Source organism: Haliotis rufescens, unplaced genomic scaffold, assembly GCF_023055435.1.
Source record: "Haliotis rufescens isolate VD_foot unplaced genomic scaffold, xgHalRufe1.0.p SCAF_34, whole genome shotgun sequence".
NCBI lineage: Eukaryota > Metazoa > Mollusca > Gastropoda > Lepetellida > Haliotidae > Haliotis > Haliotis rufescens.
Genome location: NW_025964046.1, coordinates 4,457,366 through 4,524,020, shown reverse-complemented (window position 1 = coordinate 4,524,020; position 66,655 = coordinate 4,457,366). Strand labels below are relative to the sequence as shown.

The 66,655-nt window shown below is 43.0% G+C and overlaps 3 protein-coding genes and 1 non-coding gene across 5 annotated transcripts; 2 read left to right on the top strand and 2 right to left on the bottom strand.

Annotated features, from left to right (window-relative positions):
* Positions 1-17,218: 17,218 nt before the first annotated feature.
* Positions 17,219-17,939, top strand: LOC125372065 (prespore vesicle protein-like; the record flags this gene model as incomplete). The annotated part of the gene is made up of 1 exon (XM_048380980.1): positions 17,219-17,939. A coding segment is annotated over one exon (528 nt), but the record flags the coding sequence as incomplete, so codon positions are not given.
* Positions 17,940-18,132: 193 nt separating this feature from the next.
* Positions 18,133-23,016, bottom strand: LOC124115347 (pre-mRNA-splicing factor CWC22 homolog). The gene is made up of 3 exons (XM_046476297.2): positions 22,909-23,016; positions 20,395-21,957; positions 18,133-18,432 (listed from the first exon to the last, which is right to left on the bottom strand). The coding sequence occupies exons 1-3, from the start codon at positions 22,997-22,999 to the stop codon at positions 18,413-18,415; spliced, it is 1,674 nt and encodes a 557-aa protein (XP_046332253.2). The 5' UTR covers positions 23,000-23,016; the 3' UTR covers positions 18,133-18,412.
* A 4,372-nt stretch (positions 23,017-27,388) lies between these two features.
* On the bottom strand, positions 27,389-50,879 carry LOC124115338 (zonadhesin-like). 2 transcript variants are annotated; one of them, XM_046476280.2, is made up of 18 exons: positions 50,814-50,879; positions 49,010-49,069; positions 48,188-48,235; positions 47,244-47,270; positions 46,228-46,266; positions 44,848-45,143; positions 42,236-42,821; positions 41,366-41,404; positions 40,345-40,589; positions 39,414-39,730; positions 38,541-38,830; positions 37,576-37,775; positions 36,447-36,648; positions 35,300-36,141; positions 34,927-35,185; positions 31,848-32,095; positions 29,574-29,893; positions 27,389-27,525 (listed from the first exon to the last, which is right to left on the bottom strand). In XM_046476280.2, the coding sequence occupies exons 1-18, from the start codon at positions 50,869-50,871 to the stop codon at positions 27,504-27,506; spliced, it is 4,098 nt and encodes a 1,365-aa protein (XP_046332236.2). In that variant the 5' UTR covers positions 50,872-50,879; the 3' UTR covers positions 27,389-27,503. The 2 variants fall into 2 exon arrangements, with proteins under 2 accessions (XP_046332236.2, XP_046332235.2); XM_046476279.2 differs by having other exon boundaries at positions 34,927-36,141.
* Positions 50,880-56,228: 5,349 nt separating this feature from the next.
* On the top strand, positions 56,229-56,301 carry Trnav-cac. Its single transcript has one exon. It is a non-coding gene; the product is annotated as a tRNA-Val (tRNA).
* The last annotated feature ends 10,354 nt before the right edge of the window (positions 56,302-66,655 follow it).

Here is a 66,655-nt window from a genome sequence, read left to right as displayed (position 1 = left end):
GGATTCGAACCCACAATCATAGGTTTCTGGCGTGCCCAAGGGACGCAACTCTGCACAGCGAATCGCGGCGCCTTAGACGACTGGGCCACCCGTGCCCCCCTGTATTGCTGGAGCTGTCGGTGCCTTAATGTGACAAACTATTCCATCGCTCCTGATGAAGTCAAATTGGAGTGCTTGACCAACATTTCACTTGTTATATATTCTTGTTGATTGTTACATCTTGGGATTTGGAGTTTGTTCCAGATGAAGTGTTTTTGACAGGCTATCCTCATCTGTACATGAAAACTTGAGAGGTAGATTGGGCTGCTTGTCCCTTGGCCAGTGACAACCAAATACAACACTGGACCGGCTAGTATTTGAAGCCGATACTTCATCCCTAATTTGGTCATGTTTTGGCTGATTTATTTTCAAAATGACCAAATCAGTTTGTGGAAACTGCTGATCGCCTTGTCTATTGCTCATCTAGGCATGTTCCAATCAAATCCCAGTCACGATAGAAAAGACCCGTGAAGATCAGGGGTAGAATAGGTCTTCAGCAACCCATGCTTGCCGTAGAAGGGGACTATGCTTGTCATAAGAGGCGACTAACAGGATCGGGTGGTCAGGATCGCCGACTTGGTTGGTGCATGTCATCGTATCCCAATTGATTAGATAGATGCTCATGATGTCAATCACTGGATCGTCTTGTCCAGACTCGATTATTTACAAACCGCCGTCATATGGCTGGAATATTGCTGAGAGCGGCGTTAATCAACAAACAAACAAGAAAGATAAACTATTCGATAATCATAACATGGCCATGACCACTTCTTCCTCAGGCTCTATTTGATTTGAGAGCCTTCTTGAGGTCTATTTTAGGGCCATTGCTATCACCACAGGGCAGTGGAATTATATGAACAAATCTACCCCTTAACTTTCTTTGACACTAATGCTTATAGATACTGTTTTCCTGTAGACATTTAAAGCAGTTATTTCTTTTCTTAATCAGTGTAATATTTGTACCCTTATCAAGAAGTGTATGCGCTATGAAGTGTTTCTTTGGAACACTTGACTGATTGCATGTTGTGTCAATGTTTTTGAATATTTGAACAGCCACATTGATTTTTAAGGGTTTTTTCTGGGACACTCAAAGAATGAAATGTGTAAAAATACAGTCTCACTTCTGTTTTGTGTTATTAGCATGAGATGTTGTCCTGTGTCAATATTATGGAATCGCTGCTGTCTCCAATAAAATCCCTTCGACTCTCTCCTAAATGAAGTTATGATGGACTGGGTCCGGGGTATGTATTGTGGCCGAAAGGAGATATTATACCCTGGATGAGGGAGGATGCAGCCATGATATCCCCCGCGTCTACACTGGCTTTGATAACCTGGTTGTATATATTTGTATTGTTATGTTTGAGAAGTGTGTCTCAATAAACTACATATTTGTCCTCGCTATCTTGTCCTTGTATGACTGACAGCCTCCTTGGTCTAGTGGTAGAGCGTCTGCCCGGAGAGCCCGGGTTCGATCCCCGGCCGCGTCATACCAAAAGACGTTAAAAGATGGTACTTGTTGTTACCCTGTCTGGCGCTCGGCATTAAGGGGCTAAAACAAGGACTGGTTGGCTCGGAGTCAGTATACTGTGTCTGAGTGGGGTATTCATGTTAAACTGCGGCATGGTATCTTAGTGAGCTAGCACTATAAATCGGCATCAGTCCGGACTAGTACAAGCAGCCACACACACACACACACACACACACACGTGCATGCACGACGCTATATAAGTGGAATAATCTTGGACGCGACTTTAAACCACATTTCACCTCACCTCACCTTGTATGACTAAGGTCTGGTTCTACCTCAGCGGCCTTTTTTCTGTTTTAGGCCAGATTATTTCAATAACTTGGTTTACAAATCCTCTGACTCCAAAAAATTGAAATGTGTAAAAATCAAATAAAAATGAATCTGAAGTCACTATCAATGTAAATAAATTATTCATAGTATTTATTATGATTAAGACCTTCTCAAAAGAGAGAGTATGGTTTATCCACTGTTAGCTATATAGCTATATATCTTAAGAACTTGAAAACAACAAATTATGATTTTTTAATGTGAAGCTTATGATATATCACTTTTCCATTTGAAGAGAGGCCGGTCACATGATAGCAAAACGTTCATTTAAGAATTGGCTTAAACTTTCTGTGAGTTCTTTGGCGTATGAACCTTCACAGAGTGAGGGCGAATCTGTATGATTTGTTTTGTTAGTTTGTTTATTTTTTAACGATGCACTCAGCAATATGAAGGCAGTCTGTAAATAATCAAGTCTGGGCCAGACAATCCAGTGATTGACATCATGAGCATCGATCCACACAATTGAGATCGGTGACATGCATCAACCAAGTCAGTGAGCCTTACGACAAGCATAGTCTCCTCTTACGGCAAGTATGGGTTGCTGAAGACCGATTCTACACCGGACCTTCTCGGGTCCAGATCATGAAAGTGACAGTCGGAATGTGTTTGCTAATCATGCAACCTCGAAAACGTTAACACGGGGTATTCCGAACGACAGTTACGGCCCGTACGACTGATTCCGTCAAAATTATCGTCCGTCTCTCGCTTCCGTGGGATAAACATTTGAACGGAGGAGGCGTTGCACAGTACGTGGAAAGCACTGCCATACAATCTCAACCATATATTAGACATTCCAGAACGTTCGTTTGTTCAGTTTTCAATTTTTTTATCGAGAACTATATCAACATATTTTTCAAGCGTAGTCTGAAATAGAAGTCGCCATGTTGAAACAAGTGCCGTAATGCTCGAGAAAGCTGCTTTCTAATTGGCTGATGTCGACTTCTTGTTAATCATTTCAGTGGACGGTCAAAGTTCGCGAAAGGTCGTTCTGACGTGACCCGTAATAGGATGTCCTCAGATCTTCGTTTTCCGGCAGCGAGAACTTAGATCTGATTTTAATGAGATGGTTCCAATTCCAGATTCCCACAGATTTTGTAAGCCCCAAACTTGTGCTTCTGGGATATATGTGTAGGAAAAAACACGTCAGATGGTTTATTGAGATTTAAAATCCAAAACCTGAGGGTAAGTGTTTTATCTAACTTATAAACTGAAAAAAGAAACTTGAAACAACATTTACCAACACTTTTATGTTCCAAACATACTTGGGGCGGTCGGGTAGCCTAGTGGTTAAAGCGTTCGCTCGTCACGCAAGACCCGGGTTCGATTCCCGCATGGGCACAATGTGTGAAGCCCATTTCTGGTGTCCCCCGCCGTGATATTGCTGGAATATTGCTAAAAGCGGCGTAAAACCATTCTCATTCATTCCAAACATACTTGCCATGAACCTTAGGAAACGGGCGTAAAATGTCTGTTCCGGCGTAAGTGACTTGAAAAAGACGTTCTTAAAATCATTGTGGTTTATAAGGGCCTCTCTATCCTAACGTTGCAATGGGCTACAGAAACGAAGGTTGTGTGTTGGATGCGCGGGAATGAAAAGAAAACATTTCTCATTTGAGTTTGTGTTCAAATGCAAAATATATCTCAAGGAAGAAACATTCACATGTTACAATGTAAACGGAAGCTGTATTGATAAATCCCGGGGATATTATGACATCCGTATGAATGAGAACCCGTGAAGATTCCGGGGTAGAATAGGTCTTCAGCAACCCATGCTTGCCGTAAAAGGCGACTATGCTTGTCGTAAAAGGCGACTAACGGGATCGGGTGGTCATGGTTGATGCATGTCATCGATCCCAATTGCGTGGATGGATGCTCATGATATTAATCATTGGGTTGTCTGGTCCAGACGCGATTATTTACAGACCGCCGTCATATAGCTGGAATATTGCTGAGTGCGGCGTTAAACAAACCAAACCAAAACCAAATTAAATGAGATTTAACCCGACTGGAGAACAATAGGCCGACGTCATGCGGCATGGTACCTCAGTGCGCTAGCACTGTAAAATCGGCATCAGTCGGGACTAGCGCTCACACTCGCACTCATACACACACGCGCGCTCGCGCGCATGCACTCGCAAGATAAGCGCAATAATCTTGAACGCGTTAACCCTTTTCACCTCACCTCACCCCTCCTGCACGTCGCTCTTGAACCCTAACCCCCCCCCCCCCCCCCCGAACACGTCATACGCTCCTATATTTGCATACAGCTCATATATTTATCGAAAGCATTTTTGTTTCCGCGTTGCAATTTGAACAGTGGTCGAGTGAATGAATTTTCTTTAACGCGGCCGTCCGCGGCAAATGCGTACATTTTCCAAAGTCAATGGTTCAAATTGACTGAGTTTATAACTAAATGTAGGGGTAAAATCGACCCATGCGTATTCTTGGTTAGAATGGGTCCCCGGCAACATACGAGTATATACTTGATGAAAGGCGACCAATTTAATCAGCTTCATACAGTGAGACGAATTTGCGGGGTTCATACAATCATATCCCGCTAAATAATAACCGTTAAACAATGTGGGGCTGTTTTTGAAAACGACATAAGATGTACCACATATTGGGAATCAATTTGATTGAGACGAAAAACAAAATCAGAACACTTAGTACTGCAGGCTAATCGTGCCGCTGGTTGCTTTGAGTCACGTGATAATCACGTGAATCTTACGACTTTAAAAATGGCTTGGCCAGACTCGTTCAATCTCGGCTGACTGGGTAGACTTTTACGCCGCTTTTAGCAATATTCCGCCCTATCACAATGGAGCCCCCGACTCTTACACTGTACCAATGTGGAAATCGACCTGGCATGAGAAGCAAGCGCTGTAACCACTGGGCTATTCCATCGACCCTGTAAGATTCAAGGCAGCCATTGCTCGCTCAATCCAAGAGCAGCCTGTTCCTAAAGGGAAGCGTGCATGTATATAGTGTAGCGTAGCTGTCTTTTTCCACAAAAGTCTTAACTAGCACACTGGTGTCGTGTGTAGAAATGAATTCCACTGTGACGTGTTTTGATCACGTGTTACTTTCGGTCGTCCAGCATTTTGGTATGGTTGATGGTTACCTTTAAATTGTGGAGTGGTGTGGGAATGAGATAATAGTCACGTGTCTTGGTCACGTGTTACTTTCGGTCGTCCAGCGTTTTGGTATGGTTGATGGTTACCTTTAAATTGTTGAATGGTGTGGTAATGCGATAATAGTCACGTGTCTTGGTCACGTGTTTCTTTCCTTCGTCCAGCATTTTGGTATGGTTGATGGTTACCTTTAAATTGTTGAATGGTGTGGTAATGAGATAATAGTCACGTGTCTTGGTCACGTGTTACTTTCGGTCGTCCAGCGTTTTGGTATGGTTGATGGTTACCTTTAAATTGTTGAATGGTGTGGTAATGCGATAATAGTCACGTGTCTTGGTCACGTGTTTCTTTCCTTCGTCCAGCATTTTGGTATGGTTGATGGTTACCTTTAAATTGTTGAATGGTGTGGTAATGAGATAATAGTCACGTGTCTTGGTCACATGTTACTTTCGTTCGTCCAGCATTTTGGTACGGTTGATGATTTCTTTTAAGGTTTCGCGATTTGTGGTAATGAGATGAAAGTCATGCTATGATTTTGTAGAAATTCTTTATTCACATATTTACAGAAAACCCGTGAAGATCCGGGTAGAGACTAGATCTTCAGCAAGCCATGCTCGTCGCAAAGGGCAACTAACGGGATCGGGTGATCAGGCTGGCTGACTTGGTTGATGCATGTCATCGTATCACAATTGCATAGATCGATGCTCATGATATCAATCACTAGATTGTCTCGTCCAGACTGGATCATTTACAGACCGCCGACATATAGCTGGCATGGGATATTGCTGAGTGCGGCGTTTAACAACAAACAAACACGTAACAAATTTACAGAGTGTACGAGGCAGACACGTTTAGGAGCCGACGATGTTGAGATGATGCTGCTGACTGCTGTAGGAGGAGAGGTGAGACTCGACAGGGATCAGGCGGATGAGGATTCTGTAAGACGAGGGGATGATAAACATAGAAAATAACCTCAAACCTCTTTGGCTCACCTGACTTACTCGTATGCTGTTATTCAGGTGAGCTAAACTGCATATCAAATGACATTATTCATTCAAAAATAATTGAGTAATAGGCAAACATTACTTTTTCAATATGGCTGCCTAGGCGACCATGATTAGAACTGGATCAGAATTGTATAGATTTTAGACGGATGTGTGAGATGAGTGTGTGAGACGGATGTGTGAGACGGATGTGTGAGATGAGTGTGTGAGACGGATGTGTGCGATGAGTGTGTGAGACGGATGTGTGAGATGAGTGTGTGAGACGGATGTGTGAGATGAGTGTGTGAGATGGGTGTGTGAGATGAGTGTGTGAGATGAGTGTGTGAGATGAGTGTGTGAGACGGATGTGTGAGATGAGTGTGTGAGACGGATGTGTGAGATGAGTGTGTGAGACGGATGTGTGAGATGAGTGTGTGAGACGGATGTGTGAGACGGATGTGTGAGATGAGTGTGTGAGACGGATGTGTGAGATGAGTGTGTGAGACGGATGTGTGAGATGAGTGTGTGAGACGGATGTGTGAGATGAGTGTGTGAGACGGATGTGTGAGATGAGTGTGTGAGACGGATGTGTGAGATGAGTGTGTGAGATGAGTGTGTGAGACGGATGTGTGAGATGAGTGTGTGAGACGGATGTGTGAGATGAGTGTGTGAGACGGATGTGTGAGACGGATGTGTGAGATGAGTGTGTGAGACGGATGTGTGAGATGAGTGTGTGAGACGGATGTGTGAGATGAGTGTGTGAGACGGATGTGTGAGATGAGTGTGTGAGATGAGCGTGTGAGATGAGTGTGTGAGATGAGTGTGTGAGATGGGTGTGTGAGATTGGTGTGTGAGATGAGTGTGTGAGACGGATGTGTGAGATGAGCGTGTGAGATGAGCGTGTGAGATGGGTGTGTGAGATGGGTGTGTGAGATGAGTGTGTGAGACGGATGTGTGAGATGAGTGTGTGAGACGGATGTGTGAGATGAGTGTGTGAGATGGGCGTGTGAGATGAGTTTGTGAGATGTGAGATGGGCGTGTGAGATGAGTGTGTGAGATGGGTGTGTGAGATGAGTTTGTGAGATGTGAGATGAGCGTGTGAGATGAGTGTGTGAGATGGGCGTGTGAGACGGATGTGTGAGATGAGTGTGTGAGACGGATGTGTGAGATGAGTGTGTGAGATGAGTGTGTGAGACGGATGTGTGAGATGAGTGTGTGAGACGGATGTGTGAGATGAGTGTGTGAGACGGATGTGTGAGACGGATGTGTGAGATGGGTACGTGAGATGAGTGTGTGAGATGAGTGTGTGAGATGAGTGTGTGAGACGGATGTGTGAGATGAGTGTGTGAGATGAGTGTGTGAGACGGATGTGTGAGATAAGTGTGTGAGACGGATGTGTGAGATGAGTGTGAGACGGATGTGTGAGATGAGTGTGTGAGACGGATGTGTGAGATGAGTGTGTGAGATGGGTGTGTGAGATGGGCGTGTGAGATGAGTGTGTGAGACGGATGTGTGAGATGAGTGTGTGAGATGAGTGTGTGAGATGGGTGTGTGAGATGGGCGTGTGAGATGAGTGTGTGAGACGGATGTGTGAGATGAGTGTGTGAGACGGATGTGTGAGACGGATGTGCAAGATGAGTGTGTGAGATGAGTGTGTGAGATGGGTGTGTGAGATGGGCGTGTGAGATGAGTGTGTGAGACGGATTTGTGAGATGAGTGTGTGAGACGGATGTGTGAGATGAGTGTGTGAGACGGATGTGTGAGATGAGTGTGTGAGACGGATGTGTGAGATGAGTGTGTGAGACGGATGTGTGAGATGAGTGTGTGAGACGGATGTGTGAGATGAGTGTGTGAGACGGATGTGTGAGATGAGTGTGTGAGACGGATGTGTGAGATGAGTGTGTGAGACGGATGTGTGAGATGAGTGTGTGAGATGAGTGTGTGAGACGGATGTGTGAGATGAGTGTGTGAGACGGATGTGTGAGATGAGTGTGTGAGACGGATGTGTGAGATGAGTGTGTGAGACGGATGTGTGAGATGAGTGTGTGAGACGGATGTGTGAGATGAGTGTGTGAGACGGATGTGTGAGACGGATGTGTGAGACGGATGTGTGAGATGAGTGTGTGAGACGGATGTGTGAGATGAGTGTGTGAGACGGATGTGTGAGATGAGTGTGTGAGATGAGTGTGTGAGACGGATGTGTGAGATGAGTGTGTGAGATGGGTGTGTGAGATGAGTGTGTGAGATGAGTGTGTGAGATGAGTGTGTGAGACGGATGTGTGAGATGAGTGTGTGAGACGGATGTGTGAGATGAGTGTGTGAGACGGATGTGTGAGACGGATGTGCAAGATGAGTGTGTGAGATGAGTGTGTGAGATGGGTGTGTGAGATGGGCGTGTGAGATGAGTGTGTGAGACGGATTTGTGAGATGAGTGTGTGAGACGGATGTGTGAGATGAGTGTGTGAGACGGATGTGTGAGATGAGTGTGTGAGACGGATGTGTGAGATGAGTGTGTGAGACGGATGTGTGAGATGAGTGTGTGAGACGGATGTGTGAGATGAGTGTGTGAGACGGATGTGTGAGATGAGTGTGTGAGACGGATGTGTGAGATGAGTGTGTGAGACGGATGTGTGAGATGAGTGTGTGAGATGAGTGTGTGAGACGGATGTGTGAGATGAGTGTGTGAGACGGATGTGTGAGATGAGTGTGTGAGACGGATGTGTGAGATGAGTGTGTGAGACGGATGTGTGAGATGAGTGTGTGAGACGGATGTGTGAGATGAGTGTGTGAGACGGATGTGTGAGACGGATGTGTGAGACGGATGTGTGAGATGAGTGTGTGAGACGGATGTGTGAGATGAGTGTGTGAGACGGATGTGTGAGATGAGTGTGTGAGGTGAGTGTGTGAGACGGATGTGTGAGATGAGTGTGTGAGATGGGTGTGTGAGATGAGTGTGTGAGATGAGTGTGTGAGATGAGTGTGTGAGACGGATGTGTGAGATGAGTGTGTGAGACGGATGTGTGAGATGAGTGTGTGAGACGGATGTGTGAGATGAGTGTGTGAGACGGATGTGTGAGATGAGTGTGTGAGACGGATGTGTGAGATGAGTGTGTGAGACGGATGTGTGAGATGAGTGTGTGAGATGAGTGTGTGTGACGGATGTGTGAGATGAATGTGTGAGACGGATGTGTGAGATGAGTGTGTGAGACGGATGTGTGAGATGAGTGTGTGAGACGGATGTGTGAGATGAGTGTGTGAGACGGATGTGTGAGATGAGTGTGTGAGACGGATGTGTGAGATGAGTGTGTGAGACGGATGTGTGAGATGAGTGTGTGAGACGGATGTGTGAGATGAGTGTGTGAGATGAGTGTGTGAGACGGATGTGTGAGATGAGTGTGTGAGACGGATGTGTGAGATGAGTGTGTGAGATGAGTGTGTGAGATGAGTGTGTGAGATGGGTGTGTGAGATGAGTGTGTGAGATGAGTGTGTGAGATGAGTGTGTGAGACGGATGTGTGAGATGAGTGTGTGAGACGGATGTGTGAGATGAGTGTGTGAGACGGATGTGTGAGATGAGTGTGTGAGACGGATGTGTGAGACGGATGTGTGAGATGAGTGTGTGAGACGGATGTGTGAGATGAATGTGTGAGACGGATGTGTGAGATGAGTGTGTGAGACGGATGTGTGAGATGAGTGTGTGAGACGGATGTGTGAGATGAGTGTGTGAGACGGATGTGTGAGATGAGTGTGTGAGATGAGTGTGTGAGACGGATGTGTGAGATGAGTGTGTGAGACGGATGTGTGAGATGAGTGTGTGAGACGGATGTGTGAGACGGATGTGTGAGATGAGTGTGTGAGACGGATGTGTGAGATGAGTGTGTGAGACGGATGTGTGAGATGAGTGTGTGAGACGGATGTGTGAGATGAGTGTGTGAGACGGATGTGTGAGATGAGTGTGTGAGACGGATGTGTGAGATGAGTGTGTGAGACGGATGTGTGAGATGAGTGTGTGAGATGAGTGTGTGAGATGGGCGTGTGAGATGAGTGTGTGAGACGGATGTGTGAGATGAGTGTGTGTGAGATGAGTGTGTGAGACGGATGTGTGATACGGATGTGTGAGACGGATGTGTGAGATGAGTGTGTGAGACGGATGTGTGAGATGAGTGTGTGAGACGGATGTGTGAGATGAGTGTGTGAGACGGATGTGTGAGATGAGTGTGTGAGACGGATGTGTGAGATGAGTGTGTGAGACGGATGTGTGAGATGAGTGTGTGAGACGGATGTGTGAGATGAGTGTGTGAGACGGATGTGTGAGATGAGTGTGTGAGACGGATGTGTGAGATGAGTGTTGGAGACGGATGTGTGAGATGAGTGTGTGAGACGGATGTGTGAGATGAGTGTGTGAGATGAGTGTGTGAGACGGATGTGTGAGATGAGTGTGTGAGACGGATGTGTGAGATGAGTGTGTGAGACGGATGTGTGAGATGAGTGTGTGAGACGGATGTGTGAGATGAGTGTGTGAGACGGATGTGTGAGATGAGTGTGTGAGACGGATGTGTGAGATGAGTGTGTGAGACGGATGTGTGAGACGGATGTGTGAGACGGATGTGTGAGATGAGTGTGTGAGACGGATGTGTGAGATGAGTGTGTGAGACGGATGTGTGAGATGAGTGTGTGAGATGAGTGTGTGAGACGGATGTGTGAGATGAGTGTGTGAGATGGGTGTGTGAGATGAGTGTGTGAGATGAGTGTGTGAGATGAGTGTGTGAGACGGATGTGTGAGATGAGTGTGTGAGACGGATGTGTGAGATGAGTGTGTGAGACGGATGTGTGAGATGAGTGTGTGAGACGGATGTGTGAGATGAGTGTGTGAGACGGATGTGTGAGATGAGTGTGTGAGACGGATGTGTGAGATGAGTGTGTGAGATGAGTGTGTGTGACGGATGTGTGAGATGAATGTGTGAGACGGATGTGTGAGATGAGTGTGTGAGACGGATGTGTGAGATGAGTGTGTGAGACGGATGTGTGAGATGAGTGTGTGAGACGGATGTGTGAGATGAGTGTGTGAGACGGATGTGTGAGATGAGTGTGTGAGACGGATGTGTGAGATGAGTGTGTGAGACGGATGTGTGAGATGAGTGTGTGAGACGGATGTGTGAGATGAGTGTGTGAGATGAGTGTGTGAGACGGATGTGTGAGATGAGTGTGTGAGACGGATGTGTGAGATGAGTGTGTGAGACGGATGTGTGAGATGAGTGTGTGAGATGGGTGTGTGAGATGAGTGTGTGAGATGAGTGTGTGAGATGAGTGTGTGAGACGGATGTGTGAGATGAGTGTGTGAGACGGATGTGTGAGATGAGTGTGTGAGACGGATGTGTGAGATGAGTGTGTGAGACGGATGTGTGAGACGGATGTGTGAGATGAGTGTGTGAGACGGATGTGTGAGATGAGTGTGTGAGACGGATGTGTGAGATGAGTGTGTGAGACGGATGTGTGAGATGAGTGTGTGAGACGGATGTGTGAGATGAGTGTGTGAGACGGATGTGTGAGATGAGTGTGTGAGATGAGTGTGTGAGACGGATGTGTGAGATGAGTGTGTGAGACGGATGTGTGAGATGAGTGTGTGAGACGGATGTGTGAGACGGATGTGTGAGATGAGTGTGTGAGACGGATGTGTGAGATGAGTGTGTGAGACGGATGTGTGAGATGAGTGTGTGAGACGGATGTGTGAGATGAGTGTGTGAGACGGATGTGTGAGATGAGTGTGTGAGACGGATGTGTGAGATGAGTGTGTGAGACGGATGTGTGAGATGAGTGTGTGAGATGAGTGTGTGAGATGGGCGTGTGAGATGAGTGTGTGAGACGGATGTGTGAGATGAGTGTGTGTGAGATGAGTGTGTGAGACGGATGTGTGATACGGATGTGTGAGACGGATGTGTGAGATGAGTGTGTGAGACGGATGTGTGAGATGAGTGTGTGAGACGGATGTGTGAGATGAGTGTGTGAGACGGATGTGTGAGATGAGTGTGTGAAACGGATGTGTGAGATGAGTGTGTGAGACGGATGTGTGAGATGAGTGTGTGAGACGGATGTGTGAGATGAGTGTGTGAGACGGATGTGTGAGATGAGTGTGTGAGACGGATGTGTGAGATGAGTGTGTGAGACGGATGTGTGAGATGAGTGTTGGAGACGGATGTGTGAGATGAGTGTGTGAGATGAGTGTGTGAGACGGATGTGTGAGATGAGTGTGTGAGACGGATATGTGAGATGAGTGTGTGAGACGGATGTGTGAGATGAGTGTGTGAGACGGATGTGTGAGATGAGTGTGTGAGACGGATGTGTGAGATGAGTGTGTGAGATGAGTGTGTGAGATGGGCGTGTGAGATGAGTGTGTGAGACGGATGTGTGAGATGAGTGTGTGAGACGGATGTGTGAGATGAGTGTGTGAGACGGATGTGTGAGATGAGTGTGTGAGACGTATGTGTGAGATAAGTCTGTGAGACGGATGTGTGAGATGAGTGTGTGAGACGGATGTGTGAGATGAGTGTGTGAGACGGATGTGTGAGATGAGTGTGTGAGACGGATGTGTGAGATGAGTGTGTGAGACGGATGTGTGAGATGAGTGTGTGAGACGGATGTGTGAGATGAGTGCGTGAGACGGATGTGTGAGATGGGTGCGTGAGATGGGTGCGTGAGATGAGGGTGTGAGATGTGAGATGAGTGTGTGAGATGAGTGTGTGAGATGGGTGTGTTAGATGAGTTTGTGAGATGTGAGATGAGTGTGTGAGATGAGTGTGTGAGATGAGTGTGTGAGACGGATGTGTGAGATGGGTGCGTGAGATGGGTGCGTGAGATGGGTGTGTGAGATGGGTGTGTGAGAGGGGTGTGTGAGATGAGTTTGTGAGATGTGAGATGAGTGTGTGAGATGGGTGTGTGAGATGTGGGATGATGTGTGAGATGAGTGTGTGAGATGGGTGTGTGAGATGGGTGTGTGAGATGAGTTTGTGAGATGTGAGATGAGTGTGTGAGATGAGTGTGTGAGATGTGGGATGATGTGTGAGATGAGTGTGTGAGATTGGTGCGTGAGATGGGTTTAACCAGCTAATCAGCGGTACAGTTAAATCGGGGCGTGTCACTTCATGTGAGTTACTTTTTTTGTTTCTGTGAGAACATAAAGTCAGAAGAACTGGAAACAGTTTGTTTTAAATTCTCTAGCTTCATAACTGTATCAGTATCTGAACAAAACATTATGGATCCCTTAGCATGAATACCACTCGCCTGGATCAGTATCTGAACAAAACATTACGGATCCCTTAGCATGAATACCACTCGCCTGGATCAGTATCTGAACAAAACATTACGGATCCCTTAGCATGAATACTACTCGCCTGGATCAGTATCTGAACAAAACATTACGGATCCCTTAGCATGAATACCACTCGCCTGGATCAGTATCTGAACAAAACATTACGGATCCCTTAGCATGAATACCACTCGCCTGGATCAGTATCTGAACAAAACATTACGGATCCCTTAGCATGAATACCACTCGCCTGGATCAGTATCTGAACAAAACATTACGGATCCCTTAGCATGAATACCGCTCGCCTGGATCAGTATCTGAACAAAACATTACGGATCCCTTAGCATGAATACCACTCACCTGGATCAGTATCTGAACAAAACATTACGGATTCTTTAGCATGAATACCACTCGCCTGGATTAGTGGTATGGCAAGAATTTGTGACCTTATTTCATAAACGTGAATCAGGTTCGGTGTTAAAAAGCTTTAAACTTTTTTAAACTTGAATTTAAAGTTTTGCCCCGTTTCTGACTTGTAGTATCGGGGGATTCGTAAACTAAGCAAATAAAATAAAACGCCTAATAGAGTTTAATGTCTCCGGACTATACGCGTGACATACAGTACACTACGTTTATAACGAACACGCTTATAACGAACACGCTTATAACGAACATACCGATATATAACGAACTTATTTTAGTCCCACCCATGTGTTGCATATATGCTGTATATATGCTTATACCGAACTACGGTTATTACGAACTACAATTAGTGGTCCTTTTGAGTTCGTTATAACCGTAGTTTACTCTATTTATACACAAATGATATTCTCACCTCTCTGCTCGCCTCTACCCCCTTCTGGACCAGGCTCGTCAGGGCACCCTGGAATTCCCTGGGGACGCGAGCCAGTGGCTGGTTCGTGTACACAGTAGCGATAGACATGGCTCTTGACAGCAAAGATGTGACTTGAGGCAATTCCCGATCAGTGATATCAAAACTATCCCGATGATCCACGAAAGCGGTCTACAGACAGTAGCAGAAGCACGTTATAACAGTAGTAGCAGCTGACTATAAGTGACTTGAAGTCTCCGGTTGTTTATCAGATATGTTAGCGCTGCGTCCGGTTGTGCTATTTATAGCTCAACGCGGATGTGTGACGTCACGTGGGTTTTCCAGGTAAGCCGGACTTGTTCCGAGGAACGCTGCGTTGTAGGAAAGTCGGTCCGTGCTGACCCATCGCCCAACTCCCAAGGTGTGGTGCGATCACGTGACAAATGTTTATCAACATGTTTGTCGTTCTCATTGCTTGAAGTTATATAGCTTTGTGTGTTATTTCATAGTACATAAGACAGTTTTCAGCGAATAGATAGCAAATGTGGCCACAGGTTTTGTACAAATACGTAGGTAGAAACTAACAGTTTTATCCACTAGTATGTATAATGTTTAGAATCTTCCGAATGTATAATGTTTAGTCTTCCGAATGTATAATGTTTAGAATCTTCCGAATGTATAATGTTTAGAATCTTCTGAATGTATAATGTTTAGTCTTCCGAATGTATAATGTTTAGAATCCTCCGAATGTATAATGTTTAGTCTTCCGAATGTATAATGTTTAGAATCTTCCAAATGTATAATGTTTAGAATCTTCCAAATGTATAATGTTTAGAATCTTCCGAATGTATAATGTTTAGTCTTCCGAATGTATAATGTTTAGAATCTTCCAAATGTATAATGTTTAGAATCTTCCAAATGTATAATGTTTAGAATCTTCCGAATGTATAATGTTTAGTCTTCCGAATGTATAATGTTTAGAATCTGCGTGCGCTCTTATATTGTAAATAATATATAACTTATGTCAAAAAGGTCCTCAAATAATGATACTCGTCTTCACAATTCTATTGCTATAAAGTAAAACTACATCCCAAAACCTCAGCAAATTATAGCAAATTCAGCATTTATAATGGCGGCTACTTTCCAGATTGCTTCGATGCTGTCGTGGCCTTTTAATACATGGAGCGAGACAGAATGATTAATCGTGAGAGACGGAACACAGAGCAGGGAGAGAATCAGATACTGTATGAGAAACCGGTCAGTCATCCTCGGTATTGTTCAGATCACGATACAATCATGAGATCAGGGTCTGATATGTTTTTTAGGGAATCAAAACGATGAATGAGAACATGGGACCAAGGCGGGACAGACTCGTACACTTTAAAAAAACACCTTCAGTATTATCAGATTAGTGCGAGTTTTAAAGTTAGCTTTTTAGAAAAAAACTTTTCGTCAGTTCCTGATTCAATTATGTACAGGTCGTCGAATGAACTATTTTATTATTAAAATATATGTTATTCCTAATATAATATAAATGAAGATGATATTTTACAAAATACTAGAACCATATCACGTTTGCCTTACCTGACACGGGCAACATATAACGACTACAGTCTCCTGTTACAGAACACGTGTGTCAACCCGGAAGTCCGGGTATGTTTGAACACCACCAACTGTGTTGTTGTGTTGCCCAGGGTGATGGCCGGTACTTCCGGGTAAACACCGCACCCGAGTATAAAAACTATAGGTCAACGGCACATTGTGAAATAGATGTGTTGTATGTATTTTCATGTTTTGGAGCACTGTTTGAATATTTTGTCTCACTCAGATATCCGCTGTGATATATAGCAGTAATATTGCTGACTACAGCGCACCCAATCTTATTTAAATCAGATCTTAGCTCTCGCTATCGCTAAACAAAGATCTGAGGACATCCCATTACGGGTCATGTCAGAACGACCTTTCATACGACCAATCAAAGAGTCGCTTACCAGATCACGAGTGAGTGAGTGAGTTTGATTTAACGCCGCTTTTAGAAATATTCCAGCAATATCACGGCGGGGGACACAAGAAATGGGCTTCACACATTGTACCCATGTCGGGAATCGAACCCGGGTCTTCGGCGTGACGAGTGAACGTTTTAATCACTGGGCTACCCGCCTAATTGGCTGATGTCGATTTCTTGTTCTTCGTTTAAGTGGTTGGTCAAAGTTCGCGAAAGGTCGTTCTGACGTGACCCGTAATGGGATGTCCTCAGATCTTTGTTTAGCGGCAGCGGGAACTTAGATCTGATCTTAGTGAGATTGGAGCGCACCGGGATACAATTGTAATGTTACTGACGACAGTTCTCCGAGATATAACTGTAATATTGCTAACTACAGAAAGCTGTGATATAACTGTAATATCACTGACTATGACGTCACTGTCATCACACACAAACACCGTGACGACAGTTGATGACGACCCCAGTAGATACTGACAATGTAACACAAATGGATGCCAAACCAATATTTAATAACTGATGCACTGACACAACGCTCCACAGTCCGACCGATGTACAAGGTCTGATGTTTGTGAACACTACAACGTAGAGAGGACAGTGAAAGAACGGCACAGGATACTATACGTGGATAACATTTCACAGGCTAGCAGTTCTTCTCTACGGTCATACTATACTGAACCACAAAAGAAACGTCACCATGGATAGATATACGAGAAATCTTATTTGTCCAAACACTGTAAACATACTTTGAGACATATTAAATAGATGAAACTCGACAGGAATTACCCAGATATTTAATGCAATGTTACTTGGGGTGACGTTTGTTTTGCGGTTTAGTATATATCACAATGGACATATTTTATAATATTTTAGAAAATAAACATAGAAAATAAATCGTAAATATTCTTGAAACGTCGCCTCTACTAGTGTATATCTTAGTATACGAGTATATCTTAGTATACGAGTCAGTTGCAGTTTTCCCACGGTTGACAGTTTTGGTACTGATTAATAACAGCATTTTTTGTATGATTAAAAACCGGACTCAATACTAGATACCAAATTGAATGACATAATTTAAATTGTCCGGGTGTCAAAGGAGTTATCTTCCCTTGCTTTAACTGCCACAATATCTGTAAATATACCAGTCCACAGACTCATACCAGTCCACAGACTCATGCCAGTCCACAAACTCATGCCAGTCCACAGACTCATGCCAGTCCACAGACTCATGACTGTCCACAAACTCATGCCAGTCCACAGACTCATGCCAGTCCACAGACTCATACCAGTCCACAGACTCATACCAGTCCACAGACTCATGCCAGTCCACAGACTCATACCAGTCCACAGACTCATACCAGTCCACAGACTCATGCCAGTCCACAGACTCATACCAGTCCACAGACTCATGCCAGTCCACAGACTCATACCAGTCCACAGACTCATGCCAGTCCACAGACTCATACCAGTCCACAGACTCATGACAGTCCACAGACTCATACCAGTCCACAGACTCATGCCAGTCCACAGACTCATGCCAGTCCACAGACTCATGACAGTCCACAGACTCATGCCAGTCCACAGACTCATACCAGTCCATAGACTCATACCAGTCCACAGACTCATGACAGTCGCAGCGCTACTCTCCCTTACGTTGTAGGGAAACGCTGTTATTGCACTACCCATCTTGATGAGATTATGCACCCGTGAAGATCCGGGTTAGTATAGGTCTTCAGCAACCCATGCTTGTCGTAAGAGGCGACTAAAGGGATCGGTGGTCAGACTCGCTGACCTGGTTGATGTCATCGTTTCCCAATTGTGTTGGTCGATGCTCATGATATCAATCACTTGATTGTCTGGTCTAGACTCGATTATTTACATACCACCGTCCTATAGCTGGAATATTGCTGAACTCGGCGTTAAACAGCAAAGAAAATAGATAAAATGATTCAATTATGGATAACTGGAGTGGAAAATAAGGAATTGTTAATCCATCTGAGAAATATCGGAGAAGTGATGTCAGCAAGAATATAGAACACAGTATTATATGAAAACATTTTCACAAAACAAAACTTGTCTAACCTTGTAGACTGTTAATGACTTATGTATTGAGACCTCGTTATCTTTAAGAGTGATAAAAGAGATCCATCATCACATAACCATCGTAATACGAGAAAAGATGAGTTGCAGGTCAGGGAAAGGGGACGCTGACACGTACTAAGATGTGTGTTGATGCCGCTGTCGTCACGTCGTCAGCGCCTGCGATGTTCAGGCTGTCGTCGAGTATGCTGCGTTGAGAGAGAAGCCTTTAAAATAATTGTTGGTGATATGAGGTTAAATTGGGTTTAACGTCGCGTCCAAGATTATTGCACTTATATAGCGACGTGCATGTACGTGTGTGTGGCTGCTTGTACTAGTCCGGACTGATGCTGATTTATAGTTCTAGCTCACTGAGATACCATGCCGCAGTTTAACATGAATACCCCACTCAGACACAGTATACGGACTCCGAGCCGACCAGCCCTTGTTTTAGCCCCTTAATGCCGAGCGCCAGACAGGGTAACAACAAGTACCATCTTTTAACGTATTTTGGTCGGTGATATCATGGCTTGTTGTTGTGAACGTGGTGATGAGAAATATGTGACGAATGATGACACGTGTTGTAGCATGTGTTATTATCTAATGGATTGATGTAGCATATATCGTGAGACATGGACTATTGTAGCATATATCGTGAGACATGGACTATTGTAGTGTATGTGGAGAGACGTGGATTGTTGTAACATAAGAGATGAGACATGGATTGTTGCAACAAATGTTGAGAGACATTGTTGTAGTGTATGTGGAGAGACATGGCTTGTTGTAGCATTTGTGGAGAAACATGGATTGTAGCATAAGAGATGAGACATGGATTGTTGTAGCATATGTGGAGAGACTTGGCTTGTTGTAGCATTTGTGGAGAAACATGGATTGTTGTATCATATATGGAGATACTTGGATTGTTGTAGCATATGTGGAGGGACGTGGATTGTTGTAGCATATGTGGAAAGACATGGATTGTTGTAGCATTAGTGGAGAACCATGGATTGTTGTATCATATATGGAGATACTTGGATTGTTGTAGCATATGTGGAGGGACGTGGATTGTTGTAGCATATGTTTAAGAGACATGGATCGTTGTAGCATATGTAGAGAGACGTGGATTGTTGTAAGCAATGTGGTGAGATATAGATTGGTAAAGCATATGCGGTGAGACATGGATTGTTGTAGCATTTGTGGAGAACCATGGATTGTTGTATCATATATGGAGATACTTGGATTGTTGTAGCATATGTGGAGAGACGTGGATTGTTGTAGCATATGCGGTGAGACATGGATTGTTGTAGCATTTGTGGAGAACCATGGATTGTTGTATCATATATGGAGATACTTGGATTGTTGTAGCATATGTGGAGAGACGTGGATTGCTGTAGCAAATGTGGTGAGACATGGATTGTTGTAGCATATGTTGAGAGACGTTGATTGTTGTAGCATATGAAGTGAGTGAGTGAGTTGGGTTTAACGCCGCTTTGAACAGTATTCCAGTCATATCGCGGTGTAGCATATGTAGAGAGACATGGATTGTTGTAGTATATGCGGTGAGACATGGATTGTTGTAGCATATATGGAGATACATGGATTGTTGTAGCATATGTGGCGAGACGTGGATTGTTGTAGCATATGAAGTGAGTGAGTGAGTTGGGTTTAACGCCGCTTTGAACAGTATTCCAGTCATATCGCGGTGTAGCATATGTAGAGAGACATGGATTGTTGTAGTATATGCGGTGAGACATGGATTATTGTAGCATATATGGCGAGACATGGATTGTTGTAGCATATGTTTTGAGACATGGATTGTTGTAGCATATGTGGTGTGATGTGAATTGTTGTAGCATATGTGGAGAGACATGGATTATTGTAGCATATGTGGAGAGATATGGCCTGTTGTAGCATATGTGGAGAGACATGTCTATGAAACAAAGAGAGTGCACGTGAATAATGCTCTGCAAGATCTCAGCAACCAGCCATTCATTCTATGCTAAGGTTAATTTGGAATCCTCTTTATCAAGATAACCACATTCTGGTTGCATTGGGCATACGACTGTGTACGTTAATAGTGCCCTCGTAATCTGTTTCTATGGTTAGTTAAGCTACGAATTCACTTTCATAAGAAGATAATTACTTTCTAATGGCACCCTACTCCAACTTACCTTGGTCACCATGGAGTCTCATCTGTGGGGCATCACCAGGGACAGTCTGCTGGACCACTCCCCCTCGTGAGTCCCTGTCTCCGTCCTCCGTCAAGGAATGTTTGTCATCCAAGGGCCAGCTATTCATCACCTTTCCACGCCGTCCGTCCCCGACACCTGGTTGTCTAATCTCTGGCTTGTTTGGTGGCTTGTTGGGGTTCTCCCCCGTTCTGTCGTCACCGTCTCCCCCACGCTGGGCCATGCCTGCATTGTTCTTTCCAGGCTTACCATCTCTGGCCATCATGATCATATCTTGAGTTATCACACCAGGGCCTTTGTTTCTGCTTCCACCACCCCCCTTCTGCCAGTTCTCGTCTTCATCATCCTCATCATCATTGCTGACTTTGTTCTCCTCACTCTCCTGACGATCCTCGACTTCAGTCTTTACCATATTCTTTCCGCCATTCGACTTGAACTGTTTGAACATCCGGTTGAACCAACTGTCTCGTTTGATTCTCTCTGAGTCAGCATTCTGCTCCACGGGAGTTTGATTCTCGACCTTCCATGGTTGAAACACGGGGATACTGGCGCGATCTGGTTGTCTCTCCACATTTGGATCTCCCTCTGATTGAGGGGTTTTATCTTCCTCGCCTGATTCTATATTTGCTGAGTCAGCATTCTGCTCATCGGGACTTTGATTCTGGACCTTCCATGGTTGAAACACGGGGATACTGGCGCGATATGGTTGTCTCTCCACATTTGGATCTCCCTCTGATTGAGGAGTTTTATCTTCCTCGCTTGGTTCTATATTTGTCGAGTCAGCATTCTGCTCATCGGGAGTTTGATTCTGGACCTTCCATGGTTGAAACACGGGGATACTGGCGCGATCTGGTTGCCTGTCAGTCACCGCAGACTCAATCTGTATTTGCGCAGGTTGACTAGCGACCTTCTGTGAACCTCTTGAAATCTGTTCAGTCTTTTGTTCTTCACCTGTTAACACCGTAACAGGTCCTTTTCTCCTTCCCACGATTCCGATCTGTGCCTGACGGTTTCTTTTTCTCTCTAATCGTGTCTTCTTCTTCAGCTCTCTCTGTCTCTGTTTCTCCTGCCGTCTGAGTGCACGGTTCCTCCCTCTACGACCTTTCTGTCCTGCTATATTCTTCTTCCTCCTCCTCTTGTTCCTCTTCTTCTCAACACCAATGACTTCCACAGGATCAGCGGCCTTGCTGACTTCTGTAGACAGAGATCCTACCTCACCACCATTGGTTTGCGGATTACTCACGAATTCTAGCTCCATGTGATGTTTCCCTTCCTTTTCCATCTGCTCCAACTCGTCCTTGAAGTCTTCGGATCCTGGGCCCGTTAGCGTTCCTGAATCAAGGAGACTCTTCACCTTCACATCCCAGACAACGTCTTCATCTGGCGCCAGCTCAACATCAGCTTTAGCTGCATCTGGGCCAAGACCGTGCTCTGCACCCAGAACAAACGTTGGCTGTATCTCAGAAGGTGCTGGTGAAGGGTCTGGGTGTTTGTGGTGAACCATTTGTGCCAGCTTTGCTTTGATTGTGTCCCAGTCGCTGTTACCTGACAAAGATGAACAACACGACAATGTAATCTCACAGTTTTTCAAATGTAGGGTAATGGATAAGAATAATTTTAAAGGTAACATTAATTGTAAAAACGAAACACCGGATGATGAAAAACTCGACAATGTAATCTCACAGTTTTTCAAATGAAGGATAATGGATCAGAACAATTTTAAAGGCTACATTAAGTGTATAAACAAAACACCGGATGATGAACAACACGGCAATGTAATCTCGCAGTTTTTCAAATGTAGGATAATGAATAAGTACAATTTGAAAGGCTACATTAGTTGTAAAAACGAAACACCGGATGATGAACAGCACGAAATGTAATCTCACAGTTTTTCAAATATAGGGTAATGGAAAAGAACAATTTTTAAGGCTAAATTAGTTGTAAAAACGGAACAAGATTACATCGAAAACCTGTTGCTTCATGATTTTAAAAATATATATTTAAACTTCGCCTGTTCATGAAGACGTCACATTGTTATCATGATGATTACAGTTCTTGGTGCATAGTTACAGTTCTTGATGTACATCCTGAGCCATAAACATCAGCACAAGTTAAACCGCGTCGGTGTTCGACTAAACTATTATTAATAAAGTTGGTTTGTTGGTTTATTGTTTAATGCCGCACTCAGCAATATTCCAGCTATATGTCGGCGGTCTGTAAATAATCGAGTCTGGACCAGACAATCCAGTGATTGATATCATGAGCATCGATCCACCCAATTGGGATACGATGACATGCATCAACCAAGTCAGCGAGCCTGACCACCCGATCCCGTTAGTCGCCTCTTACGACAAGCATAGTCACCTTTTACGGCAAGCATGGGTTGCTGAAGACCTATTCTATCCCGGATCTTCACGGGTCTTATTAATAAAGTCAAGAATTAATTATATCCAAGGAACCTATTCTTCACATCACAAGTATATAATAAACCGTTACCATGAGAACAAAGAGGCAGCACCACGACCACCAGGAGTTGAATCCGAATGCGCGTCATCGTGAAGGCCAGCAGTAGAGAACGTAGATACATGGCACTTGCTTTATATACTGGCTCCTTAACACTGTGTCATATTAAGCGGCCCTGTTGGCCGTATTGGACCCATAGTGGTGGCGCCATCTGGTGGGTATTGACCACTTCGGAATTGGGTAGTTAAGGACCCTTCAGTTCGATCACAACCGCGTAGGAGGGTTAGCATGTGTTAGTTAATGAGATGGGAAGTCAATATATGACCCATCTGGAACAAGGGAACGTTATGGGTGCAAGAATTTAATTGTGCTGTGACGTCATAAGACGTTTGACGTCAATTCACCTCAGTGAAGATCGCCATGTGTGCGTACTCTACAAAAATATCTTCTTTTTTTCTCGTGAGTTCGTAATGAATAAAGATATTATTTCAAAACCTTTCATCGTACATGTCTACTTCAATACATCAAACATTATGCCTAAAAACTGCAATTATTACAGAAACAGTTATAAGTCGGAAAATGAGTCAATATGTGTGATGCCACGTTTCTCCGTAATAAATATGAATTGAAGCTTGTAATATGTATTTTTGTGTTCCGAGGATGCTGTAGTTTTAAAATATAATGAACAGTAAAAATGCAATTTTTCACCCATTAGCCCCTTATCTTATGGTTGGTCACATATATCGTCACAGGATGCGAAATAATTTTGAGATATTTTTCTGTTGATACAGCGTCTGGAAGCATCAAACACAGTGGGTGGGTCAGTCTAGTTGTCAAGGCGTTTACTCGTCAGACCGAAGGCCTGGGTTCGATTCCACATGATGGTTACAATCAGAGATAGAATCAATATATTGTCACAAAATGTGACCGATATTTTGAAATTTAATGTTGATACAGTAACTGATTCCACGGGGCGGTGTGGTAGCCTTGTGGTCACACGTTCGTTCGTCAGACCTAAGGCCCGGGTTCGATTCCCACATGGTTACATAAAGCCAGTTTGGGTCTCTGTCGCGCGGTATTGCTTGAATATTGCTAAAAGCTGCAATACACCAAATTCACAGACCTACGTCAAATATTTAGCACCTTTATACCAAAATGTACAGCGTTTAAATTAACATGATGGCACGACGCTACCACACATCATGTCTTGCGGTCTTGTAGATGCCGGAGATACAGAATGGTTTAAGTAGATCGATATGACGAGTCCAACATTTTAGAAAATCTTTTCGAATATTTTTTAATATGTTGCTGAAAATGCTAAAAAATAATTAACTGCCGGGCAAAAGAAAGCATACACTTGGAAATTGAATTTGACCACAAAAAACCCAACCTTATGAAAACATTAAAACAGTGCACTTAAAACAGTATCAAATACATCGCCACCGAATAATGATCTCTTGTTTGTATCATTTTAAGCCATTATATAAGATGGGTGTATACTTTCTTATGTGCGGCAGTTATATACAGTCAAACACCGTTGTGTCGAACTCTGATATGTCGAGTAAAAGCATGGTCCCTGTGCATTACTAAACTAATCATCATTTTCGGTTGTGTCGAAACTCGGATAACTCGGAGTATTTATGGTGGTCCCTTCAACTTCGACACAACGGTGATTAACTGCAGCTGAAATGTTGCTGAGTGCCGTTAAACAACAAACAAACAGAACATAGCTCCTCTACAAAGCCTGGGTTACCGAAACATGATATATTTAGTTTGTCATTTCGTCGTAGATTTTTCAAACGGAGGTTCATAAGGTGAGCATAAATGGGGTTAAACGTCGCGTCCAAGATTGTTGCACTAGCGACGTGCATGCACGTTGGTGTGTGTGTGTGGCTGCTTGTACTAGTCCGGACTGATGCCGATTTATAGTGCTAGCACTCAAACACAGTATACTGACTCCGAGCCGACCAGTCCTTGTTTTAGCCCCTCAATGCCGAGCGCCAGACAGGGTAACTACAAGTACCATCTTTTAACGTCTTTTGGTATGACGCGGTCGGGGATCGAACTCCGGACCTTCCGCTCTCCGTGCGGACGCTCTACCATTAGACCACGGAGGCGGTCCGGAGGTTCATAAATACACAAACACTTTTCCTTTGAAACAAATTGCCCTCTTGCACCGGGTATGAACGCCATTCCGTCAGTACAGATGTACTTCCATCAAGCAACTGTCGCCACAGTTGATGACGTCAAAGGGAGGCTGCAGGTGTTACAGCATCTCCATCAAGGTCAAAGTTACCCTAACATCGTGTATCGATACATCACACCTCCCCGCAGCCGGTACGTGGAGAATAAACGCTGGTTAGCACGAAAATATAGCATATGAAAATGCTAAATACAAAATAATATCAGACCAAAATGTTCTTGACAGACATTTAGTTTGCTGGTCTTTGTAAAACGATAAAACATGATTTTCAGGAAATGTATTCTTCGGATTTGTATCGACAGTTGGCTGACCTTAACGAGCAGGAAGAGGCAACATGGAATTCTTGGCGCACCTGCTAACGACTGCACAGACATTAATAATAATAATAATAATAATAATAATAATAATAATAATAATAATAATAATAATAATAATAATAATGATAATAATAATAATAATTATTATTTAAAAAAAAACAATAAAAAAAACTTTTTTGAACAAATGTGTCTTTAGTTTTGCTTTGAATGTCTGAAATGAATATCTCAAGTGGAAGATCATTCCATTACTTTGGGGCAGTCACACTGAAAGTCCATGGCTGGAAAGTCTATACTGAGGAACAGATAGCAAGTGTTGATTTGCTGATGGAAGAGTTCTTGGTGGAACTCGTTCATTTATTGTTAATTTATACTATGTTTACCAAATATGGATCAGACATTTCTGTATAAGAAGATGTGACATAATTCTGGTATGCTAACGCGTGCATGTAGGCATAAAATTATATATGTCCTTAATATCTAACGTGCGGAAACATAAATTTGATGACGTGAGACCCCATAAGCATGGCTTTACACCGCTTTTAGCAATACTCCAATGACACATTGTACCATGTAGGAAATAAGTCTCGGACCTTCGGGGTGACGATCCAACGCTTTACCCGCTCGGCTACCTTGTCACCCTAAACTGTGTAAAATGTCTGCCTTCGTGTACGTAAACCGTGTGCGAAATACGCATCAGTCGGAAAGCGTACGTTAAATCTCCAAAGTAAGTAAGTAAGTAAGTGTACTTAAGTCTCTAGTGTATGTTATGTGCCATGATGTAGGATTGACTGCTGTTGTCTTGCGAAACACATACATCCAGCTATGATGATGCTCAGTGTAAACGTGCGTGTTTGCTGAATCACCTAGAATAAGGGTCCTGTATGAGCTGGAAATGTACATGGAACTAAACATTTACGACCACCATCATCACCATCATCATCATCCGCATCATCCCCATCATCATCATCATCATCATCGTCGTCATCGTCATCGTCGTCGTCGTCATCATCATCATCATCATCATCATCATCATCATCATCATCATCATCAGCAGCAGCAGCAGCATCAGCATCAGCATCATCATCATCCCCATCATCATCGTCACCACCATCATCATCTCCATCATCCGCATCATCACCATCATTATCCGCATCATCACCATCATCATCATCCGCATCATCATCATCATCATCATCCCCATCATCATCATCATCATCATCCCCATCATCATCATCATCATCATCATCATCATCATCCCCATCATCATCATCATCATCATCCCCATCATCATCATCATCATCACCATCCCCATCATCACCATCATCATCCGCATCATCACCATCATCATCATCCCCATCATCATCATCACCATCATCATCATCCGCATCATCATCATCATCCGCATCATCCCCATAATCATCATCACCATCATCATCATCATCCGCATCATCACCATCCCCATCATCACCATCATCATCATTCCCATCATCATCATCACCATCATCATCATCATCATCATTATGATGATGATCATCAGCATCAGCATCACCATCATCATCATCATCCGCATCATCATCATTATGATGATGATCAGCAGCAGCAGCATCACCATCACCACCATCATCATCATCATCATTCCCATCATCATCATCATCACCATCATCATCATCACCACCACCATCATTATCATCATCATCATCATAAAGGCGAACGGTCGCCAGTGGCCAGGCATCACTGTTCGTTGTGCAGAGTTGAGTCTCATGCGTGTAGCAGGATCCAACGATCGTGAGTTCGAATCCCAGGTTATCACGTGTTTGTCAGCACCGTACCCGTGCTCGTTGTTTCACCGACTCTGTAAAAGCCTAAACCCTCCTTCACTACGGGCGTAATCTAAAACGCCGTGATGGAACTTAATTCTGTTCGAAGTCGCGTTAAACCAAACTCACCCACTCACTGCTATTATGATGTTATTTATGTATAACAAACTTCAGTCTTCATGCAACATATATGATTTATTGAGACGAGTACATCTGGTATAGTGTACATGATAATGGTAGACAGTTGCTGATGCGGGCGCCGCAGAACAGTGTCGCATCTCAAGCTTCTTCTTAGACAGTGCGTGTCTGGCATCTGAAACAATGGAGGTATTGAGATGAGAACTTGTAGCTAACGGTAATATTCCAGACCACTAGGCGTGGTATAATATCATATGTTGGTTGTTAAAAAATATTCCAGGTACATGACGGATGTCTGTAAATAATCGAGTTTGGACCAGACAATCCAGTGATTGGCATCATGAGCATCGATGTTTGTTTGTTATTGTCTCTGTTGTTTAACGACGCACTCAGCAATATTCCAGCTACATGACGGCGGTTTGTAAATAATCGAGTCTGGACCAGACAATCCAGAGACTGACTTTATGAGCATCGATCGCAATTGGGATCGATGACATGCATCGACCAGTCACCGAGCCTGACCACCCGATCCCGTTAGTCGCCGCTTACGACAGGCATAGTCGCCTGTTACGACAAGCATGGGTTGCTGAAGACCCGGATCTTACGTTTAGCATTTCTATATTTGTGTGAGTGCCTGGTTCTCTCCGAATCCTTCAGTATAACATCCCCCATGTGGTTCCATTTCAATCAGGGAGCGGCGGGGTAGCCGAGTGGTAAAAGGCCCGGGTTCGACTCCCCACATGGGTACAAGGTGTGAAACCCATTCGTGTTCCCCGCAGGATATCGCTAAACGTTAGCTACAAGCGGCCTAAAACCATACTCACTCTCTCTAGTCAAACATGTCAAACGTGTTCATCTATGTAGTAGGGGCGGTCGGGTAGCCCAGTGGTTAAAGCGTTCGCTCGTCACGCCGAAGACCCGGGTTCGATTCCCGACATGGGTACCATGTGTGAAGCCCATTTCTGGTGTCCCCTGCCGTGATATTGCTGGAATATTGCTAATAGCGGCGTAAACCCGTACTCACTCACTCACTCATCTATGTAGTGGCGCTGACAGCGCTGTTTAGTTAATGAAAAGTAGAGTTACAGTTATCATGGTTGTCAAAACACAATGAAATCTCTTATCTAGTTAAAGCAAAATTACCAATAGATGCATTGACGAATGATTCACTGATGAGGAGAACTACACGAGACTCCATGTGGTACTGATTTTTCGAAACGAATCTCAGAACTTTTGACACATACTTCTAACTGAAATAAGTAGGACACACACACGAATGTGATAATCACTACACTTTCTACCATTTAAAAAAAGTAAAAGTGTTTCCTATCAGAAAACAGTTTAGAGAAGCCCACACTACCGTCACGAAATGTGTCTGCATTACGTCACAATTTACATTGCTTCAAGATATATTGTAAACTCGTGAAAACAAATGTTTGGTGTGAATTTTACTAACTCGCTTGGCACTTATATCTCGGTCGTCTATGGCGCCACTATTCATTGTGCAGATTTGCGCCCCTTAGGCGTGCCAGGAGCTATGATCGTGAGGTCGTATTCCTTATTCTTCCCGATTATGTTTCACTGCTTGTTGGTTTCACTTCTGGCTTTCCTCTCAGATTCAACTGACACGCCGAGATAAAACTGAGATGATGGTTAAAGCAGCGTCACCCACATCCACGTATGGACTCAATCACACGTATCACAACAAATCAATCTCATTAAAATCAGACCTTACCGCTAACCAAAGATCTGAGGACATCCCTTTACGGGTCACGTCAGAACGACCTTTCGCGAACATTGAGCGACCAATGAAATGACTGTCAAGAAATCGACATTAGCCAATCAGAAGGCAGCTTTCTCGAGCTTTACGACACTACGACAACGCTTCGAAACATATTTTGACGTAGTCTCGATTACAAAAGTTATAACTGACCAAACAACATTCTGGAATGGCTTATAGATGGCCTAGAATGTTTGGATATACTCATAAAACCCATAACAGTGGTTCGGAATACCCTCTGTTAAATATTTCGAGGTTGCATGATTAAAAACACATTTCGACTGTCACTTTGTGGATCTGGTAAGCGACGGTCTGATTGGTTTTATGAAAGGTCGTTCTGACGTGACCCGTAATGGGATGTCCTCAGATCTTTGTTAAGCGGAAGCGAGAATTAAGATTGATTTTAATGAGATTATACAACAAATATACTGTGAAATACTAACACAGGGTTTGTGCTGGGTTTATCGGAGTCATCCCTAACAATGAACTGGCTGACGAGAGCGAGCAACCCTTCCTTCCTGTTGTCATAGCTGTCGATGCTGCGACCGTTGACAGTGAGGTCGTCGGACTCACTGCCGTCACAGTTGCCACAGAGACCGCTGAGTTGGGTTTTGAAGGTCGCAGGGACAATGACCCTGGCTATATAGTCGCCATCAAACTTGACGACGATGTTGCAAGATGTGGTGACAACGTTGTAGAAACCGTCCTTCGTGATGTTGAAGCCATCGCTACTCAGACCAACATCAACACTTGCTCCGTTTACCTGAAAATGAAAATGAAGATGAAGATGAAGATGAAAATGAAGATGAAGATGAAGATGAAGATGAAAATGAAAATGAAGATGAAGATGAAAATGAAGATGAAGATGAAGATGAAAATGAAGATGAAGATGAAAATGAAAATGAAGATGAAGATGAAGATGAAGATGAAAATGAAGATGAAGATGAAGATGAAGATGAAAATGAAGATGAAGATGAAAATGAAGATGAAGATGAAAATGAAGATGAAGATGAAGATGAAGATGAAAATGAAGATGAAGATGAAGATGAAAATGAAGATGAAGATGAAAATGAAGATGAAGATGAAGATGAAGATGAAGATGAAAATGAAAATGAAAGCGGTCCGATAGCTGCTGTATTGAAAACCCGATTGAAATAGAAAATTCTCAACCCCTTTCTTTTTTCAAAGCCAAACTTAAGACATATAATTTCAATAAATACTTTTAACTGTCACAACCGCTCGTGTGCGCTTCGAGCAACCACATAGTGGATGGAAAACAGCGTCTAAGAAATGGACCTATTATTATTGTTGCTATTGTTGTTGTTTTACGTCACAGTCACCTACTGAGAAGGCTCCAAAACATGGGCGTCTGAGCCGGATATACAAACGGTTGATAGGATGAGTAGTACTCAATGGGCTGCAATGATAAACAATCAACTTGGCCACACACTGTGACCATTCGATCCGCTTACGACAAGCGTGAGGGCTGGGGACCTACCCTAACACAGTAGGGTGGGGGTGGGGAGGGGGTGCTTGTGGGGTGGGGTGTGGTGGTGGTGTACAAGTCAGTGTCTAAACGTGTGTTATGTTTATACACCAAATTATTTGTCAATTTAGAACGGATAATCACTTTACCTTTACACAAATATAATTACTTATAGAAACGTTATTTCACATTTATTTTCGACTACCGCCGCTAAGGTCTTAAACAGTGAACAAATAAGTGAAAACTCAATGTAACGGGTACGTCCAGCGCACCTTAGAGATGAATCAAGAACAGAGTAGTGTAGATGAAGAGTGAGTGAGTGAGTTGGGTTTAACGCCGCTTTTAACAGTATTCAAGTTATATCACGAGTGCCAGCTTAATGTGGGAGGAAAGTCCGAAGTGATGCAGGTCCCAGACATTTACCACTTCGATGAAACCCACGAGCACCGGTACGGTGCTGACAAACCTAGAAAAATAATCAGGGCGAACCGGGATTCGAACCCAGAATCATAGGTTTCTGGCGTACCCAAGGGACAGTGAATCGCGGCGCCTGAGACGACCAGGCCACCCGTGCCCCTTGTAGATGAAGAAATACCGGGATGAGTGAAAAACGAACTACAGAACTTCTAGCATGTCCAGTGAACGATCTACTGTGTGTAAAACGTGAGGAAATCCCCTTTTTTGCGAAATTATTGGAACGATATATGAAGTGGTCGCTCCCTTAACCTATGTTTCTTCACCATAGCACATAGAACATCAGTAGAAACTAACCATTTAAGTCCACTGGTCCTCATAATCATAACATAAAGGGGGCGGTCGGGTAGCCTAGTGGTTAAAACGTTCGCTCGTCACGCCGAAGACCCGGGTTCGATTACCGACATGGGTACAATGTGTGAAGCCGTGATATTGCTGGAATATTGCTAAAAGCGGCGTAAAACCATACTCACTCACTCACTCATAACAAAACCCTTGGTAATGGCAAATTTCTACTAGTTCTTATCATACCTTAACTATTGGGCAGTTTAGCTAGGATTACAGTACCAGTGCTAATTTCTAACGCTGTAGAACACATAGCACAGAACATAGAACACAGAAAATAGAACACAGAACAAGGAATAAAGAAAATATAACATGGAACACAAAACATAAAACAAAACATTAAACGTAGAAAACAACACAGAACAGAGAACATGAAATACAGAACATGGAACATCCTGTTCTCGCTACCCACCAGGATACGCTTCCCGTTCCCGAGTCTGATCCTGTCTTCTCCAAGCTTCACATCAACGAGTCTCGTGAAAGCACGTTCAGGGAACTTTGACCTTGGCCTCTTCTCGTTCTTCACCTCAACTCTCACGTTACATCCTGGCGCGTCCTTGACCTCCGCCATGACATACTTGCAGTCCTCAGACAGGGACAGGTGAGCACCGTCAAACGTCGTGTAGTGGGGGTCGCCCTTGGCCATGCACGAACAGGGAGCTGGGGACGACACAGGCATGTAAAGGCATAATACTCATCAAGAGGGGGGCACGGGTGGCCCAGTCGTCTAAGGCGCCGCGATTCGCTGTGCAGAGTTGCGTCCCTTGGGCACGCCAGAAACCTATGATTGTGGGTTCGAATCCCGGTTCGCCCCGATTATGTTTCTAGGTTTGTCAGCACCATACCCGTGCTCGTGGGTTTCACCGAAGTGGTAAACGTCTGAGACCTGCATCACTTCAGGCTTTCCCCCCACATTAAGCTGACACGCCGTGATATGACTGGAATAATGTTAAAAGCGGCGTTAAACCCAACTCACTCACTCACTCATCAAGAACGGTAGTAAACGAAAATATGCTGTTGTGCTGTCACGTTTTGAAGCTATATCTTCTAAGCAGTTTCTCCACGATCCTTCAAGAGGCAGACATAAACTACTCAGACATGAGTTCCTGAATGTGCCTATAAGCTTAATTTTCTTCACTAAAATATATACCAGTATTCACCGTTATTATTATTGGGTTAGTACAACCTGTTTATGAAACGACAATTCTTTAAAAATTTATGATACGTTGATATATAAAATGCCTTAACTTTTCTCACTGCATACTGTATCTGGAATATACTCTTTTCACTATATCAATGTACTGTTACTTTCAACCGGAGAGACCGCCTCCGTGGTCTAGTGGTAGAGCGTCCGCCCGGAGAGCAGAAGGTCCGGGGTTCGATCCCCGGCCGCGTCATACCAAAAGACGTTAAGGATGGTACTTGTTGTTACCCTGTCTGGCGCTCGGCATTAAGGGGCTAAAACAAGGACTCGTCGGCTCAGAGTCGGTATACTGTGTCTGAGTGGAGTATCCATGTTAAACTGCGGCATGGCATCTCAGTGTGATAGCACTATAAATCGGCATCAGTCTGGACTAGTACAAGCAGCCACACACACACGTCCATGCACGTCGCTATATAAGTGCAATAATCTTGGACGCGAGGTTAAACCCCTTTTTACCTCAGCTCACCTTCAACCGGAGGGCGAAGGAGTCTGAGACCATGTTTTAAGCATCTTATTGCTATTTAGCAGAAGATAAAAAAACTCCTTTTCCTAAATTTCAATTTTAAGCTCTTGTTACAACCAAACAATATTTGGGTCGTAACACGAGTTAAAGAAGAAGTGCCACCTTTATCTTTATTCCCAAATAGAAATGTACTGCTGTTAAAAGGTAATGGGGATTTGAGGTGTAAGATTGTTCCCCCAGTCCGCATCAGTAAACTGAGGGCAGCTGAAACTGTCTTATTTATGTAATTGAGAATTGAAAGAACTGTTGTTAAATATGATTCTGTCTATTTTGCCATCATTCATTCCTGCAACAGTTTGTAAAAAGCAATATGTGGCTGGGTAATTGTGTGTGAAAGGAAATTGGTTCAATGAAGACTGGAGTAAGAAATGAATTTGTAACCACATGGCCCTTACCATGTCTGAAATGTTGTAAATTTGTTCCGAAAAAAGAAAACTGCCAAATTAAGGTATCTAAGACACCACTCATCAGTTGTGTATAATGGAATTTTTTTTAAACTCTCTTAAATCAATTTTTTTATCAAAACTTACAACCATGTTGGAGTATTCTTTGAGTGCTGAGTGCGAGGCAGTACAGTTAATTGTTTGAGTGCTGAGTGTGAGGCAGTGCAGTTAATTGTTTGAGTGCTGAGTGTGAGGCAGTACAGTTAATTGTTTGAGTGCTGAGTGTGAGGCAGTACAGTTAATTGTTTGAGTGCTGAGTGTGAGGCAGTACAGTTTATCGTTTGAGTGCTGAGTGTGAGGCAGTGCAGTTAATTGTTTGAGTGCTGAGTGTGAGGCAGTACAGTTAATTGTTTGAATGCTAAGTGTGAGGCAGTACAGTTAATTGTTTGAGTGCTGAGTGTGAGGCAGTACAGTTAATTGTTTGAGTGCTGAGTCTGAGGCAGTACAGTTAATTGTTTGAGTGCTGAGTGTGAGGCAGTACAGGTAATTGTTTGAGTGCTGAGTGTGAGGCAGTACAGATAATTGTTTGAGTGCTGAGTGTGAGGCAGTACAGATAATTGTTTGAGTGCTGAGTGTGAGGCAGTACAGTTAATTGTTTGAGTGCTGAGTGTGAGGCAGTACAGTTAACTGTTTGAGTGCTGAGTGTGAGGCAGTACAGATAATTGTTTGAGTGCTGAGTGTGAGGCAGTACAGATAATTGTTTGAGTGCTGAGTGTGAGGCAGTACAGTTAATTGTTTGAGTGCTGAGTGTGAGGCAGTACAGTTAATTGTTTGAGTGCTGAGTGTGAGGCAGTACAGTTAATTGTTTGAGTGCTGAGTGTGAGGCAGTACAGTTAATTGTTTGAGTGCTGAGTGTGAGGCAGTACAGTTAATTGTTTGAGTGCTGAGTGTGAGGCAGTACAATTAATTGTTTGAGTGCTGAGTGTGAGGCAGTACAGTTAATTGTTTGAGTGCTGAGTGTGAGGCAGTACAGTTAATGTTTGAGTGCTGAGTGTGAGGCAGTACAGTCAATTGTTTGAGTGCTGAGTGTGAGGCAGTACAGTTAATTGTTTGAGTGCTGAGTGTGAGGCAGTACAGTTTATTGTTTGAGTGCTGAGTGTGAGGCAGTACAGTTTATTGTTTGAGTGTTGAGTGTGAGGCAGTACAGTTAATTGTTTGAGATATAATATTGCTGACTTCACGATAATCGATATTTTTCTATTAAAAATCAAAGATATGAGAAAACCAACCACTGAGACGTTTCTTTTGTCCCTCGATTTATATATTAATCATCCAAACCATCAAAATATAAAATGTCAAGTCGGACGAGGTAATAACCTACCTTGAACTTTGACTGGTTCCGGCTCTGGGCTGGACTCCGATACTGGGACCTCTTCTGGTGCGGCTTCTTCTGGAAGAGCTGGGACCTCTGATACCACAGCTACTGGAACCTCTTCAGGTGTGGCTTCTGGAAGAGCTGGGACCTCTGATACCACAGCTACTGGAACCTCTTCAGGTGCGGTTTCTTCTGGAAGAGCTGGGACCTCTGATACCACAGCTACTGGAACCTCTTCAGGTGCGGTTTCTGGAAGAGCTGGGACCTCTGATACCACAGCTACCGGAACCTCTTCAGGTGCGGTTTCTGGAAGAGCTGGGACTTCTGATACAACAGCTACTGGAACCTCTTCAGGTGCGGTTTCTGGAAGAGCAGGGACCTCTGATACCACAGCTATTGGCGCCTTTGTTTCTGGCGCGGCTGTTTCAGGGGCGACTGTTGGTATTTCAATACGTCTCGGTGGCTCAGGAGCTTCTGGGACCTGAGGAACCAATTTGTCAACGGGCACCTCCTCTACAGATTCAGGCTCGGGAGCTAGAGCTGGTTCTACAGATTTGACAGCTGGAACATTAACAACCTGCTCCACCTCCTCCACAACAGGAACCTCCTCGACGATGGGATCCTGGGGTACCTCAACTGGAACTTCTTGTACAACAGGCACTTCTTCAACAACACCATCTACAGTGACTGGTACCTCCTTGACGACTGGCTTCTCTTCCACAAGAGGTGGCTGTGGAACTTTAACTGGAACCTCCTTGATCACAGGCACTTCTTCAACAACTTCTTCTTGGGGCTCGGGAGGAAGGACTGGTACTTGGGACACCAACGCTACCTCAGGGACAGCAACCGGCTCGTCTACCACGTTCTCTCCTGTCTCAAATATGGGTTCAGCTGGCTTGGTTTCTGGCTTAGGAACTTCAACGGGCTCAGGGATCACTTGTGTTTCCTCTTCGACTTGCTGAGCAGGGGCTTCTGGCTGAACAGGGTCGACCTCTAGTTGTGGATCAGCTGGCACAGCTTCGGGTTCCAGTTCGACTTCCTGCACTGGAACTTCTGGGTCTACCTGGAGTTCTGGCTCTGTAGGCTCTTCTGCCGGCTCTTCCGGTTCTACTGGTTCTTCTGGGACAAGCTCTACAACGTTTTCAGGGATGATCTCATCTTCTACGTCAACCTTAGGGGGATCCACCACTGCCGGCTTTAGTTCCGGGGGCACCTCGGGGACTGCAAACAAACAAGATTATGGATCCACATGCCAATAATTTTTTTACTCAAAATACCGTTCTCGGTTCCGGTACCAGATTGGCTTTGATATTTACTGCTTCCGAGTTCTGGTAAATTGCAAAACAAGACGAATTTAAATAAATGAGGACACAATTCGACAGACACAGTTATCCTTATTCTCTCTTTCGAAGGATATTTTTACGTAGTGGTATGATTATATTAAAGTAACGGCTGGTCAATAGTGGTTATCTGCCTGTAAATGAATACATATATGAACATGAACTATTTGGCACTTAGTGGCTTACACTGTAGTGAGACACAGGAGGTGACGCCATCACCGCTGAAACCATTGAAGCATGCGCATTTCCTCTCTCCTTCAAACAGACCACACATGGCGTTAGATGCGCACTTCTGTCCCACCACGACGTCGACAAAGACGGGAAGACCACTGACCTTCTTGCACTCCCTCACTGTGCTGCAGTCGTCGGCAGACAACTTCGTGCCGATCTACAGGACAATAAGATAAAGGAGGTTCTACTACTTGTTTCTTTAGTGAGTGAGTGAGCGAGTGAGTGAGTTAATATTTAACGTCACATCGGCAGTATTTCAGCCATATCGTGACGATGTTTCTTTAGTGATTCAACACCGTGGTCTATCGCACTGAATGAAGACATGTTGGCATGGCTATCAACTTCTTCATTCTTTTAAAGCGGGGGCGGTGGTATAGCCTAGTGGTTAAAGCGTTCGCTCGTCACGCCGAAGACCCGGGTTCGATTCCCGACAAGGGTACAATGTGTGAAGCCCATTTCTGGTGTCCCCCGCCGTGATATTGCTTGAATATTACCACTCACTCACTTTTAAAGCGACGAGTCGGTACAGGTGCTGGAACCTTTTTCAAGCAAGTTCTTCAAACGCTTGAAAAAACGACCATCTCAAATCTGTAAGTCATGTCTGAATTCATTGCTTCTACTGAAGCACCTTCTAAATGCCACGTTATCACACTGACGGCAAACCCATGTGAGGCTCAAGCATTTCCCTCGTTATCGCTTAGGATACCAAGAGGTCTGGAACTTTTTTTCAATAAAATGACACCTCTACTCTCTTATATCTATAAATATATGACATGACAACATGAATGACAACGAACTATGGCCAACACGTGAAAAGGTATTTTTTTAGAACTACATACTCATAAGCAATTGTAAGCTGAATATAATGAGTGAGTGAGTGAGTGAGTTTGGTTTTACGCCGCTTTTAGCAATATTCCAGCAATATCACGGCGGGGGACACCAGAAATGGGCTTCACACATTGTACCCATGTCGGGAATCGAACCCGGGTCTTCGGCGTGACGAGCGAACGCTTTAACCACTGGGCTACCCGACCGCCCTAGCTGAATATAAAATCTCTGTGAGAAATTATGATAGATTACGTACAGGGAAATAGTCTCTGGTTTCGACACAGCCACAGTCTTCCTGCTTGACGCATTCTTCTCCGCTCAGTATGTATCCCGCCGCGCATTCACAACCTTCCCTTGGGTCAAGGTCACATAGTGCAGACGAAAGCGAGGCTCCACATTGTTGACGACATCCGGTTATTTCAGGATTATAGAAGCTGTTGGCTCCACAGTCCATGGCTACATAAAAAATTAGTGTTTGTTTAATAAAGTAGAAAAGGGCCGTATACAAGAGAGGGGCCATTTAAACTGGCAGAATCACGATTGGGTTTGGTTGGGCGTGAAGCTGTGAAAGGATCCATGAACGATGTATTTGAACAAATTATTTACGAGGATCTATTTACGAGTTTCTCATCGTCACATTAACGTTATATGACGTCAAGTTTTGAAACGAAAACGCCCTGCCGACGAAATTGTAGGTCTGATGACATTGTGTGCAATATGACGTCAGTTCTGTGACGTGAGACTGGCTGAATTCAGCCTGCTATCGAAAAGGGTATTCATCAAGATCAAAATCAGGAATATCTACATTGTGCATCGAATCAAAAGCGACTAAACACGGTAATGTCAACTGTATAGAGTTAGAGCTGTCGCAGAGTTAAATCACAATACCTTTTATGAATGAAGATAATATTTAGTTTGTTTTGTTTGTTTGCTGTTTAATGCCGCACTAAGCAATATTCCAGCTATATGACGGCGGTCTGTAAATAATCGAATCTGGACCAGACAATCCAGTGATTAACACCATGAGCACCATAACACCATCGAGATACGATGACATGCATCAACCAAGTCACCGAGCCTGACCACCCGATCCCGTTAGTCGCCTCTAACGACAAGCATAGTCGCCTTTTACGGCAAGCATTGGTTGCTGAAGACCTATTCTACCCCGGATCTTTACGGGTAGAAGAATACATTATAAAATAATATATGAAGTAACCTTACGGCACATATTGGCTGATCTCCACTTGACGTTGAAACCGCTCTCCTCACACTCGGAAGCGAATGCCTCGAGACTCTTACAGAGGGCACCTTTCATCTCGTCCTCATCGTCCTTGTGTAGACAGGCGTCGAATGTGCAGGCCTCGTAGTACTCCTGGACCTCCCCGCTGAGGGCGTTGATACACGCCGCGAACGGCCCACTCCTGTCCTTGATCATCCCACACTTGTCCGTGGCGTCCAGCTGGTTGATGACATCAGCACCGCAGTTGATGTCCGGCTCCACCACGCGGCAGCTGCAGGTACGTCATGAACTACATATTAATACACTGTGGGTACGTCATGAACTACATATTAATACACTGCGGGTACGTCATGAACTACATATTAATACACTGTGGGTATGTCATGAACTACATATTAATACACTGCGGGTACGTCATGAACTTCATATTAATACATCGCGGGTACGTCATGAACTTCATATTAATAAACCGTGGGTACGTCATGAGCTACATACTAATACACTATGGGTACGTCATGAACTTCATATTAATACACTGCGGGTACGTCATGAACTACACATAACCACACTGTAGGAACGTCATCAACTACACATTACCACGCTGCAGGAACGTCATCAACTACACATTACCACACCGCAGGAACGTCATCACATTGCTTTACTTGAGTAACGTCATCAATTATTGCAATACTGAAGTAACGTCACAAATTACACATTGCTTTACTACAGAAACGTTATCTCTTTTACTTTACAACGCAGTCGATGTGTCCACCGTCGGATTACCAAAGCGGCATTAAATCAATCCAACATCAAATACGTCATATATATGTTTGTTATCCCAAATGCCGACTTACTTGTCTGTGTTGTCGGGCTTGTCGGAGTTGTCGAACACTAGGTAGCTGTTGCCGATCTGGGAGAACTTGGTGTCGAGCGTGCTGACGTCTGTACCATTACTCAACCGGAAGTCGTCCTCGATTCCGTTACAGTCTCCACAGAGACCGGTCATGCGCGTAGCATATCTCTTTGGGACCTTGACCTTTACAAGGTGAAGGCCGTCGAAAGCGACCTCTATCCCGCACATCGTAGTGACCTGAACAAACTGGCCGTTGATCGTGACTGACAGCTTGCCGTTTGCCCCAATAAATGGCGGGTACTTCCGGAGACCGTTAACCTGTGGAATCAGAGAGGCAGCAAAATGTATGTTTTGACCTACAGTAAACTACGGTTATAACGAACACGCTTATAACGAACTAACGGATATAACGAACTAACTTTTTAGTCCCGATTATATGCTGTAGTTATGCTGTATATATGCTTATAACGAATTACGGTTATAACGAATTAAAATTAGTAGTCCCTTTGAGTTTGTTATAACCGTAGTTTACTGTGTATAACTTTGATCAGACAACATCCTGGTTTTTATATGTATGTTGTAACCACACATTCATTGATTTAAATTTGAGCAAGATATATATTTTTTTAAAACCACCCTCATGCATTATTAGCATTTGCCATTGTATGGTTATGTTGTTTCACCGTTTATGCCTTCCCTGATATTTGAATTGAGTTGTGTTTAACGCCATTTTGAACGGTTGTTCAGTGACAGCATGACTAGCAGCTTGATGTTCGTAAAGATCCAAACATACAGAGGCCGCATGGTGCTTGCGGACTGAAAGTTGACCAAACAAGAAGCAGATCCTGGCACAGATAAGGCCACTAATTACGAGCTTCAGATCAATAGGTCATCTAGTCCAACACAGTTGTACCTGAGCGTGATTCACTTACATAAACCTTCCTCCTGAGAGCCAATCTGACAGTAAGGCCGTAGATGCTGAAGTCGATCAGCCTCGCCCATGAAACCATTGTTTTTCCATCTCTGACCTCGTTCTTGATTTCCACGTTGAAAGCGCAAGGGTCTGATTGGTCAATGGACTTGGACAGCGTGTACATGCACTCTCCCATGAAGTTAATCATCTGACCGTCGAACGTCCGGTAGTGAGGGTCCCCGTTCACCTTACACCGGCAGAAGTCTGGGACAAACAGAAGGTACTGGACAAACCAGCTAGGGCATACATGGCTACGGCTACTAAAACGGAGTTTCAAAATACTTCAAGATCATGGTTTGCCTTGCAAAGCGCCATATGCGTTGTTTCTGTTTTTCGACAATATTCCCGCAAAATCACGACGGGTGAAGAATGGGCTTGTCCCCTTCATGGTTAAAGTTCATGTATATATAATTTCACCTGATAGACTCCGAGTGGGTAAAATACGCTCGATTCCTTACATAGAGCTTTTTCAAGGTTACCTCGGCAGGGCTATAGCCGGATAAGTACTTTTCCACTCACTCGTTCTCCCGCTCGGCTGCCCCCCAAAATACCCACCACCCAGACTATCCACCCAGACCATCCATCCACACCAGCCACCAGACCATCCGCCCGCACCACTCACAAGACCATCCGTGAAGACCATCCACCCAGACCATCCACCCACACCACTCACCCGCACCACTCTCAAGACCATCCGCCCAGACCATCAACCCACACCACCCGACCACACCACTCATAAGACCATCCGCCCAGACCATCCACCCACACCACTTACCCACACCACTCACAAGACCATCCGTCCAGATCATCCACCCACACCACCCACCCACACCACTCACAAGACCATCCGTCCAGATCATCCACCCACACCACTCACCCACACCACTCACAAGACCATCCACCCAGCCCAAACACAGCACCAGTACATCCACTCACACAGTCACTCACTCCTTATTCGTTTTGAGACATTTGAATCTCACCTTCGTCAGCTGCTACCACGTCTCCTGTTTGAGGTAGCTCTGGAACAACAAGAACACCAACATCGTCACAATAGCAATACAGTAAACTACGGTTATAACGAACACGCTTATAACGAACTGACGGATGTAACGAATTTATTTTTTGGTCCCGGCCATTGCTGTATATATGCTGTATATATGCTTATAACGAACTACGGTTATGAGGAACTAAAATTAGCAGTCCCTTTGAGTTCGTTTTAACCGTAGTTTACTGTACTTTCTCTAGGTGTAGTTCTTTAACGTAAAAGAATGGGACACCTCTGTCTGTATCCCCACCTTTGTCTCTCATAACGGGAACAAAGCATAGACACCTGGTTCCATGGAGTGGATGTTTGTTACATCATAGCATCATCATATGGTGAGATCAAATGGGGTTTAACGTCGCGTCCACGATTATGGCACTTATATAGCGCCCTGCATGCACGTGTGTGTGTGTGTGTGGCTGCTTGTACTGGTCCGGACTGATGCCGATTTATAGTGCTAGCACACTGAGATATCATGCCGCAGTTTAACATGAATACCCCACTCAGACACAGTATACTGACTCCAAGCCGACCAGTCCTTGTTTTAGCCCTTTAATGCCGAGCGCCAGACAGGGTAACAACAAGTGCCATCTTTTTACGTCTTTTGTGTGACGCGGCCGGGGATAGAACCCCGGATCTTCCACTCTCCGGGCGGACGCTCTACCACTAGACCACGAAAGCGGTCCTCATCAAATAGGAGATACTAGCTGACACACTGGATGAAAAATATTGCATGGTATTTGTAATAATATGCACATGCGTCTGTGGGGGACAGCGTGGGGAACAAATCACCAGGTTTACACTATACCTTCAACAGCAACGTTTCCCTCGCCTCCGATGTTGGGTGTTGGGGGGGTCAAGCTACCTTTTACACTAGAACCTGGGACGACCAATCCTACACCACCAGTATGTACCGTCTTCCGAGACTTCCCGTGAGACTTCTTATGAGACTTCCCATGTGACTTCTTATGAGACTTCCCGCGTGACTTTCCATGAGACTTCTTATGGGACTTCCCGTGAGACTTCCCACGTGACTTCCCATGAGACTTCTTATGGGTCTTCCCGTGTGACCTCCCGTGAGACTTCCCGTGAGACTTCTCGTGACTGTGTTTGAGGAGGCTGATGACCTTGGATGCGCCCTTCACGGCGACAGCTCCGACATTTTTGACAACACTGTGCGTCTTGGACAGAGCTTTGTGGACAATGGAAACCGCTCCCCGGACCTCTCCCATTTTAGCGGACACTACCTTCTTAACAACTGACCCGGCACCGTGGACGAGCTTCTTTACGCCTGTTCTGACACTGCCCGCATGGATGACGCTGTGGGCTTTAGACCCGATCTTCCTCCCGATGCTATGGATGCCTCTCCCCGCGCTCTTCACGCGAGACACCACCTGTACAACAGAGGAGACATGTAGATAGGATCCGGGTTAGAATAGATCTTCAGCAATCCATGCTTGCCGTAAAAGGCGACTATGCTTGTCGTAAAAGGTGACTAACGGGATCGGGTGGTCAGGCTCGCTGACTTGGTTGATGCATGTCATCGATCCCAGTTGCGTGGATCGATGCTCATGATATTGATCACTGGATTGTCTGGTCCAGACTCGATTATTTACAGACCGCCGTCATATAGCTAGAATATTGCTGAGTGCGGCGTTAAACAACAAACCAACCAACCAACATGTAGATAGGGTAATACTTTCACGCATGGCCTACCAATATTCCAACAGATTTCATTCCCAACAGCGTCCAATGCTTCACGCCATAGAGCTGTACATGTAAAGGGCGTCTAGATACGCTAGTTGTACCATGACGTTGAAGCTAATTGCATAAACAACGTCGGGTTGAAACCGCTCGGTATGTGCAAATAAATGTTCCAAATTTGGGAAGGTTTATATATCTGGCAAATATTCATAGTAACAAAGGGACGGTTGTTCTAATTATTAATTGATTTAATTTTATCATCCAAAACTGGCTCCCACAGGAGATATCACTTGGATTAGATCAAGCGATATCTACAATGAAGATATCGCTGCAATGAAATTACATCACAATGCTTTGCAGACCAATGTAGGCAAGCCTCGGAATTTTTCCACTTTTATCAACTCGTGTTGATATATTTGATATCAAAAGACACGAGGGTGAGATTCTCTATATCTCACCTACTTTTTCAACCGTAAGGAAATTAATATGCTTACATATATTTTTTTAGATAACTGTTTTCAGTCAGAAGGACATACTGTCTTTCTCTATGAAAGGGTGAGGTGAAATTTGGTTTAACGTCGCGTCCAAGATTAGTGCACTTATATAGCGACGTACATGCACGTGTGTGTATGGCTGCTTGTACTAGTCCAGACCGATGCTGATTAATAGTACTAGCACACTGAGATATCAGGCCCCAGTTTAAGATGAATACCCCACTCAGACACAGTATACTGACTCCGAGCCGACCAGCCCTTGTTTTAGCCCCTTAATGTCGAGTGCCAGACAGGGTAACAACAAATACCATCTTTTTACGTCTTTTGGTATGACGCGGCCGGGGATCGAACCCCGGACCTTCCGCTCTCCGGGTGGACGCTCTACCACTAGGCCACGGAGGAGCTAAAGAATTTCTGTGGGACACACAAGACATCCGGATATTCCCACATACCCGACACACACATGAGCACGGGCATGGTGCTGGCAAACCTAGAAACATAATCGGGGCGAACCCATCTTCCCGAGGCAAGAGAGTTAACTGACTACAAAAGTCCAGTTTCCACCCTAGCCGAACTAGGCTGGTATTATGGAGTTACATTTTGGCTGGACTAACGAGTCTATGCATATTCCAATCAAAATCCCGCGTCGAAATCGAAATCTGTCGTGCAGATTTCGGTCGATTGCAAGGTTTGCAAAGCATATGCATCGCCAACTCGTTGTCAGCAGATATTTTCCAAATCTGTTCATGTTTTTAATCAAGGTGCTCACGTGATTTGATGCACTTCGCGATGTAAGACCCGTTTTATCACAATATAGATCTTGTTAATGGATCAAGATCGTCTGACTGGGCGCCACCATTTTGTGCGAAGCAAACGCAAGTGATACAAGAGGTGGAATCTGATTGGTCCATAGGAGAGGCTTAGAAGGGACATAACTGGTAATAGCCACTGGTGCCGCTACGATCGAACCCAGTAATTCCAGCCTAGTTCAAGAAGGGTGGAAACTGGACTTTTAAAGCCAGTTAACTCTCTTGCCTCGGGAAGATGCACATACCCGACACACACACACACACACCAGGCCATCATTCTAAAATTACAGCGGGACGACGTTAGTACGTTGTGGCAAACGAGTGTTGGCGATCTTGGACGATAGGGCACTGTTGCACCTGAGAGTTGGCGTGGCATGGCCACAGCGACATAAACATGCTCTTCTCCCTCTTACCTTCTGAGCAAATGACCTGACGTTGTGGCCGGTGCTCTTGACCTTTGACCCGACTTTCCTGGCAAATGATTTGGCTCCGCTGACGACACTCCTGACTCCTGACCTGATCTTATGGAGCTTGTTGGAGCCTCTGAAGAAACTAACGACCTTGGAGTGAGCGCTCCTGGCAACGGAGCCGACTTTCCTGGCAGCGTGTCTCACACCAGAGCCCACCTTCCTGCCAGCGTGTCTCACACCAGAGCCGACCTTACGTGCAGCTTTCTTAATACCTCTGCCAATCTTCCCCAAGAGTCCCCCTGGCAATTTACAATAAAAACAGGACGTTAAAGGATGGTACTTGTTGTTACCCTGGCTGGTGCTCGGTACTACCTGCATTAGAACCAGCTACCACACACACATGGTTCTTTATGTTTGTTGTTTAACACCGCACTCAGCAATATTCCAGCTATATAACGGCGGTCTGTAAATATAATCGAGTCTGCTAGTTAGGTGTAGAAAAACCCAGTGACAGTGACAATAGCATGATAAGGTAAGCCACGTGGTGGGATTAAACAGCCCTTGGAGTGAAGGGTCGATGACTGCCTTTACGAATAAATATTTTGAAAGTATTGAACAGCACTTAATATTCTTGTGTCTGATTTAGCTGTATCTAGCCTTATTGGTGTATGTATTCAAGGTACCAGTGGTGTATATTGCGTGGTATTTGTGAGCTACGTGTATATCGTTAGGAGAGAGAGAGAATATTTTATAAGAAGATGTCGAGTGCAAATAACATAAACATACTGCATCAAAAAAACAAAAAAAAACAATTATCATCGGTATTGCACCCAGCCTTTACAGGCTTATGAGACATCGTATGTACATTAAAACATGCATAAAAGTATCCAAGTAAAACATTGTAAGCTTTTTTCTTACATTGTACCATCATCTTTTCTTATTCCAGCAGCCAAGGAAATGTCAATTTTGTTGAACACCATATTTTAACGTTATATGTGCATATTAAGATCGCAATATATATGTATATCGTTAGGTCTTTGAAACACAACGTTTCGGAGTATATGCTTACTCCTTCATCAGGTGAATGAATGCCATCAGCGCTAGTTACTGTAAAGTGTTGGCGTCCATTGTCTATTGCTAATCACCTATCAGCGCCAATCATCTGTCGGCTTCCTTTGTTAGCTTGTACCCTTTGATAGTTTCCACCTTTCGTTATCTTATTAATTTTGTTGTCCTTACATGTACATAAATGCTCTCTGCCTCATGGCATTCATTCACCTGATGAAGGAGAAAGCATATACTCCGAAACGTTGTGTTCCTCATAATAAAGAAGTTGACATCCATAAATTCTCTTCCTTTGTATATTTTTAGTTAAGAACTTACATCTCTTCTTTCGAAGCAACAGGTCCAATGGCTTTCTTTCTGCAAGAATATACTGACGTTGAAATCACTATATCAAAAACATACACGTGATAAGAAACGAAACAAATCCTTGTAAATAATTCTTCTAGAGATGATGATATTCGGTGTTCCACATGTTGCTATGAATCGAGAAGTAAATTGGAAATATCTCCTGTAACTAAATTACAGACACGTGAAACCCCGAAATTCTAGACCTCGGTTATCCGGACACCCCATGCTCCAGATGACCTCTGTAAGGCCCACATTATACCTGTTGGGTTTAAGTACCAGTGGACCTTAAAATTCGAAAATTAAAAAAGATATATAATCAAAACGACAACCGTCGATGGCAAAAGTTGCTTTGACAATAAAAACAATTCAAGTGATAACTCGTCATCACAATCCACTATGAAGGCCACTGTTTCTACAAACCTCTATCAGGTTTCAAATACATAATATTTATAAGGACCCATGACCAGGGCCCACTTGCACAAAGCGATCTTAGCGCTAAGACGATCTTAACTCCCATACTTTAGCATAGGCTTACAATAGTCTTAGCGCTAAGAACGCTTTGTGCAAGTGGGCCCAGGACAACATCTATAATTTTTTATTCACCAATCCAAAATAAACTTTAAGATGATTAAAAACATCTCGTACATTGCATTTTGTTATTTACTTTTTCGACCTACAGACCAAAGGTTTCACTATCAAAATCGTAGACCCCAAAACGTCTTCTACTTGTAACTTTATTGGGAAGGTCTACGGATATATACTCATCCCCAAAAGAAACGCGAACGATAGACACACATAGAGAGAAGTATTTACATTAAGAAGAGATGTTTCCAACGTGTTCCAATTAATGACAAAACTGACAATCTGTATAGAGTGGCAGGGCTGTCGTCGGTCATTCCTGACAGTGAAACAGTCATGTAGTCATAATATAATAACGGTTTAAAGTCGTTCAGATTTGGTATCGTGTAGAAATTTGGATGTTTTACCTTCAGAGTTCGCTTGGCCGTTGATAGCTGCAAAAATGAACAGATATAGATTGCATATGAACTGTCACGAATATGACTTGTCACGAATAAGGTTGTAACGAATATGACTTGTCACGAATATGGCTTGTCACGAATATGACTTGTCACGAATAAGGTTGTCACGAATATGAGTTGTCACGAATAAGGTTGTCACGAATAAGGTTGTCACGAATATGACTTGTCACGAATATGGCTTGTCACGAATATGACTTGTCACGAATAAGGTTGTCACGAATATGACGTGTCACGAATATAAGCTGTCGCGAATATGACGTGTCACGAATATGACTTGTCACGAATATGACTAGACGAATATGACTTGTCACGAATGCGACTTGTCACGAATATGAGTTGTCACGAATATGACTTGTCACGAATATGACGTGTCACGAATATGACTTGTCACGAATACGACTTGTCACGAATATGACGTGTCACGAATATGACTTGTCACGAATACGACTTGTCACGAATTTGACTTGTCACGAATATGAATGTCACGAATATGAGTTGTCACGAATATGAGCTGTACCCAGGGGTTTCCCCAGGAATGTGGAAGTAGTCCGTCAGTGTTTACGTCCTTTCAAGAATACGGTCTCGTGAAAAACGTATTAACGTCAACGTCCCTTTCAAGAATACGGTCTCGTGAAAAACGTATTAACGTCAAATTCATTCACTAATGAGCGTCAATTTCGCGGTAACCTCTTGTCCAATGAAAAATCTGTATATCGTATAAACTTCACATTAAAAAAATATTCAACGATGCAACCATCTCCAGATTTAAAAACAGAAAAGACATGTCTCCTTTCTGCCATGATTAAAAGGCGCAGCGGTGCGGTCAGATTGGTCATCGCTCATTAAGTAAAATAATCCATCCTCCAATAATCATAGTGGAATCTACATACCTCTTTTTGTTCGAAATAATTCCGATGGATTGTAAACAGCGTTGTTCACTGAAACAGGGAGAATAAAGGTCAACACATTTGCCTTCAGTAATATTTGTAACTGATGTTGTGGTCTGTTATTGGATTTTCAAAAAAACAAACGCTATGGTTTTTACCCCCTTGACTGTACAGTGCATGATGTAGCCATTATATTGTGATTTGTAACCTTAACCCATCTTATAAACCTATTCATTGGGATCGCTATTAAGTAAGAGACTTCTTTCTATAGACATTAAAACCTATTGTGATGTTTTACTTTCCAGTCGGGTTAAATCTCATAAACAGGGACGTTGTAATGTCCCTGGGATTTTATTAATATAACTTCCGTTCAGATTGTAACATGTAATGAAATATAAAATCAAATGACAAATGTTTTCTTCATATTCCCGAGGATCGAACTCGCAACTTTCATATCTGTAGCCCAGTGAGTGTACCACGAGGCTACAGAGGTGTTGATAAGCTTCAAGGGTTTTTAGAATGTCCTTTTTAAGATCCGTACGCCAGCAACAGATATTTTACGCGCGTTTCCTAAGGTTCATGGAAAGTATGTTCGAAACATAAAAATGTTGATAAATGTTGTTTTAAGTTTCTTTTTGTCGGTTTATAAGCATGAAAAACACTTTCCCTCGGTTTTGGTAGACAGAGCATGCCCCCTTGGTTTTTCCCTCTCCCCAGGGCATGCTCTGTCTACCAAAACCTCGTGAGCGTGTTTTCTCCAATACATACAAACCAGTTCTTTCAAATTTCAAAGAACCATGATATTACTCGTCCAGTGCTAGTTACCTTTGAGAGCTGTTCGGAGGCGCTCGTCCACGTCAACTTTCCTCTTGTTCCTACCAACGGCTAAAAGTTAAATAAATATAAAATCAAGTAAGTTGATGAATTGCCCATATCAATTATTGTTTGTTTGTTTGTTTGTTTATTTGTTTGCTGTTTAATGTCGCACTCAGCAATATCCCAGCTCTATGGCAATGTGAAAACAATCGAATCTGGATCAAACAATCCACTGATCAATATAGTGAGCAACGATCCAAGAAAACCAAGTCACCGAGCCTGACCACCCGATCCATTGGGTCACCTCTCACGTCCAACAAAGATGGGGACAAATGACAGATAATAATTTAATCGCATCCTTACATATATCTATTTATCTATGATATTGACATTAGGAAAGAAACTGTATAGTGAGTGAGTGAGTGAGTGAGTTGGGTTTAACGCCACTTTTAACAGTATTCCAGTTATATCGCGGCGTGTCAGCTTAATTTTTGGAGGAAAGCCCGAAGTGATGCAGGTCTCAGACGTTTACCACTTCGGTGAAACCCACGAGCACGGGTATGGTGCTGACTAACCTAGAAACATAATCGGGGCGAACCGGGATTCGAACCCACAATCATAGGTTTCTGGCGTGCCCAAGGGACGCAACTCTGCACAGCGAATCGCGGCGCCTTAGACGACTGGGCCTACCGTGCCCCCCAAACTGTATAGATGTCAACTTCTTTATTATGAGGAACACACCGTTGCGGAGTTTATGCTCACTCCTTCATTCGCCTGATGAAGGAGTCAGCACATACTCCGAAACGTTCCTCATAATAAAGAAGTTGACATCCATAAATAATCTTCCTTATGTGTATCACTTCTAAATGCCTTTCAAGACTTGATATTGACATTAATTATTTATTTCAGATTATCATGAATATTATGAACAAATACTAACTTCAAACAAATATCGATTCACATTTCTTTTTAAAAAATGTATTTTCAGATAGAAGTACGAAGAGCCCATATTTTACTCTTAATTTTCTTGATAATTAACACTTTTCCGCTATATACATTTTTGTTTCAAGGAAATATGTTCAAACATGAATACCATTCCAAAATAATGCAGCAATATCTAACAAACATTTGAAAAGTAAATTTCGAAACTGACTAACGAATGACTACGTGGCATGATATCACTTGGTTTGAAACTATGGTGTGTCATTAAAAAGTAAATAACTTCTTTGAGACGCATTTAGAAGTTGGAGTACTAAGTAAGGATAAGATATATGGATGAACAACTTCTTTATTACAACCAGGAGCGACGCTTTGGTGTAGTGAGTGAGTTGGGTTTCACGCCGCTTTTCACAGTATTACATTTATATCACGGCGTGTCAGCTTAATGTGGGAGGAAAGCCCGAAGTGATGCAGGCCTCGGACGTTTACCACTTCGGTGAAACCCACGAGCACGGGTATGGTGCTGACAAACCTAGAAACATAATCAGGGCGAACCGGGATTAGAACCCAATCATAGGTATCATAGGTATCTGGCGAGCCCAAGGGACGCAACTCTGCACAGCGAATCGCGGCGACTCAGACGACTGGGCCACCTGTGCCCCCACGTTTCAATGTAGGTTCTAAAACAGTTATCAAGCAACGTCGTTCCTAATTATAATAAAGAAATTGTTCATCCATATATCGTATCCTTACTTAGTACTCCAACTTCTAAATGCCCCTTAAAGAAGTTAATATTCCTAAAAAGTAAATAATTATCATCAGAATAAACATCTGTTTATATATAAGAAATTATCAAACACAAATGAGGACTCACCGGCTCCGGCAGCCAGGCCAAGCACCAGGGCAGCAACAAACAGCACCGCAGTCCTCATGGTGGTCGCAGACGATGTTCCCACCACACTTCATAAAACACCCTTTATACCCCCGCCCCTCCATCGGGTCTTTCCGCTCCCGATCGGTACACTCCGGAAATTACAAGTCACATATGTCGGAAACATCAAAGCCGTTGCGGTTCTGCGCGTGTGTTAGTGAATGAGTTTCGTGAAATCGTTAATCTACAGAGGTACTTCCTGTATGTTTTGCACACGGTCGATTGCCGAATATTAGAATACAGGGGAAACAAACAGCGCATGTCCGGGTTAATTAAGCGATAGAGGATATTTCAAGTGTCGAGTTTAGTATCATGTTACTCTCATCGAATGGCGAGGGAAAGGAGATATTTTCACGAGAGACGTAGCCACAAGTGAAAATATCTTCTTTCACCCGTCACGAGATGAGAGAAACATGATATTTGACTCGACACCTGAAATATCCTATCTATTATATACATTTTGTGTAGTTGTCTATCGGAAAACTTAATTATTTCATTGCAAATGTTAAATCTTGAAACGTAAATTCTCCCTACCTAACACGCAGGGACGTTTTACCACCCATTGTAATTCCGACTTAAAATGTAGTTTCGTGTTTGTCATATCTTAAAACATATGAACAAAATTAACAAAAAATATTTAGGTTCACGGAAATTCATTGCCATACATTTGGATATAATTATATACAAAATCAAATTTGTTAACACATTTTCTTGGGTACAATGTGTGAAGCCCATTTCTGGTGTCCCCCGCCGTGATATTGCTGGGATATTGCTAAAAGCGGCGTAAAACCATACTCAGTCAGACAGTCAGTTAGTGAAATCTATGAGACAGCTGTTGGAAGCGAAAGAATACACTGGCGCTTTGCTAAACGACCAGTCTGGATTGACGAGTTACGTGAGAAATTTACAGTTTTTAACGAAACATTTTCAAGAGAATAACAAACGGCAAGAAGCTACATTAACTCCAGAAGCGACAATAACTCCAGAAATAACGGGGCGGTCGGATAGCCTAGTGGTTAAAGCGTTCGCTCGTCACGCCGAAGACCCGGGTTCGATTCCCGACAAGGGTACAATGTGTCAAGCCCATTTCTAGTGTCCCCGCCTTGATATTGCTGGAATATTGCTAAAAGGGGCGTAAAACCATATTCACTCACTCACTCCAGAAATGGCCATCTGTCATTATTTTGCCATGTCAAGTGGAACAAACGTAAAATGGACGAAAACAGTTTGTTTACGGGGTAGACATTTGCGATAAAGAAAGACATTTTGCGGGGAGGTAACTCTTGTATCACAATAGTTCCATACAAGTGTTATATTCACTGCAGTAAAATATAAAGTGTTATGTTCACTGCAACGGAAATATACAACGTCTTTCACACTGAAGTATATAATAAATGATTATATTAATGTTTGAGTGAGTTTGTCAATGTATAACCCTTTAAATTTAAATGCTGCGTATGCCTAGTACATTTTAATGGTCAATAAAGTTCAAAATTTACATTGGTAAACAGCAGTATCAAGCGATCTTTGTCCGCTTGTGTTGCCTTTTTGTATACTTTTCAGCCGAGACTTAAAACAACGCCAGTGTAGATTTGGGTGAAGTTAACATCGTCCATATCACACTCTTGGTTTTACGCCGAAGACCCTGGTTCGATTCCCGACATGGGTACAATGTGTGAAGCCCATTTCTGGTGTCCCCCGCCGTGATATTGCTGGAATATTGCTAAAAGAGGCGTAAAACTATACTCAATCACTCACTGTTGGTTTGAGTTTTGTTCGTTTGTTTTCTGGACCAGACAATCCAGTGATTGACATCATGAGCATCGATCCACGAAATTGGGACACGATGCCATGCATCAACCAAGTCAGCGAGCCTGACCACCCGATCCCGTTAGTCGACTCTTACGACAAGCATAGTCGCCTTTAACGGCAAGCATGGGTTGCTGAAGACCTATTCTACCCTATTCTTTATCATGATCTTCACGGGTCCGTTCGCTAATCACCGTATCCCCGTGATGTCCTAAAGTGACCGGTACATTATTGTGAAATGAGCGTGTGCTGTCCATTCGGGACCAACTCGTGTTATTCCGGGACAAACCGAATAGCGACTCGTGCCCCTCACGTGGCCATTTTTGCGACCGGGTTCCGTCTTAACGCACCCGGGCATACCTAAAACAATGGTCAACTCGTTGCGTAATGGTTCACATATATTTTCCCATATATTATATATATATTTCAGATGCAATTTAAAGCACATCGGGACGTGCGGAATTATACAGTTTGATTGAACACATTTAACTGTGTCTTGGGTATATTATTAGATGCAGGACATATGTAAAATCAAAAATTATTTCTGAGGGATTCTTTGATGAAGAACTTGAAATCATACGCGCATTCTGGTTGGTTTGTCGTATTTTCGCACATAACATTCATCGATAGGGGAACGAGTCTTCTTGCAGGTGACGGAAAGGGGCGAGTGGTGACGAATGAAACCGAATAGCGGGTTACGGAAAGGGGCGAGTGGGGACGAATGGTGTGCCGCCATGTTATTGGTTGAAGAACGGCGTCAGATGGGCTATTGCATCCGGCAAACCTTTTCACTGTGTGGGAATATTTTTCCTTATATGTATTTATTTTTTAAATTTATAACAAATACGCATAATTCGGTATGAATAAAACGTCATTTTGATATTAAAATTGATCAAGACTTTGTCAGAACCCCTGGGTGTGAGGTAGGAAGAATTTACGTTTCAAGGTTTTACATTTCCAATAAAATACTTTAATTGTCCGGAGATATACCCAAAACATTTGGGTGAGATTTTTTTCCTTACAAGTATCTATTTCTTTTAATCTCAAACTTGTAACAAATATACACATTTCGGCATTGATAGAAGGTCATTTTGATCTTAAAGTTGATCAATACTATTTCTGAAGAACATAATTCGGCAGGCAGGTTCTGTCATCACGGAAGATGTAGAAATGATACAATCGCAATCTCATTAAAATCAGACCTCAGTTCTCGCTACCGCTAAACAAAGATCTGAGGACATCCCATTAGGGGTCACGTCAGAACGACCTTTTATCCGACTGATTTCTAATCATCCAACCTCGAAAACTTCAACACAGGGTATTCCGAACGATAGTTACGGGTTTAACGACCGAATCTATACAATCTAGACCATCTATTAGCCATTCCAGAATGTTCTTTTGTTCAGGTTTCAAATTTGTGGATTTGTCAAAATATGTTTCGAAGCGTAGTTGCCAATTTGAAATTAGTGCCGTAAAGCACGAGAAAGCTGCCTTCTGATTGATCATTTCATTGGTCGGTCAAAGTTCGCGCAAGGTCGTTCTGACGTGACCCGTAATGGGTTGTCCTCAGATCTTTGTTTAGCGGTAGCGAGAACTAAGATCTGATTTTAATGAGATTGATACAATCGTCGACATGTGACAATAAATAAATTGTAGGTGATTCATGGCATTTTATGGGCTTACCAAGAAATATTTTTTGAGTTTGATGTTCGCATAAACCGAAAAAATACCGACTCCACCCACTAACGGACTATTGTTTCCTGATTGGGTGGTGCAAGGCTTAAGTTTCATTATTGTGCTGAATGACGTCATTGACCGTGCTGTTGTCCACAGTTTTGTGCGTTATTGATTAATTCTACCATGACATTGATGAATGCTTGATTCTGATTGGTTAAAAAGAGGTTTCCTTTTTGCTACGGAAACCCCTTTCAAATATATTAAGCCTTTTCACAAAAAAACGTGCGTATGAATACATAGATGATTCATAGAAAATGGCTGCCGATCGATCACCCAGCACTCTGTGAAGTCATTATTGTTGACGTTTTTATTGATAAGAATTGACTTCAATATATGTTTGCGTTTGTGGCGGTATCGTGGCGGTCTGGAAATAGACAAAGCAATGATCGATAGCATGAGCAGCGGGCCAGCGAGCTCTGCCCCCTTCTTCCAGCCATGACCCTTTCAGCCATCTTTTACCAGAATTGGTCTTCAGCAACCCATGCTTGTCTTAAGGGGCGACTATGCTTGCACTAATTGACACTAAATAGTCAATTCATCGTTATTTTAGTTGAAAAAGTGTCACCAAATAATTTTTAAGAATGTATTTTTTGTAACACAACATGATGAATATGATAAAAAAATGGGGGATGCGCACTCCCATCCCCCCGATCCTGTATGGGGTCAGGCCTTTACGATGAGGCCTGGCAATTATTTCAGGAAAAAAGGGACATACCGTATTCGACGTAATAAGCGCCCCGCTCTAATAAGCGCCCATATTTGCTAATATATTTAATAGCTAGTGAACAATCCTAATTAGCACCCCTTCCGATTGACCAATGTACACAAGACTTATTTATTCGTGTATAATACACACTCGTGTGTTATATGCACCCTTAATTATGGGCAATTAAATTATTGAAAAAATATCTGTCGTGTATAATACGCACAGACTTTTCTTTTGTATCATTTCAGGCTGTTAGCATAAACCGCGAAATTTACGATCTTTCAACTTTGTTTTTTGTTCTCACGAAAATTATATTCTAATAAGGGCCCCATATTTCTAATTTTGAGAGCGCCGTGGGCGCTTATTAAGTCGAATACGGTAAAAACATCGAAAGATTTTATGACGCTTCAAGAGTTGATACGTTCCCGTTACTCATGGGCTTTGTAATCAGTTCGACTACCGAATAGCAGTTTGAGAAGAAATTATGGTTGTCTACGTGTTAACGAGAAATTATACTTTTTTGGTCATATTTGTATACGAGTCAACCGGTTGAAAGCGTGTGGACAAGGCCGCCATCGAACACGGAATATACCTAAATGTACTCGATTATTGTTGCACACCGGCAGTCAGTTTATAAACGTTTGGCCAATCTGATTACGGGAAAGCCAGAGTTTGTTATGAAGGGATCTGCCAATGTGTTTGTGAACGTGTGTCTGAATTAACGAGCTACCGGCCCCACTTTTGCTATGTCCCAAACAAGCAAGGAATGCATTCTGAACGATCAAGCTCCTCGCAGCGATAGCCCGTTCGCGGAGCTCTCTATACTATGTTACCGAGAGTGTAACGAAGGTGTCACGCGCTGGGAAGGAGCTTGGTGAACCATCCGCAAAGGGAGGTAAGCACGATATGCGAGGACCGGGCGCAGCGGAGGCTATTTTTAGATCTGACGCTAGTCAAAAGGCGAAAGCGTTCGGCGATATCAAATGTATTGCTTGATTTTATATTTTTGTATTTAATGAAAGTAGATTAAAGCAAGAAATGAAAACACATTTGCAAAGAAGATTTGATTGCATTAAATATTTTAAACTTCACATGTGGTAGCAGGCGGTTCGGTAGTGTAGTGGTTATCACGCTCGCCTCACACGCGAGAGGTCCTGGGTTCGACCCCCAGCCGAACCAATACGTTTTTAACATTTGCCTATGTATGCATTTTTTATATTTACAGTTTCTTCTCATTTTATCAATTTATCAGACCCAAACTAATTAAATTTTACATTAATAATATATAATTCTGTAAATTGTTCACGCTCGAAAACAGGAAATTGCGATGTGTGCTTCTGTACAAACAAGATGGTGACCGACGTTTATCCATTGAACACATCTCTACCGGTTAATCTCTAATAGTTACAGATGTAAGGTAAAATGTACTACAGTCATGTCTCGTTAATCCGACACTCGGCTTTATCCGACACAAATGATGGGAACCGGTTGATTCAGTGCTATTTAGACCCGTGAATCAGAGAGTCTCGCCCTCCGACTCCGACACACCTAATTTGCAACGAAATACCGAAATCACTCATTAATCAGTCTTGTTAATCCGACACAGTGATCAGCGTACTCCGTGGTCATCTGCCCGCGAGTACACAGCCAGTGTTTTGATGCGAGACGAATCGGCTGGTAGCCGCATATTACAACGGCTGCAGAGATAAACTTGCTTTAAGTTTAACAATAAAAAAATAATGCTTTAAATACAAAGAAAACAGGATAAATCACATGCTTAGATTACCTCAATCTTATTAAAATCAGATACAAGTTCTCGCTCTCGACGAGGACATCCCATTACAGGTCACGTCAGAACAACGTTTCGCGAACTATGACCGACCAATGAAATTACCAACCGGAAGTCGACGTTAGCCACTTAGAAAGCAGCTTTCTTAAGCTTTGGGTACCAGTTTCAAAGTTGCGACTTCCATTCCAGACTATGCTTTTTAAAGTATTTTTGAATAAGTTATACAGTGCGTATTATGTTCTGGGTATTACGTCTGATACGTTTCGTTACGTTAAGCTAATTTGTATACCGCTATTTGTGTCTGTAAAGTCGGGCTCAACCCTATGAACAAAATTGGCCTCTTCGTACATATTTATACCAAGTATGTCACAGCTAGGGTATTGTTTTTCGTTTTTTGAGGAAAGTTGTTTCCAGTAACAAAATTAGGATTACCAGGTCCGTCTTTTTTCTTCACGCAGAGTTAAATTATGAAAAAAATGTAACTCACACTGAAAAATGTATACCCTTTAAAATACTTTTCTTTTCTTTTTTAAATTAAGATTTTTATGATATATCTATTTTTCTTTATTCAAATGTAGTATATCAACTATCAACAAAAACGTCATGTTTATATAATTTGATATATATTTGTTTCATCCACTGTGCAAACGGATTAAGGTACGTACGTTTGTCAATAAACACGGCAATTTATAAACCTAAACACGGAAATTTATATGCATAAACACGGTAATTTATATGCATAAACACGGTAATTTATATACATATAAACGGTAATTTATATACATAAACACGGTAATTTATATACATAAACACGGTAATTTATATACATAAACATGGTAATTTATATACACGGTAATTTATATACATAAACACGGTAATTTATATACACGGTAATTTATATACATAAACATGGTAATTTATATACACGGTAATTTATATACATAAACACGGTAATTTATATACATAAACACGGTAATTTATATACACGGTAATTTATATGCATAAACATGGTAATTTATAAGCATGTATATAATAGAGGCCAAAACTATCTCGTTGGTCAGTTTACGAGCACGGAATAGCGTACAGATTATGAGAGGCGCACGGACGGCCCAGTCGTCTTTGACGCCGCAATTCCCTGTGCAGAGTTGCGTCCCTTGGGCACACCAGAAACCTCATTCGAGACCAACTCGTGTTATTCCGGGACAAGCCGAATAGCGACTCGTGCCCCTTTCTAAGCTGGTTCCCGGCTCCCTATGCGCGTCGTCATCTTGCGCCAGGCTAGGATTCGGTACAGGCCAAAATTAAAAACACTCAGCGTGTTTGTTTGACGTCACATCCGGTTATTTTCAAAAATGGCTACCCTAATACAGGGGGACACACCTGTGAAAAGTGTGTTATCTTGCGTTTGCTGTGGTAAACCAAAACCTGGTGGCGTGCAATTTTATAGGGTAGAAACTAGACCAACAAAATCAACTGACAACAGTCTCGCTAATCTTTTGGAGCGCTACAGCGGATTAAAAGTGGTTCGTGGGTTGAATTCTAAGTGAAGACTAAAAAAAAATGCATTTATGAAATTCGATGATTTTGTATATTCCCATAAACCTAAAACAATTAGATCATGCCCTCTACATGGTTAAAATAGCTGCAACGTTATTATTGTTGACATATTTATTTACAAGAATTCACTACTATATTTTTTGCGGATTTACACAAAGTGTGCACACCAGCTTTTTCGTTTGCAAATACCACCATAAACTAAATTATTGAAGTCAACTCTGAAATAATCTATGTTCCATTGACATAATATACAAAGCTATCACGTTTCATGGATAGTTGCCAAACTATTGGTACCCAAATGTTTATGTTTTATTTGTTTGAAAATGTAAAGAGGCAACTTCTACCATAGCACCACTGCACATGTAACTGTCACGGTCGCTGTTCCGAGATGCACCACCGTACAATGTAACTGTCACGGTCGCTGTTCTAACATGCGTCGTAACCCACACAGGGCAACAAAGTCCTAAGAACAGTTAAGGTAAATATTATATAAAATGTAGACTGCAATCGTTTGATTTATGATTAATTGAGTGATCTTTGAAGATTTTATAGATTTTCGGGCAAGGAGGTCCATTTACACCTTGTCCAGAATGACGGCTTAAAAAATTCTTAAAAATGTTATGAAGTAGAGAAACTGACACAGGCTTTCCCCTTGAATGATCTAGAGGAACATATATGTCCCTCCTCTACAACCCTCACTTTGAAGTCGAATACAATTCAAACTGCACCACTCACAGAGACGCTTCACAGTTTTGAATACTGTGGGAAATTCCCTGTCATCCACTGGCATTTAGGGCCAAGCAAAACTACTGAAAATGACCTCTGAAAATTAGGTACAAAATAAATGTCGCCATCTTTTTACACGTTACTAAATTAGCACTCACGGCGTTATTTACAACATGTTTTTGAAATAATAATTTCGGCTATTTATTCGGAGAAATGAATTAATAAAAACGGGTATCTGTCTTTGATCAAACCCTAATGATCATTCCGAAACGTCGCCGACAGCCCTAGAATCGTTTAGAATGTCTTGGAAAATACGCAAACACGAACGCCGAAGTGAACTTTCCGCCATATTGGATAGTGTTTACAAAATCACGTTTCACGTATACCGGTTATGAGATGCCAGTAACATCACGTTAATTTCACACTCAGCTGCGATACATACATGCTTGCATTCCTCATACAGAGTCGAATCAAATGACACATGGTCCTTGTCACCAATACAAAGTGTGTAGATGAAATCAATCAAAATTATTTAGGTGTGAAAACGAACTCTGTACTCGAAAAACTACAGTTGTTTGAAATGTAAACAAAGCAAAATTCAGATTTAACACAGTGTAGCTATTTCTCCTTTTTGAACTATCCATTCGTCTATTCATTGAATACATTGTCTCAACAATTTCGGAATATGCATGGGAAAAGAATCGTATGAAGAATTAGGGAACTAAAAATAGATACATTGCAATGGTTGATATTTTCAACAGAAATTGTCAAAGTTTCCGTCCTGTACGTGTGACGCCATGACTGACGCAAAATCACGCACAAAGGCCACGGTATTTATCGGTATTTCTGACTATTTCCGTTGGTTTAGACCGCCTCTGTGGTCTTATGGTAGAGCGTCCGCCCGGAGAGCCTCCAGGGTTCGATCCCGGGCCGCGTCATACAAAAAGACGTTAAAAGATGGTACTTGTTGTTACCCTGTCTGGCGCTCGGCATTAAGGGGCTTAAACAAGGACTGGTCGGCTCGGAGTCAGTATACTGTGTCTGAGTGGGGTATTCATATTAAACTGCGGCATGGTATCTCAGTGAGCTAGCACTATAAATCGGCATCAGTCCGGACTAGTACAAGCAGCCACACACACACATACACGTGCATGCACGTCGCGATATAAGTGCAATAATCTTGGACGCGACGTTAAACCCAATTTCACCTCACCTCACCTCACCTCACCTCACCTCACCGTTGGTTAAATGAAAAATATCACAACAAATAACAGTATACTGATTGTCAGAATGATTCTCATTACTTACATGTCACATTTATGTTTATACGATCCCTGAATCAACGAAGATCCCCTCGTAAAATCCCGCGTGCTGTTGACAGTGAACACGCCATTTTGTAAAAGTCGGTCACCGGTAGCTATGTCATACGTCAACATTGTTGTACATATTTGGTAATTTCTTTGAGTGAGTTTGGTTTTAGGCCGCTTTTAGCAATATTACAGCAATATCACGACGAGGGACACCAGAAATGGGCTTCACACATTGTACCCATGTAAAGAATCGAACCCGGGTCTTCGGCGTGACGAGCGAACGCTTTAACCACTAGGCTACCCGCTGAATGAAAGCACTCACGATCATTGTATCCTGCTGTTTACAGTTATAATTATTATGTAGATTTTGCATATCTTTCATACATTTTTTCACACATTTAATTTCACTTTGGATATTTGTCAATGTTCGATATGATATCATACGTAGATCTAGGCCACAACATGCTTGAACCTTTCATAATATTCTGTTTGTTTGAACATTATTTTCATTAGAAATTGATAGTTTATAGTGTCGTATATGACTTTTTATTTTATAATTTGGACAAGTGTCATTATCTTACGTTGAATCACATATTTTTGACAATGCAGTTAATAATGAACTGTACAATGTGCAGAAATAGTTTTATATTGCTAAATATTGAGATATGCAGCAAGACAACAATGCCCGAGAGGAGGTAAGCTAAAGAACCTCTTTCCCACATCGTTTTCAAGGTAGCCAAAATTTAAGAAATCCCTTAGCGTTTTTTAGAATATTATATTAATCATAAATTAGTTCCACGTGTCTCAAATTCTTTCTGTGAATATAAAGAGGTGAGGTGAAATGGGGTTTAACGTCGCGTCCACGATTATTGCACTTATATAGCGACGTGCATGCACGTGTGTGTGTGTGTGTGTGTGTGTGTGGCTGCTTGTACTAGTCCGGACTAATGCCGATTTATAGTGCTAGCTCACTGAGATACCATGCCGCAGTTTAACATGAATACCCCACTCAGACACAGTATACTGACTCCGAGCCAACCAGTCCTTCGTTTAGCCCCTTAATGCCGAGCGCCAGACAGGGTAACAACAAGTACCATCTTTTAACGTATTTTGGTATGACGCGGTAGGGGATCGAACCCCGGACCTTCCGCTTTCCGGGCGGACGCTCTACCACTAGACCACGGAGGCGGTCTAGATGCCACATAGATACTCCTTTTGAGAATGGTGCCCATGTCTGTCATGTTCAGTATGATGGAAAGCAGTTTTCTAAGAACGCATACCATAAGACCCCATACCATCTTTACAACGATCTTGAAAATTATCAACATAATGTAAATAGTTACTAAATACCATCCATGTTTAAAAGAAAATCGACACCTGACCACACCCAGGTGCAATCTTAGACTACATTACTACTATAGTATTATTTGTATCACTTTGAAAGGAATGTCACCTTCATACCGCTGTCACTCAGCTACAACGTTGTACAAAGTTAGAAGTGATGACTGGGTGAATGAATAGAAACCATCCATTATGATTCTGCGTGTTGAGTAACGGAATTTGACTTATTTCGTTGGTATTAATAATTGTTTTGCATTTGAATGTTGTTTTAAAATATATAGCTAGAAAATATCAACATCGGCCATGGTTTATTGCTATTCTATTCCAATTTCAATGTTTTCATTTTAAACGTAATCATCCAATAAATATATTGCAACCACATACGAATCGATCAACACATTTCTATTTTGTCAGAAGAGTCACATCATATATATCACGAGTTATTCCTTATTCCTTATTCTTTATTCCTTAAATGGAACACCAACCCACTTTAAACATAAACATGTTTGACATCATGGAATGGAATGGCAAAGTTAGGAATATTTTCAATGCGACATTTATATTGTATGCGTTGCTCTACATATATCGGCATATTAATAATGCGTATCTCGTTCAAATACCTGAGAATATTTTAATCGCTCAAAGTTTTCTGATAAGTGTGTAATAAATAGTTTTCTCGCATACCACAATTTTGGGGTGTATTAAAAAAACTGCGAAATGTTCATGCAAAGAATACGCTAGACTATGTTTACTATCATTTCTCTTACATATTGATATCATGTACGTAAAATTATGAAGACAATATTTTTTGGAAATTTTTAACTTCCTACAATTAAGTACAATTTAAAGTTTGAAGGTCTTTCCTGCCCCAGATCTAACAAAATGACTAAGAAGTATTTATGACGTCTCTCAGTGGAGGCTTTTGTAGAAGGGGAGCTTCGTCTAAAAATAGCGACCAATGAAATATTACATAACATTGTGTATGTTTAATGTTTCCAAGGCGCTCACAGCGATCGTCTCATTGGCCTGTACCGGCTCCTATATTGTGATATTAGAGACGGGGCCCAGCTTAGCCCCTCACATGGCAATTTTTGCGACCGGGTTCCGTCTTAGCGCAAACGGGCATACCTAAAACAATTATCAACTCGTTGCGTAATGGGTCACATATATTTCCCCATATATCACATATATTTCAGATACAATTTAAGGCACATCTGGACATGCGGAATTATACAGTATGATTGAACACATTTAACTGTGTCTTGGGTATAATTTTAGATGCAAAACATATTTAAAATCAAATATTATTTCTGAGGGATTCTTTGACGAAGAACTTGAAATCATACGCGCATTCTGATTGGTTTGTCGTATTTATAACATCCATCGATAGAGGGAAGAGTCTTCTTGCAGGTTAAGGAAATGGGCGAGTGGTGACGAATGCAGAAACCTATGATTGTGGGTTCGAATCCCGGTTCGCCCCGATTATGTTTCCACGTTTGTCAGCACGATACCCGTGCTCGTGGGTTTCACCGAAGTAGTAAACGTCTGAGACCTGCATCACTTCGGGTTTTCCTCCCACATTGAGCTGACATGCCGTGATATAACTGGAATACTGTTCAAAGTGGCGTTAAACCTAACTCACTCACTCCTCCCACATCAAGCTAACACGCCGTGATATAACTGAAATACTGTTCAAATCAGCGTTAAACCCAACTCACTCACTCCTCCCACATCAAGCTGACACGCCGTGATATAACTGAAATACTGTTCAAATCAGCGTTAAACCCAACTCACTCACTCCTCCCACATCAAGCTAACACGCCGTGGTATAACTGGCCGGCCGGACATACCAAAATACGTTAAAAAATGGTACTTGTTATTACCCTGCCTGGTGTTGAGGGGTTAAAACAAGGACTGGTCGACTCGGAGTCAGTATACTGTGTCTGAGTGGGGTATTCATGTTAAACTACGGCATGGTATCTCAGTGGGCCAACACTATAAATCAGTCCGGACAAGTACAAACAGCCACACACACACGTGCATGCACGTCGCTATATGAGTGCAATAATCTTGGAAGAGACGTTAAACCCCATTTCACCTCACCTCACCGCCCCTCTACAGCAGATCACCACTTAACACAACATCATATTAAACAGCGTATATAAAGGCAAGGTGAACTGATGCAATTTAGTTGTGGTGGCGTCTACATACCACATACAATGATTACAATAGTAGCGTACACACATTTTTTAAGTTGGTGGATAAACAATATTTATATGTTTATTTATACCTATTACCTCTCTACAGGCTGCGGTGACAGAGGGTGTTGATTCTATCCGCAATCGATACGCTGGAAATTACTCCATCGACAAGACCAACATCATCAACTCACACCACCAGCTGATGCGTGTGTGCCACGTGATAACCATTTTCCGTAATTGCACCAAAAGACGTCCAATTGAGAGACTCTGACAGACGCCGGCAGTTTGTCTGAATAATTGAACCCCGTAAATTACATTGTAGACACATAATTCCACGGGACCCTTCACGGTTGTGACCCAGACAGACTCGATTATTTAAAGACCGACGTCATATAGCTGCAATATTGCTGAGTGCGGCTTTAAATAACAAACAAACAAACTTTACAAACCCATTGAACAGAATACTGTCTGCAGCGAAATCAAGGTATACAGTGTGCGCTGTACTGAAGTTAATATACTCTGCAGCATAAGAAAGGTATACCACCGTGGTGTAATCGATGTATACTGACTGACGTTATCAAGGTATAAGGTCTGCAGCGTAATCTAGGTATAATGTAGGCGGCGTAATAAAAATATACGGCAGACTACGGTTATACCGAACTCGAGGGGACTTCAAATTTTACTTCGTAATAACCGTAGTCCGTTATAAGCATACATACAACATATATACAACACATGGTCGGGACTAAACATTAGTTCGTTTTATCCGCCAGTTCGTTATGAGCGTGTTCGTTATAAACGTAGTTTACTGTACTGAATGAAACATAATCGAGGTAGATTCTCCGCGGGGTAATTAACTTTAAGGTAAACATGAACCTGATATCAACCATTGAGTGAGTGAGTGAGTTGGGTTCAACGCCGCTTTTAACAATATTCCAGTTGTATCGCGGCGTGTCAGCTTAATGTGGGAGGAAAGCCCGAAGTGACACAGGTATAAGATGTTTACCACTTCGGTAAACCCACGAGCACGGGCATGGTGCTGACAAACCTAGAAACATAATCGGGGCGAACCGGGATTCGAACCCACAATCATAGGTTTCTGGCGTGCCCAAGGGACGCGACTCTGCACAGCGAATCGCGACGCCTTAGACGACAGGGCCACCCGTGCCCTCCATTCTGATAAAACTGGTCACATTTTGATTACTGACGAACGTTATCGCCTGGGTTTTACATGTTGTTGTGTACCGGGTGATATTGTGTACCAATCCGATCTTATTATTGTATCTTCACACTGGTTTATATCTGTATATCTATGTATATATCTATATCTACATATGTAGATGTTATCATGCGAGTGTGTTTGGGGGTGGTAAATATCCTGTATTAGGACTAACCATTGTACTTAGGGAGCCTGGTTTTTATACGTAAGGATTATACATTTATCCTGTCGAGAAACATACCCATTATAAACTGAACAATAAAAGTTCCTGTGACATTGAATAGAATTTAATGCCAAGTTATTTTTTTACCAAATCTGAAACAATTTCGGTTTGCAACAGAAAAAAGACTCCCATACTGACTTCAGAAAATGCGTGATTTCATAAAAAAAACCATGAACATGCCAAAATGTCAATTTAAAAATCAATAGCGTGTGTGTCCACCACTGGTTGCGATGCAAGCAAAACATCTTCGTCTCATGGAATGGACCAGGCGTCGCACAAAGTCCTGTGGGATATCTGTCCATATCTGTGGAACACGTGGTTGACGTCGATGGCGCCGATCCATCTCATCCCACATGTGCTCAATTGGTGAGAGATCAGGGGAGCGCGCCGGCCAGGGGGTGACATTCACGTTGTTTTGTTGAAGAGAATCCTGAACAAGTGGAGCAATATGAGGCCGGGCGTTGTCATGTTGAAAGGTAATGCCTGGGCCATGACGACGCAAAAACGGTAGAACAACAGGGCCGATGATCTCGTCGCGGTAGCGCTGTCCATTGAGATTTCCCTCTACCACTATCAAACGGGTCCCCTGCCTCACGCTGACGTCGGTACACTCGAATCCGTCCATCGCTGTGGCTGAGGTGAAAACGAGACTCGTCAGTGAATAGCACTTGTCCCCACTGCATGGCCGTCCAGCGTAGACGCTGTCTGCACCACTATAGACGTGCTTGACAGTGGTTTCCTGTCAAAATGGGTCGTCTGGCGGGTTTTCTGGCGATAATCCCTGCACGCCTGAGGCGACGACGTACGGTTTGTTTTGAAGATATTCGTCGAAGGCCAGGGATGCTTCTTGCAGTCACTGTTGCTGGCTGGAATCGATTTCGTAGGTGTGTTGTTCGAATCCAGTTGTCTTGTCGATTATTGGTTACGTATGGACTGCCACTCCGAGGATGGTCTCTGACTGCATTCGTCTGTTGCCAACGTTTGCATAAACACCAAATGGTGTTTCTGTGGACGTTAAATTGTCTTGCAACATCACGTTGACTCGATCCTGCTTCAAGCATACCAATGGCTCGCAGACGCTCATTTTCGGACAGGCGTGAGTGGTTGGTGGCCCCGGTCTGGGACCGCTCCTGGCTTCAGATTGGTCGGTTTGATGACGTCATCAGA

Coding starts and splice junctions, on each gene's coding strand:
- LOC124115347 (XM_046476297.2), bottom strand. CDS start 22,999: ATGTATCTACGTTCTCTACTGCTGGCCTTCACGATGACGCGCATTCGG. Junction 21,958..22,908: donor GCTGCCTCTTTGTTCTCATG/GTAACGGTTTAT, acceptor CATCTTTGTCAG/GTAACAGCGACTGGGACACA. Junction 18,433..20,394: donor GAGACTCCATGGTGACCAAG/GTAAGTTGGAGT, acceptor CTCTCAACGCAG/CATACTCGACGACAGCCTGA.
- LOC124115338 (XM_046476279.2), bottom strand. CDS start 50,871: ATGAGGACTGCGGTGCTGTTTGTTGCTGCCCTGGTGCTTGGCCTGGCT. Junction 42,822..44,847: donor TCAGGTCATTTGCTCAGAAG/GTAAGAGGGAGA, acceptor TCTGTTGTACAG/GTGGTGTCTCGCGTGAAGAG. Junction 36,649..37,575: donor AAACCAGAGACTATTTCCCT/GTACGTAATCTA, acceptor ATTGTCCTGTAG/ATCGGCACGAAGTTGTCTGC.